At 36.1% G+C, this 69,695-nt stretch overlaps 2 protein-coding genes across 2 annotated transcripts; one reads left to right on the plus strand and one right to left on the minus strand.

Annotated features, from left to right (window-relative positions):
- Positions 1-13,269: 13,269 nt before the first annotated feature.
- On the minus strand, positions 13,270-21,849 carry fbxl3l (F-box and leucine-rich repeat protein 3, like). The gene is given in 6 exon segments (XM_059516639.1): positions 13,270-14,097; positions 15,601-15,665; positions 15,667-15,761; positions 19,230-19,352; positions 20,234-20,582; positions 21,743-21,849. Coding segments are annotated over 6 exon segments (1,311 nt in total). The 5' UTR covers positions 21,778-21,849; the 3' UTR covers positions 13,270-13,453.
- A 2,365-nt stretch (positions 21,850-24,214) lies between these two features.
- LOC132109383 (copper-transporting ATPase 1-like) lies at positions 24,215-56,240 on the plus strand. The gene is made up of 23 exons (XM_059515403.1): positions 24,215-24,590; positions 25,524-25,650; positions 29,573-30,038; positions 31,769-32,440; positions 33,102-33,305; positions 34,382-34,545; positions 34,619-34,780; positions 35,714-35,790; positions 36,020-36,242; positions 37,474-37,707; positions 37,931-38,022; positions 38,107-38,234; positions 39,344-39,498; positions 40,496-40,630; positions 41,759-41,953; positions 42,032-42,214; positions 42,949-43,159; positions 44,689-44,835; positions 52,297-52,439; positions 52,528-52,731; positions 53,464-53,581; positions 54,440-54,542; positions 55,634-56,240. The coding sequence occupies exons 2-23, from the start codon at positions 25,531-25,533 to the stop codon at positions 55,905-55,907; spliced, it is 4,410 nt and encodes a 1,469-aa protein (XP_059371386.1). The 5' UTR covers positions 24,215-24,590; positions 25,524-25,530; the 3' UTR covers positions 55,908-56,240.
- Positions 56,241-69,695: the final 13,455 nt, after the last annotated feature.

Raw genomic sequence — 69,695 nt, forward strand, 5'->3', positions numbered from 1 at the left:
ACTCCAAAATAAACGCACTCATGCATTAAATTCACTGCAGTTTCTATGGAGCCAGAATGGTGCCTTTAAAATTTGGCATCACAAATTAAAATTGTCATTGAAAACAAAACCGGTTTGGTTAACTTTTATCGGCCGTTATGCTGTTTCTTTTTTCGACGTCGACTGGAACATGTAAGTTACTAACATTAGCTGTGTTGGCTAACTTAACCTGTGGTTAATGCAGGGTCAAAAATAAACACCGGTCAAACACCATATGCACCGAACAAGGCTAAAAGTCCGGTTTGGCAACAAAATAAATTAACGTTAGGTGTCTGTCGGTATATAGTTGTTGCCGCTAAGTATAGAGGGTTTTCACGAAGCGTTATCAATCCGGAAGTCGGCCATATTGGAGGCACTGAACATAAACAATGCCACTGAACGGAATCGCAAATTTGGCAGATTATTGCTGCTGAAGAATGGTCGAGTTTTGGTCTGTACTAATCGGCGACTCCTGTGGTCGTGTCACTTAAAAAAGTGATGCAAAATGTACCCAGAACAACATATTTCAGGTTTGAGAAATGTAGGCAGAGTCATGTATTTTCAGTGAGCCTGGGTTGCAAGATTGACTGGATATTTTTGTCTTGTTTTCCATTACAGATATCTAAACATTCTTAACTCAAGGTGCATTTTCTTATTTAAGGGATAGGTCAACCAAAAATAAAAAATCTGTCATCATTTACATAATTTATATGTCGTTCCAAACCTGTATGCACTTTATTCTTCTGTTTTGAAGAATGTCTGTAACAGTTGACGGTGGTCATTGACTTCCATAATATTTGTTTCCATACTATGGAAGTCAATAGCTACTGCTAACTCTTACCAACATTCTTCAAAAGAGTTTTCATTTTTGGGTGATCTATCCCTTTAAATGGGTCATATGACGGTGCTAAAAAGAAAATTTTTTGGTGTATTTGGTGTAATGCAATGTGTTTATGCGGTTTAAGGTAAAAAAAAAAAAAACACATTATTTTCAATATAATGTACATTATTGTATCTCCTCTGAAACGTGCCGTTTTTACAAAGCTCATCGTTCTGAAAAAGCGAGGTGTGCTCTGATTGGCCAGCTATCCAGTGCGTTGTGATTGGCCGAATGCCTCAAGCGTGTGATGGAAATGTTATGCTTCTTAAGGATGAGAGGTGTTTTAGCGGATTGTGGTTGACTCTTTACTTTGATAAAGATCATATCTGTTTGGATTTGAGACTTTAGTCTTTGCAACTTTACATTTCTTCTTTATGCACCAAGAGCTTGCAACACTCCAAAGAGAAAGCAAAAACTGAAATCACATCATGCAACCCCTCGAAATCTTGTTTCCTGAAAGATTTTCTTAGTTTTTGCTTAAAACAAGAAAAAATATCTGCCAATGGGTTAAGAAAAATAATCTCGCTTTCTTGTTTAATTCAGTTTATTTTTCTAACCCCCATAGCAAGTATTTAATCTTGTTTTATGCACAAGCAAAATAAAATTTATACATTATTTTTTTATGCAACAAGACTTAATATCTTGATTTTAGAATGTTTAAACAAAAAACCGAAGTAAGAAATCATTATTGTTATTTTTTTTGCAGTGTAATAGTAGATAAAAGAGAGGTTCATTTAGCATTTTCCCACTCTCTCAGATGCCCAACCAATAAAATAATCAACTATTATAAATGACAGCATATTAAATCACTTGAATGTGTAATTTCTGACGTCTCGCCCCTGACCCGTTCTCCTGCAGATGGCCGAGCAGTTTGGTGTCAGTATGATGCTGGCTCGGATCCGCTCGGTTTGGATCTGTTGACATATGAAGCCGCCGGGGAGCATTAAACATGGGCTAGTGCTGCTGTACAGATCGTCTCGCGCCCCATTGCTGTCATACGATGTCGTGCAATTTTCCACCTATGGAAACAAAGCGCACGGTCTTGTTGTGCATGATGTAATCGCAGCCGTACTTCCTCCAACAGGAAACGGAGGTGGTTCCAGACAGGAAGCTGATACTGGAGGTGGCTTTGGCCATCTGCAACACAGTGCTGTTTCCTCCACAACGGCCAAAAGCCAGCATTGAGGACATGCTTCTTCATACCAAAACAATAACAATAATAGGCCGCCATGTACATACATTATGCCACGAGATATTTTACTACTGTCCCTGCATGACTAATTCTTCTCCAGCTTGTGCTTGGCAGCCTGGTGGTGGTGTGTTTTATAATTACTACACTTTAATTCTCCAGCAAGCACTTACTTGGTGCATGCAATTAGATTTTTCATCCATCGTCCCCTAAGTCTGCGTCCCATGCGTCTGTAATGAGTCAAGTCTGAGAGAGAAGTTCAGTGAAGCTGAGGACCCTTCATCTGCTGGTCAGCGCTAATTTCCCAAATCGCACACGAGGACCCCAAACTAAGCACTTCGTCCAGGGTAGAAATTATATTTGGCTTCAAACCTGTAGCACTGAGACGTTCAAAGACATCGGGTCAACATTAATTAAGATGATTACCAGTGGAGCATGATTGTATCACCCTGGGTTCGTCACAACTTAATGTATGCGGATCCAGAGCACCTGAAAAACTCCTTTATTCATGTATTTTAGAGTGTTATGCAGGAGCAAAAACAGCAAAATCTTCAGTGTTGGGTACCTTCAGAGTAAAGTGTTAAAGTTGTGGTGTTGAATTAACACTAGCTAGTGTAAACAGCCCCCTCTGACGGTGTAAATACGCATAAAGTAGCTAACATTATTAGCAGTTTTCACCCATTTAAGAAAAAAAAAGTTTTTTATTTAGGTGTTTTTTGTTGTTGTTGTTGTTTTTTAAAAAATTTAACAAAAAATGGAGATGTTAAAGAATGTGTTCATTTTATTCAAATGCTTTTAATTTTATTAATGCTTCACCGAGAAGGTAGAGGTTTTTTGGAAATGGTTTATTCAGTGGTCCCTTCATCTTCCTCCTACACTCTTAAAAAATAAATAAGGGGGATGTCCACAGAAGAATAAATTTGGGAACCTTTCAGGGAATAGTTCATACAAGAACCATTTTTTGTTCTTAGTATTAGATCCCTGTTAATAAAGAAGCACAGTTCTTTTTTTTCTTTTTTTTTATCTCACATTACATTTTTCTCTGAATTCTGAGTTTATATCTTGGAATTCTCCTATTTTTTATTTTCTTTCTGCCACTGAACAATTCTTTTCCTCACAATTCAGATTTTTTTTCTCAGTTTTTTCTCACATTTCGGAGTTTTATTTTGCAATTCTGTTTGAATGTTTCTGTCATGGTATAAAAAAAAAATGTATAATAGGACTTTGTACTCACAGACATGAGTTTATATCTCTCATTTGTAACTTTTACCGTAGAATTCAGAATTTACATCTTGCAATTTTGACTTTTCTCGCTGAAAAATTCTGCAACTTTATTTCACAATACTGACTTTTTCCTTAAAATCAGTTTACATTTTGCAATTATTTTATTTTATTTTTTATGTTTCCACAGTCCAAAAAAAATCAACTTTTTATTTCACAAGTCGGATTTACATCTTGCAATTTTGACTTTTTTCCCCTGAATTCTGAGTTTACATAATTCTGTTTTATTCCATGGTTTAAAAAGTAAAAAAGTTACCAGTGACCTTTTATTTAGTCTGACTTTTCTTTCTCGTAATTTGCAAGTTTATACCTGTCACTTCTGACTTTCCCCCTAGAACTCAGAATTGACATCTTGCTGTTTTCTCAAGAATTTTTCCAGAAAGTTAATATCTCACAATTCTGACTTTGGTCTCAGAGTTGTGTTTTAAAAAGTCAGAATTGGGAATAAAAAGGCACAGTTATCTTTTTATCCCATGGCAGAAATGAGATGACATAAGTATCTTTTGTACAATGGAAATGTTCAATTAATGTCACTAGTTCTTTAAATGAATCATAAGTGCCAGTAAACACTCCTCATTTTTAAGTGTGTAATCATCCAGATAACATTCACAGTCAGTTTTGTGACATGAAATGTAATCTGACCTTCTGGAGGTTCCCACAGCCTTTTAGTGCCACATAAATTAATAAAATAAATAAAGATTACAAGATTCGATTCAGAATTTGAAAATTATGAGAATAAAGTCGTAGAAAAATGAAATTAATTGTATTGAGAATTAAAAAAAAACAAGCTAGAAGCTATTTCAATCTTTTATTATGGTTTTAAATGTTAAATACATTAGAAAAATTACAGGTTGGATGTTATCGATGTTGTGTGTGTGTGTGTGTGTGTGTGTGTAGTAGATGGAATTTTCATTTTAATTAACTTTATTCGCACAATATTATGACTTTAATCTCAGAATGCTATGACTTTATTCTCAAAATATTACGATTTTAATTTCATAATACTAATTTATTTTTGAAATATCACTTTAATCTCATATTACTAGAATTGTATTCTCAAAATATTAGTATTTTGATATCATAATGCTAATTATTTGTTTTCAAAATATAAAAAATGTAATTTCATAATACTGCTTATTTATTTTTTAAATATTACTATTTTAATCTCATAATGCTGCTTATTTATTCTCAAAATATTATGATCTTATTTTTATAATGCAATTTATTTATTCTAAAAATATTATGATCTTAATCTCATAATGCTGCTTATTTATTCATAATATATTATGATTTTAATCTCATAATAATACTTATTTGTTTTCAAAATATTGCAAATTTAATCTCTTAATACTAAGATTTTATTCTCAAATTATTGGGATTTAAATTTTTTAATGCTACTTATTTTTTTCTGAAAATATGACGACTCTAATCTCATATCGCTACAAGTTTATTCTCCTAATTTTAGCTTTATTTTCAAAATACGGTGACTTTAATCTTCTAATCGTAGATTTATTAGTTATTTAATGCCAGCAGGATCAGCCGGGTCAGATATCTTGATGTGTTGCACATGTTGTGTGGGATTTAAAACACTGAACCGCACAGAAGAAAAAGGGTTAATTAGTTCATCTGGGACAACAGAGGCTTCAGTGTTACACAGTTTCATCCCCTCAAGAATGAAGTTCTGCATAAATACATAAACAACACGCTTGCAACAATTTGTCAGATATGCTGTTTTTCATTTCATGTCTGCGTATTTTTGTCTGTTTGTGTTTAAGAGCGCTGAGAAAAAGTGCATTCACCGGTCTGAAGGGCTCATATTGCTGCTCTGTAATCCCATTTTCACACTTCTGAGGAGGGCAGGAAACTGTTCTAGTTTCATTTCAACATTAAATCTCTTCCCCAAGACCTCCTCATATATTGTTTTACACACGTTTTATGAAATGCCTCATCTTGTGCATCTAAAACCTCCGGTTTTGGTTGTCCTAGATTTTGACAAGGCATAAAATCATGTATCATCATCTTAGTTTAGTCCCTAAATAGAAATCTGTGTGGAAATGAGAGAATCATAAGCCATTTATGTAACATAGTGAAATGGGCAACAACTGGAATTTCATTTAGCCATAACCCAGATATATTCTCAAACCAGTCCTGTTAGAATGACAATGTCTCATGAATATTAATTAGATCGTGATGTCATTGTGCATGAGGGGAAATGACATCACAGGTTAGGTGGAAGCTCATTGGCTTAGAACATGTGATGTTTTTGTCTTGTCTACAATGTTAGTCTGTTATCTCTAATATTCAGTTAAACTAAAAACGGATGGAGAAAGAATAAATTAAATGGTAGGTATGTGACTGTTCAAAGGTTTGCAGTCAATGCAATTTTTTTTTTAATGTGACAAGGTCACATTAAATTGATAAAAAGTTACAGTAAATGCATAATGTTATAAAATATTTCTATTTCTAATAAATGCTGATCTTTTTCAACTTTCTATTCATCTGTGAATCCTGAAAAAATAAAATCTATCACAGTTTCCACAAAAATATTAGGGCACTAAACTGTTTTCAACCCTGATTATAATCAGGAATGAACAGAAAGCATCACATTATTCTGATTTCTGAAGATCATGTGACACTGAAGACTGGAGTAATGATGCTCAAAATACAGCTGTGCATCGCAGAAATAAATTATATTTCCATAGATATTCACATAAATTACAGCTATTTTATTTTATATTAATATTTTACCAATTTTCAGTTTTTAATGTAGGTTTGATATAACTAATGCATGATGGTGAGACTTTTTACACATTTTACAGACCCCATTTTTGAATGGTAGCAGGGTTTATAGTTAAACTATAACTTACTTATACACTAATAAATATGAAATAAAAACATAAATATCAGATAAAAAATTAAACACAGTTGTAGCCATGGCAACTTATTCAAATAAGTGTACATTGAAGCAATAAAATAACTTAAAATAAATAGAAATTAAATAAATATAAATATAAAGGTAAGTAAAAAATAACTAAGGAAAATTAAACTAAAAATCTAAATAATATAAAATGGGCAGCTAATAAAAAATGGTATTAAAAACTGAGTATATTAATAATATAATACTAAAATAACAATGTACAGTAACAATACATCCTCTCATTAAATCTCCTAGTGTTTAACAATAATCAAATCTAACATACTCCAAGAATTTGCAGTTTTTTTTAAATCGTATTATGTTTTTGAGACTTTAGAGGTTTTTTAAAGATTACAGCATGTCTGAATTATTCTTTTTTCTATTTTCTATCTTCTATTTTCCCTTTTTGTTTGACGTGCAGACGCACTGGGCTTTATACAGCATTATGATTGGATCGAAAATATCAATTCCTTAGATATGAATTCTGGCAGTTTTATTGCTAAATTAGAAAAAATAAATGCTGTTTTGATGCTCTTTAATGTGGAGTGACAGATAAACTATAAACCAATCATCTCTTCCGCGTTACTACCAGTTACTGCACAAAATAAAGATGAATCAACATCAGAAGGTATGTTGAAAGAAAGAAAACAACTTACCGAAGTGTATAAAGTCTCATATATAATCGCTCATGGAAAATCGTCAATGAAGCTAAACATATAACATCACTGCATTTACCTCAGAAAAGCTATTCATGTGACCGTAAATTTATAGTTAGCTTGAAAAGTGCACTATAAAAGGAGCATTTTGCTAAATATGCGCACTATAATACATACAGTATTCATTATATTTATACTTCACCTGTTCTTCGATATTTAATGTATGTTTGAACAACTCTGTCATTATAGCAAATTATATTCAGTTTAAATGTTAATATTTAAACAAACCGGAGTAGAAACATGATTAAATAGCATTAGAATAAATTTTACCAACCACAAACTTTTGAATGGTAGCGGGGTTATACAGTCAACTCATACCTGAGCTTTAAAATAAATACAAATAAAAAAATACAAAAAAAATACAAATAAAAATTCTAATCTGAAATAAAATGGACGTATTGTAGCAATATAGTACATTGAAAAATTATCAATTTCTTTTATGCCAAAAATTATTAGGATATTAAGTAAAGATCATGTTACATGAAGATATATATATATATATTTTTTTAATTTCCTACCATAAATATATCAAAACTTAATTTTTGATTAGTCATATGCATTGCTAAAAACTTAATCTGAACAACTTTAAAGACGATGTTCTCAATATTTAGATTTTCTTTTTTTTTTTTCTTGCACCCTCAGATTCCAGATTTTCAAGTTGTTGTATCTCGGCCGAATATTGCCCTCCTAACAAACCAAACATCAATGGAACGGCAATGTATTCAGCTTTCAGATGATGTATAAATCTCAATTTCGGAAAAGTTGACCTTTATGACTGGTTTTGTAGTCCAGGGTCACGTATAGGCCTATATGACAATTTTGATTGGGGGGGGCAATGGGGGGTCCTGGTCATTTCAAGGGGGGTCTCATGAAAACCAACAAAAAATACAGCGGACACGGCTAATAACTGCATATTACTGCATTGAAAATACATTTTGGTCCAAAAATAGCAAAACCTATGACTTTATTCAGCATTGTCTTCTCTTCAGTTCAAAGTGAGATTTCAAAACACTGAAGTGTAGTGATATCTGGTTCACGAACAAATCATTCGATGTAACCGGATCTTCTTGAACCAGTTCACCAAATCGAACTGAATTGTTTGAAATGGTTCGCGTCTCTAATACGCATTAATCCACAAATGACTTAAGCGGTTAACTTTTTTAACGTGGCTGACACTCCCTCTGAACAGGGCCGTGCAGAGACCTTTGGAGGGGCAGGTGCTCAAAGTATAAAAGGGGCACATGGAACAAGGCTTTAAATGGCGCTGGTCTAAATATCAATACAGCAATATATTGTGATGCATTCCTTGCTGATTCGCGTATCGATATGGATGATTATGTATTGATACAGCAGCAAATGCTTTGATGCAGTTTTGAAAAAGAAACAATAGAGAAGACAATTTTAAATTTAAAATAATAATAGCTCCGGGATTAGAAAATGAAATGTCTTATATTGTCCCAACCTGATGGCTTTTTCTTCTCTGTTCTACAGAATAATTAAGAACAGCTGTTATAGTCAAAACTATAGAAAACACTTGTTCCTCTTTCTCACCAGCCTCTGTCTCCTGGCTTGCTGTTACCTGCTCTTTCTGTCACTTGTGCCTCTACATGTCCCTCTTTTTCTTCCTCTATCTCCATCTCCTCGTCTGATCTATTACTTTCCACTCTCTGTCCATCTAGGAACAAGGCTCAATTTACTATTTCAGCATTAATCTATTATTTTAACCATCACTACTACTCTTGCACCTAATCAATAAGTCCACCTTAAATATTGATACAAAACATAAAAAACTGATAAACTGGAATATAGTGATTAATATTATTATTACTGTTGTAGTTGTCTAAAATTGAACACCTTTGCAATGTAAACAAATGACAGGCTACATTTGTTATTCATATCCTTCACACTGCACTTTGATGTCAGGTATATTATGCATCTTTTATTGACATTGATATTTTGACATTTATTTCCAGAGAGATATTATTGAGTTTACAGGCTAAAGTGGTCTTGCTGTTGTAAATATATTTGCGTCACATTTAAAATATAATTATATTTTAATTCATTTCTGAATGGTTTTTATTTTTATAATGATAATTCAGAGAATGAGAAAATCTGAATAAGCCTTACCAGTGTTGTGTTAGGGCTACTCCGATCACGATCTGGCCGCGGTGTTGAAAATATCCTCTAACAATTAAAAAATGCTCGTGCAGCGTGAGGAATCGTCCCCGTCGGATGAGGAGGTCGTCGTCGTCAGGTGAGGTCATCATGTTGGTCGTTTTATTTATGGATAAATTATTATTAATGGGCAGGCATTCAAAAAAGGGTATGTTATTAAAAAAAAAATTCGAGGAAATTTTGCTTTGACAAAAGGGCACTTAAGGGGCAATGTAGCAGGTGCTCAAGTAAACCTGTTCTTTCGGACAATTCAATCAAATAAACCAGTTGAAAAAAAAAACGGTTCACCGGTTCTTTTGCGCTCTATGTAATGTCTTTGGCGATGATTGCCCTTCATTCTAGCCTTCGGTTTACCCGCGCTCATAACACTAGCACAGAATCAGTTCAGAATCAATCACCAAAAGAATCAGTTCGGTTCAGACGCTCTGTGTGTCGGTCTGCTTCACGCTGAATCACACATGCGCAGTATCATCATAGACAGTAAAAGAAATGGACACAGCGACCCCATTGGAACTCAATTGAGACAAGTGAAGCCCATTTTTAGTAATTTTTAGCACTTCCGTTTCTGACGCGCAGACTCAAACTAAGCTTGATGACGTCAGCAACTCGTCTGACAGATGTAAATCTTCTAGTAGCTGTGCGTGCAAACTGCCATCGTTCATCTTGCAGAGACGGCGAGCTTGAGCGAGGAGTTCTTTGGCGTGAGTAAGTATTCTGATTAATTATTTTGTATAGTATTTTAAAATGTAACTCCAGGGCTTGTATCTATGGGCTTCTCTCTTGATGTCTCCCCGATTGCCTGCGAGCTTCTCCTCCTGTCTTTACGGTAATTTCTCTACTGTGCGACAGAGAGTCGAGTGGTTATGACGCAATCCTTAGCCTATTTTTACAAAAACTGTTTCTACGGGGCCATAATGTAACATAGAAGGTAATGGAGCCCTTTATACGTTGTCGTGTATCTTTAGAAATAAATAATGGACAAATGGAGTCTTTAAACGCCTCAGATGTAAAGTTATTTGCTGTCAAAGTGACGCCAAAATGAATGGGAGTCAATGGGATGCTAACGCAAGTGAAGTTCTGCTACAAGATGGCGGGCACGTGGCCGACTTCAACTTCCGGTTGTAATATATATATATTTTATATATATATTTTAATCAGGTAGAGGATGGGGGGTCAAAGCATTTTTTTGCAGGGTCTTGAGACCCCCCAAGACCCCCCCTGGCGCCGCCGGTGCCTATATGATGTGCAATTGCATAAATTTATGTGCAATTTACTTTAATACCTTAAAACCTTTTTTTCTCTCTCTCTATCTCTCAATTTACCAGGTACACCTTGCATGTCCTGAGGTCCTTGCATTTTTCCACACACACACACACACACACACACACACACACACACACACACACACACACGAGCGTAGTCCATGCTCGATCAATACATGCGTGTAATGTGAATGTCAATGTGGCAGGTTGCATGTGGACCACATTTGTATGCACTTGTGCTTTGAGCTACTCATGCAGTAACTGAGGTTTGCAGATGTTACATAATATCTCGGTTCATATAGAGCTTGTTGTGCGTGCTGACAGAAACACAAGCGCCACAGTGAGATTAAGGAGGATGGATCTATTTCTGTTTATTCATTCCTATCGTGATGCGTGTTGATGTCTGTTTGTGTAATACGTTCAGGTGGATCACAGTCCTGTGCCGTTATTTGAATATTTAATTGTCCTGCTGATGTCTGGTTGACGTTCTTCAGTCATGACGCGGTCAGTGATGACCTCACGCACAGACGGATCATAGCATGTGTGCAACACACACCACAGTCGAGCCTCAGAATGAATATAAAGTGTCTTGTGTTGATTCTGTTTGCAGAACCCAATGCACTTTTATGTAACATGTCAGGAGGGTTTCTGATGGGATGCTTCTGCGATCTAGTGGTGCTCTGATGAACTGCAAACACAGCCATCCATTAAAGAAGAAAAAGAAGACACAAGATGGTTGGAGTTTGGAGTGGGGTGCTTTATTAAGTGTTTTCAGACAGTCACTTGGTGTAAGACGTCTTTAAAGACAGAGACTGCAGGTTTGAAATGAAGTTAAGCTGTTAGTTTATTTACTAGTGCATTTAAAAAATGTTTAATATATGCATTGCAAATTAGGGATTATTTTATTATTTAATACGTAGAATTGTATATTAAGTGGTATAGCCGCCCAAATAATAATGTCACTATTGAGTCAAAAGCATTTTTTTTTTTTTTCTACTTTGCAATATGATTGATGTTTACAGTAAGAACACACTTTTGATTTACAAAAAAATACATTTGCATGATGATAATTAATCCTGTAATAGGTGAATGTGATATAAAATATATGTAGGCTATAAAAATATTTTCAATTAAAATTTTAATTTCAATTTCTGTGGGCTATCTTATAAAACAACGAGACCATCGCAAATAGATTCAAGAGAAATTCAATTTGCATTTAAAATAACAGACTTACAATAAAAAAACGAAAAGAAAAAAAAATGCCACAGTTTGACTCCTAATATTGACCTCTCTTTGAAATGTAAATATTGTAAATGGAGTATCTTCACAGGCTGCTACTAAACACAGAGTATGTTTTAAGATAAAGCTGAGCTTTGTGAAATACAGTAAAAGACACATTAATTGCAGTGGTTTGGTGTTTATAAGACAGTATGATCATACTAATAAGAGGACAGTGTAAATGCATATTATGCTTCAAATGTTTATAAATCTACAAATAAACAACAGCACAGTGGACCAGTTTATATGACATCATTTTTTTTTCTTGCCAGAGAATTACTGGGTTTTAATGTAGTAAAACATACTTCATAAACTATGAAGTTATATATAAATTGTTTTCCCCTAAACAGTAATTAGGGGAATTCTAATTTCCCATTTTATTTATTTATTTATTTATCATAAAAAATTATGTTCAAAGAAATGAAGTAATAACAGTTCAATCATGCAATCAATAAAAATGCAAAACAAAACATGCTGTCAAGCAAGATGCTGCACAACAGAACTAAATAAATCAATAAAAAATACCTTGGCTATGATATTCCTTAAAATTATTATTATTATTTTGAGAATAACATTTTGGTATACAGTAGTATTATATTTCCGTCATATTTTTTTTAAGTTAAATCTGACTTTTATTTTGACGGGGTGCCAGAACATAGACTTATTAATAGCTCTATAGTCTTTGCTTATAGAGACATGCAGACTGCTGCTGCCGCATTTATTTCTGTTCAGCCATCAAAAGAAGGATAATCCATTAAATACGAGCTCTTTAACAAGTCCCTGAGGGGTTGTGTGCCAATGAGTGACCCATAAAGAACCGTGGTTTCACGTGTGGCCACTTGTGTTGATCTGTAAACACTTTGCACTCAAATCCCTTCTCTGTGATCCGATCACAAATCATGTTTCTACAGCAGCTCCTCCACACTTATGATCCAGATGTTCAGTTTCCCATGCTACATTTTTATTAACGTTCTCCCATTATGTCTAACGGCTGCCAAACTCACACTGCATTTACCGATTAGCGATTGGCTCTTTCATTCAGGAGGCGGGACTTCCTGCGATTCAGCGGCCATATTGAGCGTTTTTTCCCATTCCAAACTATATGAGTGACATGTATTGGGTATTCTGTAGTCTTTGGTATTACCAACTATTGGAGAAAGTCTAGCGGTCAACTTGGATCATATGTGCCTTAATAACCAATCACATTACAGCCTTGAGTCAATCGATGTTTACGGATACCACAGAAATGAATGAAGTGTGCCATAATTTGAATCCCACGTCAGAAAAAGTTTTTTTTTCGGTGTCAACTCACAACATAGTCCGATCCAAAAGTATTGTTTAGTGTAAAATGTGTTGAAGATAAGCCAATAGGCTGTCAATTCATTAAATTATAAGGTGTTTCTGCTAAAAAGCTGTTTATTTAGTGTAGTAAAGCCTCTCCTCCATTGAAATCCATTTAAAAAAATGGCCTCTGGTCTCCTTTCCCATGTACTGCAAAACCAGAAGCGTTAGCATTAGCTGTTTTTCCTTTTTGGCTGAAGGTTGCAGGCTTGCCTTCCAATGGCTTTGCAGACTAGAGTCAAGGTTGCCAGGTTTTCGAAAAAACAAACACCCAATTGCTACCCAAAACTAGTCCACTATAAATTCAGAAGGGGTCCCCTGTAGCCCAGTTCCACGGAAAAACCACAGACTTGGCAACACTGTCTAAAGTGGAATTGTTTTGACGTATCGGCTGCGTTTCTACCAAATGGGCATCATATCAGGAAACCAAATCCTGCCCAAATGTTTGGAGACCTCGCTGTGGATCTGCTCGATGTTGTAGGTGTTGTCGGGGATGAGCACCTCCTCCATGATGGACAGCTGGCTCAAGCGGCCGCCGCACATCTTCACGAACTCCATGAAGCCGCTGCAGGTGACCTCACACTCGCCCAAGCCGATGGCCGTCAGGCTCTTGCAGCGTTCAGCGATGCGGATCAGCTCTTCGTCCAGCGGTTCCAGCCCATTAGCGCACACCACCAGCTCCACGAGACGTGGACAGTTCAGCCCGATGCGCCCCAGCATGTCTTTACTGACAGCCTGGCCGAAGTACAGGTGAGTGACGGGTGTCTCCTCACAGAAGAAGGGCTCGAACTCCTCCTCGTAGAGGAAGAAGTACATGACGATGTTGACCTGGGGCGAGTGGCGGATGAGGGCGTCCCAGCTGCTCTTCTTGATGGAGTGGAACTGCGTTTGGCCAGGGTTCTCGCTCACCACGTCAATGCGCAGGTGCTCCAGGTGGACGTGTTTCTCGGAGGACAGCGCCAGCAGAAGCTCGTCGCTCAGTAGGTGGTAGTTCAGAGCCAGTTCGCGCAGGCCATGACACTGATCGGCCACACGTAGGATGCCTGGATGAGCGAGAAGAAACAGGTGAACTTGGGTTCATAAACAAGGGTAGGTGATTACAGTACACTTAAAGGCATCATCGGATGCAACATTCACTTTTACATGTTTGAAGTAAAATGTGTGTTGGCAGTGTTTGTATACAAACAACCTATAATGATTTCTGATTAATATTAAATTCCCAATTGGATGTAAAAAATTCACTAATTTAACAAAACTTATCTGCATTGGCTTGTGCTTCATCTTTGCTTATTTCCACAATTATCCTTATATCAGTGTTGTACATTACATTTATGCATTTAGCTATTCATTTTTTACGAGTATGTGTGTAGCCTGAGAATCGAACCCACAACCTTATGCTCTACCACTAAGCCACAGGAACCCAACACATGTTTATGTACCCAACATGTGTGGGGTGGAAATGTCCAAATAGGGCCTGTTAGAATAGAGTCCTGTTAGAGTAGCCTGGGCGTGTTTGTTTTGGTGCTTTCAAATATCAACATCGTTTGGCAAAATTCACATAGTGCACCTTTAATGATTTGATTTCTAATGTTTAATAAGAAAAAGATATAAAAAAAAGTTTCACAAACCCACGTCAAAGTCATGAAATTTAACCGATTCAGAGTTCCGTTACATTTCACCCAACAATATTGCTTTGAAAATGAATGCTAGTATTTGTTTGCTAGTGAATCGCTTCAACTGAATGATTGAATTCATGAGTTTGGATCAATCGGAGCGGTTCCAGTGTAAATGACTCACTCGATTGAATCAATTTGTCTGTTACTCCGCTTTTCGTGTCTTCACCATCATTCATGTTTATATAAAATACTATTTTCTTAAAATTGTAGAGTTTATATAATGCAATTCTGTCTTTATAACTCATAAATGCAAGTTTATATCACATAATTCTGAGACAAAAAGTCAAAATATGGAGTTAAAAAGACGCAATTACCTTTATTATTTTTATTCAGTGGTGGAAACAAGGTTTCATAGAAAAGTTTTGGTTGGTTAGTTACTTTTTTCAGTTGACATTAAAGTTACAATCGACAGAAATTACATTAATTTTCACTAAATAAACATTCGTGAGGAAGAAAAGAAAGTCAAAGCATTAAAACTAGTTCTATACTTATCAACTTTTCAAAAAGAGAAAAATCGAAAATACTTTTACTGCACATTGCTATAGCTCGCAAAGTTACTTATTTTCATTTAAACAACAATGTTAAGTCTAACAATGATATGGTATACACTATGTGGTTAAAAAAATAGGTTTATTTGGAATTGTGCAGCCTGTGTGGAATAATTTATAAAAACATTTGAATAATAAAAAAGATATTCAAGTGTGAGTTTCAAGTATGTATCTCAGTGATAAGCATGGCTTATATTAGCTTATATTCAATTGCATATACATGAACTACATGAATAAACTCATGCACAATAAGTCCAGGAGTGTATATTAAAAATTATTATTCATATTAGATCTGGCGTGACTCAGACGGTGATGCACTGACCTGCAGGAGACACATGAGGACAGCTGCTCATCTTCAGCAGCTTGAGCGTGTCACTGTTGTTGGTTCAGGGAAGGGTCATCAACCAGTGTGTCATCAATTTTTATAGAAGATAGGGACTTGGAATTCACAAACACCACCGTCAGAGCTGAGACAAAGTGCGACTGAGAACAGAGCAGATGAGACAGAGTCAGAGCCGCGGGCTTCTCCTAAACTTTACAGCAAGCATAATTTCATTATTTCACAGAGGTCACCCTGCTATGTAATGTGGACATGCTGGTTCATTTTCAAACATATCCAGAACTATCAACATAAACCCACAAATGCATCATTGCATTAATAATTAAACATGCTATTTATGAAATTGATCGGCGTTTTAACATTGCTTTAAAAAACTACACTGAAAAACATGATTTGTATATTGTTTATTGTGTACCTTAAATTTAACTCAGCTCTGTAGGGACTAAAACAGATTTATTTAAAGATAATTTTGTTTAGTTTAAATGGTAAGTCCATCCATTAAAGGGTTAGTTCACCCAAACATCAAAATTATGTCATTAATAACTCACCCTCATGTCGTTCCAAACCCGTGACACCTCCGTTTATCTACGGAACACAGTTTAAGATATTTTAGATTTAGTCCGAGAGCTCTCAGTCCCTCCATTGAAGCTGTGTGTACGGTCTACTGTCCATGTCCAGAAAGGTAAGAAAAACATCATCGAAGTAGTCCATGTGACATCAGAGGGTCAGTTAGAATTTGTTTAGGCATTGAAAATACATTTTGCTCCAAAATTAACAAAAACTATGACTTTATTCAGCATTGTCTTCTCTTCCGTGTCTGTTGTGAGAGAGTTCAAAACAAAGCAGTTTGTGATATCCGGTTCGCGAACGAATCTTTCGATGTAACCGGATCTTTTTGAACCAGTTCACCAAATCGAACTGAATCATTTTAAACGGTTCGCGTCTCTAATACGCATTAATCCACAAATGACTTAAGCTGTTAACTGTTTTAATGTGGCTGACACTCCCTCTGAGTTAAAACAAACCAATATCCCGTAGTAATTAATTTACTCAAACAGTACACTGATTGAACTGCTGTGAAGAGAGAACTGAAGATGAACACCGAGCCGAGCCAGATAATGACTCATTTACGAGTCAAGAACCGTTTCTGTCGGACGTGTCCGATTCGAGAACCGAGGAGCTGATGATACTGCGCATGTGTGTTTCAGCGTGAAGCAGACCGACACACAGAGCGTCTGAACCGAACTGATTCTTTTGGTGATTGATTCTGAACTGATTCTGTGCTAGTGTTATGAGCGCAGGTAAACCGAAGGCTTGAATCAAGGGCAATCATCGCCAATAACGTCATTACGTCGAGCGCAAAAGAGCCGGTGATCCGTTTTCTTCAACCGGTTTATTGAATCGAACTGTCCGAAAGAACCAGTTCACGGAAAAAGAACCGAACATCCCATCAGTACTGTTGATCCGAAAACCGATGCAACCAGTTCTTGACTCGTGAACGAGTCATTATCTGTCTCGGCTCGGTGTTCATCTTCAGTTATCTCTTGTTTGAGTAAATGAATTACTACGGGATATTGGTTTGTTTTAACTCAGAGGGAGTGTCAGCCACATTAAAAAAGTTAACAGCTTAAGTCATTTGTGGATTAATGCGTATTGGAGACGTGAACCATTAAAAATGATTCAGTTCGATTTGGTGAACTGGTTCAAAAAGATCCGGTTACATCGAATGATTCGTTCGTGAACCGGATATCACAAACTGCTTTGTTTTGAACTCTCTCACAACAGACACGGAAGAGAAGACAATGCTGAATAAAGTCATAGTTTTTGTTATTTTTGGAGCAAAATGTATTTTCAATGCCTAAACAAATTCTAACTGACCCTCTGATGTCACATGGACTACTTTGATTATGTTTTTCTTACCTTTCTGGACATGGACAGTAGACCGTACACACAGCTTCAATGGAGGGACTGAGAGCTCTCGGACTAAATCTAAAATATCTTAAACTGTGTTCCGTAGATAAACGGAGGTGTCACAGGTTTGGAACGACATGAGGGTGAGTTATTAATGACATCATTTTCCTTTTTGGGTGAACTAACCCTTTAACACTAGTTTTGAGCCATTCAGATCAATAGATGCTGGTCCTTAAGCAACTTTATCCTCTGCTGTATCTGTTGGACAGTGTTAGTCATATGTGACCCTGGAGCACAAAACCATAAGGGTAAATCTTTCAAATTTGAGATGTATGCATCTTCTGAAAACTCATTAAATAATCTTTCCATTGATGTATGGTTTGTTAGGAGGACAATATTTGGCTGAGATACAACTATTTGAAAATCTGGAATCTGAATATTGAGAAAATCACCTTTAAAGTTGTCCAGATGAATTCCTAGCAATGCATATCACTAATCAAAAATTAAGTTTTGATATATTTACAGTAAGAAATTGACTAAATAACTTCCTGGAACATGATCTTTACTTAATATCCTAATGATTTTTGGCATAAAAGAAAAATCAATCATTTTAACCCATACAATGTATTGTTGCTTATTGCTACAAATATACCCCAGAAAAACACACAAGAGACAAGACTGTGTACTTAAAGGTGCTGTATGTAATTTTTTGACTGTACTTAAGCACAGAAATACTATAATAATCTTGCAGATATTTAGAAAACATGCTACATTCTTGTTTCTTTGAAAAACAGTGCTACAGCCAGATATTCTACTTTGAAATGTTTGTTCGGTGTCAGGATGTTTTGTTTGGTCTATGTGACTCCGCCCACTGCCAGTTTAACCAATAGGATTTCAACACTCTGGGTTGCCAGTTAGTTGAAAACACAAACTGAACTGTGGTGCTTATGTGAGTGGGCGTTCCCTGGGGTCTGATTGGTGGAATTTTCTGTAGAGCATCATGGGTAATGTAGTTTTTCACTATAAATTCAGCTGATCAACAGTTATTTTAAATAATTGTAAACAGATGGCTTTACCAAAAGCATACGCCATTGATTAACAACCTCAAAGCTCACAGCAGGTCAGTCTTTGAAGCTTTATAAGCTGTGGTTAAAAATAATTATCCCTATGCGGAAAATTTAGTTTTTACTTCCAGAACCAAACTGTTATGTTCTATTCTTCTGAATGTTTTGAATGTTTTGAGAAGGCACCTCAGAGGAAACGGCTCTGACCTGAATGGAGTACACTAGACAAAGTGAAATGACGACTGAAGGATAATTGAGCCTCTAGATGAGGGCACTGACTCATCCAGATCTTCCTGGATTATGTATAGTGTGACGACAGAAATTGGAAAGGAGGACACAAACAGCAGAGCCAGCTGGAAGTCAGTCACATTATTGGGTGATTAATTCACCCATCAAGTCTGTAGTTAAATAAAGAAGTCAGGCATTCTTTGTTTCAAATCTTTTTTGACTAAGTAAGCACAACAAGCCTCAACTTGTCACTTTCAGAACTGGTTATACTGCCATGTTTCAAACTACTATTACACACTACAGTAAACCCACTGTGACATTCTAGTATTTCCCATCTAAATCAGATGTTCGATGTCATATTCAGCTGGTGAGTGTTGTATGTTAAGGGTGAACATGTTTCTGTAGTACCTGGGGTACGTCCATGAAGCTCGGCCGTGCTGTGGAAATCAGACCCAGTGTTTTAATGGTGCAGTTCACCAGCTGTGAGAGGATGTTACAGGCTGCTTCTGCAGATTTTGTGCAGCTGTCAACCTGAATGGTGCATGCAAAAAATAAAATAAAAAATAATAATATATATTTAATGGAAAAAAATATATAGTGTGTATATATATTTTTCCATTAAATATATAATAATATAATAATATAATTATTATTATTATTTTTTTTTTAACATAATTAAAGGGATAGTTTACCCAAAAAATGACAATTCTGTCTTTTACTCACTTTCAAGTTGTGAAAAAGTTTCTTTCTTTTGTTGAGCACAAAAGATGCACACGAGTAACCAAACAGTTTGCGGTAGCTATTGACTTCCATAGTATGGAAAAAATAATATGGAAGTCAATGGCTACCAGCAAATATTTCGGTACCAATATTCTTCAAAATATTTTATTTTGTTTTCAGATTTAGAACAAATGGAGAGTGAGTAAATTATTTTAAAAGAAATACATTGAAAAATAGGGGGAAACAATGAAAAGAATTTACATTTTGGGATGAACTATCCCTTTAAAATTACAGTATTTGGTTATTTTCTTAATGTAGTGTACATGCATAACTTTTTAGTTTTATGTGCACATTCAAACAGATCAGATTGATCTTATAAACTATTTATTTAGAACATTTTGCCCATTAACCATACAGACAAATATCGTGAATGAACAATGTGATCCTCAGTGCAAGTGCATTACCCCCCTTTTTTTTTTAAAAGGAGTTATTACTTTCACTCACCAGGAAAATGTTAAATTGCTCAAAGGTGACAGTAAAGACGTATTGTATATTTTTGTTTTTAATAAATACATTTGAACTTTCTATCTTTGCATCCACATAGAACCATTCAGTCAAAACAGATGTTAAAGGATCTTCTATGGCATTGTGAAGCACTTTTATTGTTAAGAGTGTTTCTAAGCCGAAGGTACCTTGAAGCTGACGTACTGCAGGTGCTGAGCGTGTTGTTTGATGATCTGCTGGATGAGATCCGGGTGTGTGGACCTCAGGTATGATGTGGCCGGCTGATTCAGCTCAAACTCGAATCTCCTCCAGAGGTCTGGGATGTGAAAGAGCTCGTTCCAGCGGCGACACACAGAAGAGGCTCGAGCCCGGTCCACCAGAGACAGGTACTGGAATATGTGCAGGACCACGTGGTGTGGCAGGCTGCCCCACGTCTCCTCTGGGGCTCTCTGTGACCCCGTCTGGACACATGCTGGCGGGACACTCCTGTGCCTCTTGTTTCTGAAGCTCTGACACTTTGATCGTCCCCTTTTCATCCTGTTCAGTGGAAAACCACAGGTACCTGAGACAAAACTACAGTGGCCCCAAAAATAGTTTGAACCACACTCTGTAAAAATCTGTAAAATAGGGCACAATATACTGTGGAATTTGAAACATTTTCCCGTATTTATTTTTTATAGCTGTTTTGAATATCACACAGTATTTTGACTTCCACACTTCATTGCATTGTGTTTTAGAGTTAACAGAAATGTCTGTAAAAATTAATTGACAATGTCATGTGTAATGAGCTGCATGTGCTTTTTATGGATTATATTTTTTACAGTGCAAATCAGCATATTAGAATGATTTCTAATGAGACTGGAGGAATGATGCTGAAAATACAGCTATGCATCACAAAAAATAAATTACACTTTAACAGAGACTCACACAGAAAACAGCTATTTTAAATTGTTATAATGTTTATACGATATGCTTATTTTTACTGTATTTTTTATCAAAGAAATGCAGCCTTGGTGAGCAGAAGAAACTTCCTTTTGAATGGCATATTCATGCACACAGTACAGGACATAGTGAAAATATAGATAAATAAATTATAATATAAGTTGTTAAAATGTTGCAGATTTCTAGATTCCAAAAAAATTAAAGGAAGAAAAGTTAAAATTGTGCTATTTCTGGGTTACTAATAACATTTCTGACATTTACTGTACAGCCTACCCTTTTTAAGTTTTAAAAGATTATTTTTCTTCCACTGAAGAACAAGATGCTTTTTGTACGATTCTCGAATCGGAGAACATTATCTTGTAGTTCATGCAGCTCAAACTGCAGTCATTAAAAACTAAATTGCCTTCAAATAAATTCCCAAACCAAGCTGTAATAGTGCATGCAATACGTTTTGCGCGCGTGTGTGAGTCCGTCTGTGTGTGTGTGTGTGTGTGTGTGTGTGTGTGTGTGTGTATGTGTGTGTGTGGAGGCGTATTATATTCCGTAAATAGCCTACTTGAGGAATAGGCTACTGTAACCAAAAAAAAACAACATAGAAAAACAACAACAACAACAGCAAAATACAGTATGGCATATTAGTTACAAATCAGTGCATGAATTTCTCTCTATACAGCCCTTATATACAGAACCCGAACCTCACAACAAACTTATCAATATTCTGCACGGCCCATATCTCTGTAGAATATCATACTCACTTGTTCCAAGCTTCTTCGTCAACATAGAAAGACATACCATCCCAAAACACTCTGATCTGCTTTGATTCAAAGTTTGATCAGATGCGAATGCTCCGTCGTCTGTGACTGCGTCTCTGGCTCAGCAGCTTCCCGTAATAGTGCGCGGGCACGTGAGCGCGAGAGAACGTGGAGCTCAAGAGGGCGCGCTTCAGATGTGTGCCATGTCAATGCATACATATAAATGAATCAGTCAATGCGTTATAGCTGTCTGTTTTATGTGCATGCACATTTATTTATATATATATAATTAATATATATATATATATATTGCAAGTTTTCCAGGGTTATCTGCACGAGTTAATCTACAGTATATCATCTTCAGTGGAGCTTTTGTACACGAGTCTCTCGGCGAAAGTAGGTCAGTGTGTCAAAGAGAAACGTCACACTGCGTTAAGCCTCTCAAAATTTTTTTATTACCTGTAACTTTCAGTTATTCAAACGGCAAATAAATCAATAGAGTAAGCGAGCAAAGAACATTTACATTGTCAAAACACATTACGATTAATTTTAGTCTAGCATGACTTTAAGGAATCTCAAAAAACTTCAATAAAACGGTCTGTAAACTATTTGATGAATGAATCTCTTACTTAGATGATACTTACATCTGCACTTTGTTCTTTATGATGGGAGAATTTGCATAAGGGCAGAATTCAGTCAGTCAGTCTAAACAAAACAGTGATCAGTTTCAGCGTTGACTCATCTGAACGCCTCTGATTGGCCATTGCATTAATAACCTTAACAGACTAATGCGTGATTGGTTATAATGCACAACACTGTAAAAACATGTAAAAAAAATAGTGGTGCAACACTGAGCAGATCCAAATTTAATGCTGCAGTAAACACTTTTCATTTTCATTTTATTCACAACTGATTTAGTTTAACTGTACAGCAGCATTTTTTATGTCTACAATCGAAAAATTAGGATAATGCAGGTATTACATCATTTATGCGACAATGACCAGGAAAGAGTCAATTTCTATAAATCCTCAGGAACTTTTGGGATAACATAAGTAAAACTGAAATTATGATTTTCAGACCTAGCAGTTTTACTAGCACCTCCAAATTGGACTTGGGACCCCTGACGCCCTATGTAAAGTCTATGGTAACGACCCTGGGGTAAAGATGGATAGTGATCTTCACCTAGAGAAACAGATAAACTCTGTAGTAAAAGCTAGTTTTTTTCAACTTAGACTACTTACCAAATTGAAGCCATTTTTATCTTTCAAAGATTTGGAGAGGGTTATACATGCTTTTATCACCACTCGCCTGGATTATTGTAATGCTTTATATATAGGAGTTAACCAGGCCTCTCTCTCTAGATTGCAAATAGTTCAGAATGCTGCCGCTCGACTCCTTACAGGTACCCGTAAACGAGAACACATTATGCCTGTTCTTGCCTCTCTTCATTGGCGACCTGTTTGTTTTAGAATACAGTTTAAGATTTTATTGTTTGTTTTTAAATCTCTTCATGGTCAAGCCCCAGCTTACATAGATGATCTACTGAAGATGCATGCTCCTCTAAGGTCATTGAGGTCTGCTGACCAACTACTCTTATCCGTTCCTAGAACAAGACTTAAAAATAGGGGAGATCGAGCTTTTTCAGTCGTGGCCCCTAGGCTGTGGAATGATCTGCCTATGCGTGTCAGAGTGGCTCCCAGCCTTGACAGTTTTAAATCACGACTTAAAACTCACTTTTATTCATTGGCCTTTAAACCAGCCTGAGAGTTCATCTTTGCATTTTATTATTTTATTTTGTCACTTGTTTAAACTGTGTATTGTGCTCATGTTATGTGTTTTTAAAATCTGTTGCAATTATGTCAGTGTCCAGCACTTTGGCTAACCTCGGTTGTTTTAAATGTGCTTAACAAATAAAATTGTATTGTATAATTGTATTGTATAAGTACACAACTGCATGATGTTTTTATGTTACTCAGATCCTGGGTCAGACATAACACAGAGGTTATTTATCGTGGGGATTTTGCATTCTCTTCTAGAGAGAGCTCTTCTAAGTGCCATCGAGTTGATGCATTTCTTCAGTACAATACAGGTTTGTGTACATTTTATTTTATACCTAAAATCGTTATATATCATTACATATCGTTTAAAAATTCAGTCCTGAATGGTATCATGCTTGCTACTTTTGATAATACTACTCTCTTATGGAATTATTACTAGGAAAAATGCAGTTACTATGAGTAACGCTTAAAACATTAAAAGCTTAGGCAGCTTGCCATACTCACTATTAAGATTCAAGATTTTTATTAGTCACACAATTATATTAGCGCTAACAAAACAGTGTCTGATATTGATATATGATATATTATTTATTTATTTATTGGTTTAAAAAAAACGAAAAGAACAGTGGTGTGGATTTTGAGCTAAAAAAATATACAGTGGTTTATCCAGTCACAATCTTCCCATACGTGGCTCCAAGGCGACGCAGTGACGTCTGCGCAGTCTGCAGCGGCTGTTGACGTTCTTGAACACGCTACGAAAGATGTGCGTTATAGTCTGTGTGATACAAACCCGACAATCCGCATGGATTTAACAATCTCCAGGGTGACTTCCGTAAGGATACATCCTGCTCTGGGCACACACCACACACGTTTGTGTCTTGCTCGATGTGGACCGGTTTTATACAAGTGAGGTCCTAAAGGCTGCTCGAGACGAGGGGAAGTACATGTTAGCCAGCTAGCTGCTGCTGTCACTGTGAAAGTGACAGTAAAACTTCTCTAACAAGTGACTTAAACGTCCTGCGAGGCTCAAACTCGCTGTTCCTGTGACTCTTGATCATCACTTCGCATAAAAGGTAAAGAAATTGTTCTTTTGTTGTGCGCTTAGCATCTGTTGTTTATGTTAGCTTGATGGCAGAGAGTTCAAACGAGGCACACATCTCCCTAAATCTGCCTGAAATACTGATTTAATTATTAAAAATATATATATATTTTTTAAAATAACGTTTAATGACATGTCAAAGCTTTGTTTAATTAACTATGAACAGTATTTCGGATGTAAATTGTAGCTCCTTTGTAACGGTCAAGTGTTGATTATCGAGCACTAATCTGTATTAGTGTTTACAATGTCGCTCGGATTATAATTATATTCATTAATTAATTTTTTTCTTCAGGTTTGCTGTCATTGTGTAGTCTTGTATTAACATAAGTAAACAGGCTTGTGATGTAAAAAAAAAAAAGTGTAAATATTGATTGATTGTCGCGTACGTTGCCTTAGTCACGTTTACGGTTTATTTCTTCTGGAAGGGACGCTTTGGGGTTAAATTCAAATTAATTCAAATGTATCAGTAACAAACACAAGCTGTTTAGCGGCTTAATTATGCTTTCTTGTTAGGAAAGTCAAGTTTATTTTCTGAGACTTTTATTAAAAATGTTAAAAATAAAATATTCAAATAATAGTATTTAATACTAGCAACTTAAAAGTACTAACTTTTGGTTTTGATACCAAGGTTGTTGTTTTTAGGGTAGGGTAGTAGCCCTACCTTAAAATACCATTCATTGCATGCAGTTGTCTTTCAGAGTTTTCTTGTGTTTCAAATATGCTGCAAAACTGCCCTTTTATTTGTCACATTTGTTTCACTTTTGAAACAAATGTGTTTTTTTGTCTGAAGTGACTGAAGGTTTGCTCTGGTTGTCAGAAAGCTGCTCGTGTGTCCAGTGATTGACACTTGTGTGTCAGTTTTACATGCATGTTTGTTTATGTGGTCTTGTTTGCTCTCATCTTCCAGAGGAGGAATGGAGTTGAATCCTAACCTGTGTCGTGTGACTCTGGGGGTCGAGGGCATGACCTGCGGCTCCTGTGTTCAGTCAATTGAGGGCCGGATTGGGAGTTTACCAGGTGTCGTTCATATACAAGTGAGAGCAATGTTAATGCAAATCATACCAAATAAACAAAGTCAATATAAATGCTGTTGCTACCTTTTAAATGTATCTTTTTATGAATGCAATTACTGAAATTGTAGCCATGCATGCTTGTCCAGTTAACGGAAGTGGGTTTCAAAGTATTCATGCAATCCATAAACATTTCCTTTTAGTGTATTTTCAGTAAACGTTGTGCAAAATATGTGTTGTATGTATACACGATATATGCGTTTAAAATTGTAATATCTTCATGCCTTATTGTTGCATATGTATGTTAAACAGGTGTGTATTTAGTTTAATTTGGTTTCACAACAAAGCATTTAATATACAATTTTAACAGACCATAATGTATCCAAGGTTATAGTTGGACTCTATATCTCTCTGAGTTTATTACTGGTCTGTGCAAATGTTTAATTTCACTATTATTAACATTTCTTATGTGCTATTTAAGCTTATGGAGCTTCCCCCAATGATAATAAGTGTAAATTTCATTTTTTATCCCTAAACAAACACATATAAACCTAACTAAGCCACAGATTAAATTTCCAGGTGTCCTTTTTCCATGAATCATTGTATGTGATTAGACTCTTGGCTCTCTGGGTGGCTGACAAAGCAATCTGACAGAAATATATGGTGGTAATAATATTTGCCAGAGCCTTCCCTCCAGCAACAGTCGCATAATTGAAGAAAGCCACTCGTATGTTCAACTTCGAGACAAAACCTAATTGTTGGTAATTCGTCCTGCCCTTTCCCTTAAAACAGTTTCCCTCCAGACACGGGTCAAATGAGCGGATAATCTAATGGTGTGTTTGTATAAGATGCTGTTTTAACCTTTAAAAGGCCGTCTGGTGGTATTACTATTGACCAGTCGAATGCCAAATACTTTAAATGTCTTTGTTAAACACAGAAACAAACCGTATGCTTCTGTCAAAGAGAGTAGTCAATGCACTGGACACAAAGAAGCAGCTCGGTCTAGAATTGCGCTTATTGTGCGGAAACAAACTTCCTGTTGTCTCCTCGTGAGGATTTGAGGGTTTAAGGGTCATATGATGACATGAGTGAATCACCAGCGTGAGCTGCTTGAGGAATCACATGCACTTGTGATAGTTTAAAGCTCAAATGCAAATGTAATGATTAGCAAATTACCTATGAACTGGTGTGACTGTAAAATAAAATCAATAATTCAACTACAATGCAGTAAAAAGTGGACAGAAACGAAGGGGTTATACTCTAAAACATCAAGAGTGTAAAACAAATACAACATAATAACCATGTAATGAAATAAGAGGTTAAAATCAGACCCAGAAAGATTAAGCTCTGAAAAAGCATTCCTGTTCATTTGTTGTAAAATGTTTATAGAATTTAATGGTTTGTATAACAAAATGCTTTCGGTGTTCAGGTCTGAATTTATCAGTAATTATGCAAAAACCTACACTTCAAATCAACATTAGGGCTGTGCGATATTGAAGAAAAATGTGATATGCGATATCTTGTTAAAAATGCGATATTCGATATGCGATACGATATTGCTTAAAGTGTGTAAAATTAATTTCTATTATATTTTAAAACATTTAAAAATACAAATATTTTTCAAAAAAATGAATGACACTAATTTTGTATCATTGCCACTTTGCTTTCCATAAACTTTAAGTACTACTTTATATTTTACAGCAAAAACTATAGTCTTAGAAAGTTCAAACAAGATTAAAGACAAGTTAATAATCAGTAAAAAAAAAAAGAAGAAATAAAAGAAATACACAATTTACAAGCATAGATAAAAGAAACAGTAGTATTCAGGTACAGAAATTTAATAATGAACTGTAAAACAACACTGCAAAGTGTCCACTCTATGAATTAAATTTAGATTAATCTTTGTTATAGCTGTTTCGTTGTTTGATTAATATTAGTGACACGTATTTATAGGCTGCTGTCCCTTTAAATCCGACCGCACAGATCCAGTATAATACACATCCGATTTCTTTCTCAGCTGTTTACATTCATTTAAAACATAACCGACTGCGTTTGCAAGAATGATCGTTGAGATGGGTACTACTGACATAATTCAGTGCATGTATTCGTTCCAATATAATGAGATGCAAATTTTTGCACACGCTTCAGGTGTGAGTCAGACAGAAGACGAGACGGTAAAGAGTTGTTTTCTGAAACTTATTGCAATTAACTCTTTCTAACGTCAAGCAATTCTCTGCTATATGTGTAAAACTATACTTTTTAAAGCTTTTGCAACGTTTTGATTTATGTAGCTTATAAAAATTGAGATATCGCACGCCCTTGCGATTATTTACATTTGCAATATTTCAATATATTGTGCAGCCCTAATCACCATTTAAACCCAGAAAAAATATAAACCTTGACAAAAAGAAGTCTTTGAGGATGCCTTATTACACATTTAAATCCACAACCTAATAAAAGTAAACAAATATGTATTTAAAAAAAGGTGCTATTCTGCCTTCAAAAATTGTATTTTAAAGGCCTAATCTGAAATACTGCATTACATGGTTACTTCACCAGAATAGTGCATCTGCCATCAGTGGTTCAACCGCAACGTTATGAAGCGATGAGAATACTTTTTGTACGCAAAGAAAACTAAAATAATGACTGTATTCAACAATTCCAATCCTCTTGGCTTTCATCCGAAATATCTTAAATTGTGTTCCGAAGACGAACGAAGCTTATACGGGTTTGGAACGACATGGGGGTAAGTGATTAATGACAAAATTTCATTTTGGGGTGGAGTATCCCTATAATTGAAAAAATATTAATCATAATTTATGCACAAATATTAATTAGTACTGTAAAATTCCCACAAAATACAAGGCTTTTTAGTATTTTTTATTTTTTTGTATTTTTTTTTATTATATACAAGAAGTCTTTTATTTATGCTCAATGCAGAATTTATTTATGCATTCACATTTATTTCTGTGTTCACAGTTGTATTTTCAGCATCATTGCTCCAGTCTTCAGTGTCACATGATCTTCAGAAATCATTCTGTTATGCAGATTATCCACAGTTTTTCGCTGCCTAACATTTTTTGGAACTTGTGATACTTTTCTCAGGAATAAAAAGTTGCAAAGAACAGAATTTTATACAAAATAAATATTTTGTGGCAAGTTTTTACTAGCCTATACTATGACTTTTGAATAAATGTAACATATCCTTGCTGAATAAAAGCACTGATTACAATAAAATAAAATAATATATGCTGACCCCAAACACCTTTTAAATGCTAATGTATATTGTCACAAAAGATTTATGTTTTGAATAAATGCTGTTTCTTTTTTTTTTGTTACTTTTTATTCATCAAAGAATCCTAAACAATTTTTCACAGGTTCAAAATTTTTTTTAAGTGCATTGAAAGGTGTGTGTCTTTGGACCGATGCATTTAAATTGTGACTATATACATTTCTTACTGATCCCAAAAGAATATATTTTGTTCCCCCAATTATGAGTTAATTGTTTTGAATGTTGCATTAAATTAACAGCGTGTTTTATCGGTTTACATCATGCTATAAACAACAGAGTAAATCATAAAATTTGTATCCTAAATGTAAAGCCTAAAAAAAACCTCTTAGTCCAATGAAAAACTGGCTGCATCAAAAAAGTCAAATTATGTATTTTGGTATGCATCTTCAGTACTCATTAATCTTGCTGGAAATGTCCTTAAGAAGGCTAAATGATGTTCAGCGATCCATCTAAACTAATATCATGCATTAGAGCACATGCTGCATTATGCAGTCAGCTGCTGTGTAATGAGGTGTTGTGCAATCACAAGAATGTGCAGCATTTATAGTAACTGGAACAATGCTGCTCTACGAGTAACCGTGTGACTTTTATCAGACAGTTTACTGTTTTAAGAAGACAGATTAGCATATTTATGAGCTTTTTCTTGTTCCGCAGGTGTCTCTGGAGCAGAATAATGCAACTGTGACGTGTGACCAAACCCGCCATAGTCCAGAATCCCTAGCAGAGGCCATTGAAGACATGGGCTTTGAGTGCAGCCTGACAAACATCACGTCAACACCAGTCCAAACAGAAACCAAAGCCTTCAGCACAGCAGGCTGTAGCACAGACTCTATCCAGCAGGCACTGAGCGCGCTGGGACAAACTAAAGGGGTGTTGGAGACGCAGGCGAGCGCTGATAACCAAAGCCTGGCTGTTACGTTTGTCCCGTCTCTGATCAGTGCGGAGCGGCTCGGGGACGTGATGAGCTGCCTGGCTCCTGATGCACAGGAAGGGCAGAGTCCTCGCTCCTCCGGCGGAGTGGAAGCGGTGAAAATGCGTATCGAAGGAATGGTTTGTCTATCCTGCACTACAACCATAGAGGGCAAGATCGGGAAGTTAAAAGGCATTGAGAAGATTAAAGGTAAGAAGCCTGAGACATTGTCGACACATTGAACTTTAACATTTACTGGTGAGGCCGTAACCAGAGCTGGGTCGATTACTTGCATATTGTAGTCTATTACAGATTAAATGATGAAAATTAGAGTTGGTAATGTAATCTAGGTTACTCATTTGAGGCATTTTAATTTTTGGTAACATTTTAGTATAAGGTTCCATTAGTTAACTACTTTAGTTAACATGAACTAAGCAAGAACAATCCTTCTACAGCAATTGTTAATCTTAGTAGGGCCCTATGAAATCAGTTTAAATTTTTTCCAAATTCTGTTTTTTTCGTTAATTTTTCTGGATTCCATTTTTTTTTCCTTTTTTTTTTTCAACTCTTTTTTTTTTTTTTTTTAATGTTTTAATTAAATTGTTTTATTCAAAAAGCATGTCTAATTAATTAAAATCATAAAACTTTTTTAATTGTCAACATTTTCACATCAATTTATTAAAAGTTTAACAAAAATTACGTTTGGGGCCCTGTGAAATGTTTTATTTTTTCTTCACGATATGTTTTATTGTTACCTAATTCAGTGTTTTAGCATGTCTAATTATTTAAATGCATAAAAACAAATTAATTTATTCAGTCTTTTCTTACAGAAGTGTTTTTTTTTCCTCAAATATTGTTGTGTTTTTAAAATTTTTCTAGTTATCAAATGAAGTCATAAAACATTAATTTAGTTGAATTACTGAAAATGGGGGGGGGGGGGGGGGCTCCTCTTTTCCTCGCTTCCTCCCTTTTAAATAGCTTATAAATGCGTGCGCATTTTACTTTCACTTTTGAATTAGCAGCAATTGGCAATTCAGCGTCAATTGCTTGAATGGACGAAAAAAAAAAGCTCACTGATATTCGATACAGACATTTTATTAACATAACGAATAAAATGCAAACTGTCCGCAATCCGCAAACTGTAGAACCAAACAAATTAGAACCATAGAACGTTTACTGCTTAGCCAATATTAGAACGTTTTTAAAATGAATAAGAAAATAAAATTGGACAACATAAATTACACAGTTTAAATAAGATAAAACCTTATAAATAAGAAGCGAATATAAAATAAAAAACTTCCAAAATGACCCAAAAAAAACTATAAATTGGCATTTATTAGCATGTAGCTGCGTTCAGTTTTTAATTATAGTGTATGCTCTCTTTTAAACTTAATTATTATTTTTACTTAATTCAAATAAATATTTTAAGAAAAAACGAATACTTAAAAACTTTTTATTCGTTCATTCAAAATTTAAAAAAATTCCGAGACATTCCGCGTTAAACTGTGAATTCCATTTTTATGACTGGATTCCGCTTTCTGCATCGTGGAAATCATAGGGCCCTATCTTAGTTAATGTTAATTTCAACATTTACTAATGCATTATTCAAATCAAAAGTTGTGCTTGTTAACATTATATAATGCACTGTGAATTTGCATGAACTAACAATTAATAACTGTATTTTCATTACCTTACATTAACAAAGATTAATAAATACAGTAATGTATTGTTCATGTTAATTAATACAATAACTAATGTAACCTTATTCTAAAGTGTTACCCTTTTTATATATATATATACTTTGTAACTAGTTACACCCAACACTGTTCCAAACAGAGTTCAGCCAATATGACCACCATTGCATGAGCAAAAGATGAGTGTGCATATTCTCATTAACGCTCACTAACCAAATTAATTTGGTTTTGTCTGTGCTTTTTCAGTCTCTCTTGAATCCCAGGAGGCCGCTGTGCTCTACCTGCCTTGCGTCATCACGCTGGATGAGATTGTGAACCAAATCGAGGTGGCTGGTTTCAAAGCCATTGTTAAATCCAAACCTCGTCAGTTAAAGCTTTCAGCAAGTGAAGTCGAGCGCCTGCTCAGCGCTAACAAACAGACAGAGGAGAAGGTTTCAGAGCCGTCCACAGACTCCAGCATCACTACAGTGTTTCAGGTCACGGGAATGCACTGCAAGTCTTGCGTGGTCAATATTCAGGACAATATATCCAAGCTGCCTGGAGTGAGTTCGATCGTGGTGTCCTTGGAGAACACACAAGCTACGATTGAACACAACCCAAAACAAACCTTAGCGGTGGAGCTACAGAAGGCCATCGAAGCCCTTCCTCCTGGGGACTTTAAAGCTATCCTCCCAGCTTCCCCAGAGCCAGGCTTCCTCCAGCCGCTGGGATCAGTCGCAGAGATCCACATCGAGGGCATGACCTGTGGCTCCTGTGTCCAGTCCATCGAGGGCCTGATCTCCCAGAAGAAAGGAGTGAGATCCGCCCAAGTGTCACTGGCCAATCATCAGGGAACCTTTGAGTTTGACCCTTTAGTGACGACTTCTGAGGAGCTGAGGGCCGCTATAGAAGACATGGGCTTCGACGCTTTTCTCCCTGGTAACGGCTTCCAGTTACAGTTATATAGACTGGATAACAGCTCTCCATTGTCCCAATTATGGTGCTTTTTGGTCATAAATACATCTGATGCAATGAATAAAGCAATAAACCCCAAAAAGCCATGGTTTACGGTGAATTTATGACACTTCAGCATCCGTACATTTATCGCTGTTCACCATACTTGCGAAATAAGTTGAAAAATGTTTATAAATTTTTTTTTTTTTTTATATGCGAGTAAAATATGAACCTGATATTTTCTTGACATGTTTTATGAGGTTCACTGCACAGTTGTCTCGTTCTGTTAATGTTTGATAAAATCTTACTTTAGGATAGTGTAGTTCATTTGAATTTAACTAAAAGAAAGGAACAGATTAATGAAAGTAAAAATTATAGTTAATAGGGGTGCAAAGGGGTGGAAACTTTCCAAAAACCCCTGGAATAAAAAAAAAATAATAATAATTCTGGAATGTCTACAAAATTTACTGGAAATTTTCCACCTATTTTCCCAACCCTTGCAGTATCTTGTTTTTTTGTCTTGTCATGTCATTGCTTTGGGGTGCAGATTATTTAATTTCAGAAAACGCAGCAACAATGTCCTGTACGGTCATTTCCACTGAAACCAATATCAGACACTTTTAACTTTGTCCTGTCATGTTTACAGAGACGAATTCATTGGTGCCTTCGGTGGTCAAAAGCCCGTCTGTCCGGAGCTCGTCGTTATCTCCGTTATCTCTGAAAGAGAATGAAGCAGAGTGTGACGCTGAGCCTTCAACAAACACCATCTCCAAATGTTTTATCCAGATTGGTGGAATGACCTGTGCCTCCTGCGTGGCCAACATCGAGAGGAACCTGAAGAACGAGCACGGTATCCCCACAGCTGTTTCTGATCACACATCACTGTAGTTAGTAATGTCATCTAAGAAACTCATTTCAGATAATGTATTCTGAATATTTTTAGATCATTTTTGAATCAAGCTTGTTTTAAAATTACCGTTAAATGCACCACATTGATATAAAAAGCTAATTATTCTTTATTTTTTAGCAACATCATAAAATGCATTAAACATTACATTACACCAGGGTTTCCCAAACTGCGCTTAATGTAAGAAATGCAGTGGATTTCCAATAATTAATAATTAATTAGTGAGTTAAGCTAATAATTAAATCATGGGTTTCTAATAATTAATTATAATGATTATTTATGTAATAATAATTATTTATTTTTTCAATAATTATTCTTTATGTAATAATCATTATTTAATTATTTATTTTTGTATAATTATTCATTTATGTATAATTATTATATTATTATTATTAACAATTATTAATAAAAAATGTTTAATATCGACATCATAAAATGCATTAAACATTACATTACACAAGGGTTTCCCAAACTGCGCTTAATGTAAGAAATGCAGTGGATTTCTAATAATGAATAATTAATTACTGGGTTAAGCTAATAATTAAATCATAAAATTTAAAATAAAAAATAATGTAAACCCTAAAATCGTTTTAGTAATATTTTATAAATATAATCAAATATTGAAGGTTTATTTGTTGACCATCAATATGATTTTTTTTAGAAAGGGAAATTAAATTAGGGAGTATAAATAAACTACTTGTATTGTGTGAATGATATGTTATCATACAATACAATTAAAAAGCAATGGTAATCTGATTATTATGAGCATTTAAAAATGTAATGTACTAAATTTTTGGAATCAGATCACATAATTCAGATGACGTAATCAGTTTCTATCCAGCGTTGTTTGATGGACAAAACAGAATCATGCTTGAATATAATTGCATTGTATTAAATCATAATGAAAGGGATCAGAATAAATGTCATAGTAATAGGTCGACTGCTTATTAACATACACAAATAGATTAAGATCTAAGGATGGCTGTGTTTAATGATGCACCATGTGTTTTATTTCTCAGGTGTACACTCCGTTTTGGTTGCACTGATGGCCAGTAAAGCCGAGGTTCGCTACAGCCCCTCGATCATCGATCCTCAGAGAATAGCAGAGTTTATCCGAGAGCTCGGCTTCACGGCTTCAGTGATGGAGGATTACGACGGCTCCGATGGGACCCTGGAGCTTGTGGTTAGCTGTTGTTGATTTGTGACCCATTTTCTTATCAGCACAAGATTGAGGATGACGTGTCTGTGTTTAACAGGTCAGAGGGATGACATGTGCCTCCTGCGTTCACAAAATTGAGTCTAACCTGATGAAGCAGAAGGGCATCCTCTATGCTTCAGTTGCATTGGCAACTAATAAAGCCCACATCAGATATGACCCAGAAGTGACCGGCCCGAGAGACGTGATCCGATGGATAGAGGTCAATTCACTTTCATGTTCACTCACACTCCCACATTATATTGATTGTGTATATATATATATATATATATATATATATTTACACTGCTTTTCAAAAGTTTGGGATCAGTAAGATGTCTCTTCTGCTCATCATTTATTTGAACAAAAATACAAAAAAATACAGTAATTTAGCAAAATGTTATTAGCATGTACAATAATGGTTTCTACTAAATATCTTCTAAAATATAATTTATTTCTGTGATGCAACGCTGAATTTCCATCAGCCATTACTCCAGTCTTCAGTGTCACATGATCGTTCAGAAATCATTCGAATATGCTGAATTATTATTAGAATTATCAATGTATCAACAGTTGCTTTTTTTCAGGATTCTTTGAGGAATAAAAAGTTTAAAAGAACAATTTATTTAATGTATAAATCTTTGCTGTCACTTCTGAACAATTTAACACAACCTTGCTGATTTAAAGTTTTTATTTCATTCAAAAAAGATAGAATAAATATTTACTGACCCCAAACTTTTGAACGGTATTGTATATTGTTATATTAAATTAATGTTCTTTTTTTTTACTTTTTATTCTGTAAAGAATCCTGAAAAAAAGTATCATAGGTTCCAAAAAATATATTAATGTTATGATATTATGATAATAAATCAACATATTAGAATGATTTCTGTAGATCATGTGACACTGTCTCTCTGTGTGTGTGTGTGGTGTGTGTGTGTACGTGCAATTTTAAATAGTTAAGCATAAAGTATGATTATCCATGATTGTTTTTACACCGAGAGCACTGTTTTTACTTGGCAGTCTGAATCAGGGACTCAAGTTATGTGTCCGTTCAATATGTTGTGGAACAAAGCTATAAATAATATTATGGGGAACTGTGATCATCATTTACTAGCATGTGTCCTGACATGAACTTCCCTTTTTTGATGGACAGAACTTGGGATTTACAGCCTCTCTGGTGAAGAGAGATCGTTCTGGGAGTCACTTGGATCACAGCCGTGAGATCCAACAGTAAGTACACGACCACTTCATAGGAAGCTTCAGAATTAAGACCAATCCTCCTGAGCTTTACATTGTGCAGCGCATTATAACGATCCTTGAGTACAGGCTTACAGCAGTGATTCACATCTGTCTAGTGCATTTACACTGAAAAACAATGGAATGGAAAACACTTTCAATGAGAACGGTGTCTTGAAGTGCAGTAGATCACAGCTAATGTTTGCATCCTGTTTCCTGGCAGATGGAAGAGATCATTCCTCATCAGCTTGTTCTTCTGCGTGCCTGTCATGGGCATGATGATCTACATGATAATCGTGGATCACCAGATCGATATGTCGCACCATCACAACGCCTCGGCTGAGGATCGAGAGAAGGTCCACTCCGCCATGTTCCTGGAGAAACAGCTGCTGCCGGGTCTCTCCATCATGAACCTGATCTCGTTTCTCTTCTGTGTCCCTGTGCAGGTCCGTTACCTGCCAGTTTGGGGCTTATTAAGGCAATTTCTGTGTTTCTGCTGTTTGTGCATATGTAAGATATAAGTTAAGACTCATCCACGCCCTCCTAAAATGCATTGTTCAAACACGCTCGACTTGTCTACATCACCGTATGGAAAGATTTGCACGCCCAAATTCAGTTCAGTATGATTTCTTCTAGTGGTTTTAATGATGCAATATCCAGTTGATGTCCATATGGCAGAAATGTACGGTAAAAATCAAACCATTAGTTAATGTCATGTAATCAAACAGACGGTGAACACTTTTAACATCAATGTTTATGTGTTGCGTTTAAACTTACAGCATGATTTGGTAGTTTTGCAATGTGAAAACTTGTTTAAACTAAAAGAAAGAAGGCATAACTTATATTCACACTGTAGTACTGTTGTTGTGGAGAAGCTGTGTGTTTCCAAATATGGTAAGGGGCGTAACATTTCAGTCACACGCTTGAGGTATTCAGCCAATCACAAAGCACCACACAGCTGGCCAATCAGAGCACACCTTGCTTTTTTTCAGAATGATGAGATTTGTAAAAATTGACGTGTTTCAGAAAGACTGGTCAGAGAGGAGAAACAATAATGTACAATATGTGGAAAATAAGTTTTTTTTTATTTTTATCTTATAAAATAAAAAATTGCATTGCATTACACCAAATACACAAAGTAATGCTCTTTTTTTAGCAGCATCATATGACCCCTTGAAGTTCCTTGCTTACTGAAGATATGCCAAGACATTGGTGTAAGTGACCCTGGAGCACAAAACTAGTCAATTTTTCTAAATTGAGATTTATACATCATCTGAATGAATAAGCTTTCCATTGATGTATAGTTTGTTAGGAGGACAATATTTGTCTGAGATGCAACTATTTAAAAAATCTGGAATCTGAGGGTGCAAAAAAATCTTTATATTGAGAAAATAGCCTATAATGTTGTCCAAATGAAGTTTTTACCAATGCATATTAATAACCAAAAATTAAGTTTTAATATATTTACTGTAGGAAACTTACTAAATATATTCAATGGCTCATGATCTTAATATCCTTATGTTTTTTGGCATAAAAGAACAATCTTTGATTTTGATTCGCACAGTGTATTTTTGGCTATTGCTACATTAAACTGGTTTAGTGCTCCATTGTCACATAATAATTTATGAAAGATCTCTTTGTATTTATTCACCATACGGGTTTGTCTGTCTTTAATAGTTTATCGGTGGACGGTATTTCTACTGTCAAGCCTATAAAGCTGTCAAGCACAGGACGGCCAATATGGATGTGCTGATTGTTCTGGCCACAACGATTGCATTCACATACTCCGTGGTGATTCTCCTGGTTGCCATGATAGAAGGAGCGAAAGTGAACCCCATCACCTTTTTCGATACTCCACCCATGCTGTTTGTCTTCATCTCACTGGGCAGGTGGCTGGAGCAGATAGCAAAGGTGAGCAAGAGTTTCCAGTTACACAAGCTATTCATCTGCATGCTCGTAATTATTTAGGCATTAGCAAACACTTGTATCCAAAGGGCCTTACAAATGAGGACAATAGATGCAATCGAAACCAACAAAATAGCAACGATATGCAACTGCTGTGATAAGTCTCAGAAAATAAATGGATAAAAGGAAAACAAGTTCTAGTCCTTTATGGCTTTGTGTTGAATCGCAGAGTAAGACCTCGGAGGCTCTGTCCAAGCTGATGTCTTTACAGGCCACAGAGGCCACTGTTGTCACACTGAAGGATGACATGTCTGTGATCAGGTTTGTGCTTTTAATCTGTATTTCCTATTAAACAGAAAGCACAGCTGACTGTGTTCCACATGTATGATCTCGTGTGTCTCTCAGCGAGGAGCAGGTGGATGTGGAGCTGGTTCAGAGAGGAGATGTTGTGAAGGTTGTGCCCGGAGGGAAGTTTCCAGTCGATGGCCGAGTGATCGAAGGACACTCGATGGCAGACGAGTCTCTCATTACAGGTTCGAGAGGGCGCTTTCTCTTTATTAATATGAGTGCAATCAAACGAGGATGTGTGTTCCACATAATAGGGTTGCACGTGATTTCTGCTTCTGACAATTTATTGAGAATAAACATCTGTGATATTTGCCAGCCAGTTATTTACCATAAAATGTTTTATGTGCCACTTGCATTTTCTAGCAAACATCCATCCACAAGTGTTCATGGTTTACGGTTGCCAGATGTCAAAAGTTTAAATCCCCCAATAAATGTTTTTGTTTTTGTTGAATTGATCCATTAGGTATACGTACTGGGGGCTTATAGTTGAAAAAGTTGAGACTATAGAGGAAACCAAGTTAGGAATATGTGATGTTTATCGTCTATAATAAGGTAGTGATTTTTGCTTTAATAAGATGTTCGCTGAAATTATTACATATGTTACTCACTTTGCGAAAAAAAAAAAGACAACTTGATAGTCCGAAAGCATTCACTGTTAGATGAATCCTATTAGAATGCAAGTTGAAAGACCCTATAATTCAAGTTATGAAAGCAAAAAATAGCTTTTTTTTTTTTTTTTTAGATTTATATATTTAAAGGGGTTATATGATGATGCTAAATAGAACATATGCATTTGGTGTAATGCAGTGTGTTTATGTGGTTTAAGGTTAAAAAACATACATACTGTAAATTATTGTTGCTCCTCTCTGCCCCGTCTTTCTGAAACACCTCAATTTTTGCAAAACTAATCGATCTGAAAAGTGAGGTGTGCTGTGATTGGCCAGCTATTCAATGCATTGTGATTGGCCGAATACCTCAAGCATTTGACAGAAATGTAATGCCCCTTTCCACATTCTGTTTTAGAACAAATCATTTAAATTAATGATTCAATGATCCATTCATACAGACAGTTGCGTGCTTTGTCTCTAAATGAATCAGCCGTTTTGAACAAATCATTTGAATGAACGTTTCAGTGAATCACTCGTTCAGTCAGGGTCTTGCTGCCAACTTCTGGTGATTTTAGTGTCATTTATTTAACCATCACAGGCCAGCCAAGATATCAGCACAAGAACACACTCAGCAAAGTGTGCAGTGACTGAAATATAGAGTAATAATGATGTGTCTCGTGGTGTAGGTGAAGCCATGCCCGTCACTAAGAAGCCGGGGAGCACCGTGATCGCGGGCTCCATCAATCAGAACGGCTCTCTGCTGATCAAAGCCACTCATGTGGGCACAGACACCACGCTCTCGCAGATCGTCAAACTGGTGGAGGAGGCGCAGACCTCGAAGGTGCGTCTGTCAGCTCAGCATCTGCTCTCACAGCATCTCTTTCTAAAATAACAGCTTCTGAATCTGCAGATTAATGTGCATTTATTTATTTGCAAGACTGAGATGGTAGTTCTGCAGGTTGTAATTGCAATTTGAATAAGTTTTAATTTAATGTTATTTTCAAATATATAAGATTTATGACAAAGTCTGAATGATAAAAATTTATAGTGTAAACCATAGTTGATAAATGATATTTTCTGGTAGCATTGACAGTTGAAATGCTCATACCTTTCTAAACTTGAAAAAAAAAAAGCTATCAAAACTATGAAATAAAACAAATAGATTTAGGAATGTTTTGTTGTAATTAAAAGGTCTTTGGAAATGTAAAAGTGTAATTTTTTTTTCAAAGTCTTTAGAAATTAAAAACAAAAAAATAAAAAAAAATTAAAACACTTCAATATCTGGTTAAAAACTAAAAAAAAAAAAAAAAAAAAAAAAAAAAAAAAAAAAAATTGTATTTTTTTTTTTTTTTTTTTTTACTCAAAGGTCAGTTGTCCACAACAGTTTCTAAAAGTCTCAATTACTTTTTCAGTATTTTTGATTATTATTTAAAAAAATATGTTTTACTACAATTTCTATTTTAGAGGATGCATAAACAGAGAACTGTGTATTCATTAAAACATTTTCAGGTAGTTGTTATCAAATTACATTACTTTACCAGGTCTAGAAATATCACTTCTTCTTTTTTTTATCCTAGCTTTGTCTTATTTAAAATAATTTCAGTAAATATATGTAGGTTTCTGGTTGTTTTACCATTTCCTGTTTTTGTAATTATATTAGCTTTGTGTTATTTTAAATAATTTAATGGGGTCCCTGTTTGGGAAGCAGTGCTTTAAATCACAAAGTTTTAAATTTTTAATAAAAAACAAACTTTTGTCCAAACATTTATTTGTCCAGTATACTGGATCTGCATATCTAACCGTTGGTCTTCACAAAACCTTTTAAACTTTAATCTCAGGCTCCCATCCAGCAGTTTGCGGATAAGATCAGTGGCTACTTCGTCCCGTTCATCGTTGGGGTTTCCTTCCTGACTCTCATAGCCTGGATTCTGATCGGATTTGTGAACTTTCCGCTTGTGGAGAAGTATTTCCCTGTGAGTGAAGCTTTCTCTGAAGATCCCTGTTCGTCTACGGTTGAGCTAGGATGCAATTCAGGAAGTATTTTAGTTTTTTGTTTAGTCTTCAATTAGTTTAGGTTTCAAGGTTTTTAAACCTAATAGCACATTGAACTCTTTATTTCAGAAGAGCGAGAAAAATCCAGTTTTACGTGTTTTTATATCCCTTTAAAATGATTTATACTTGAGGATTTTAAAAGGATAGTTTATAGTTGATTCATAAAATGCAAATTAATGAAAAAAGCATATATTGATATATTGAGGTCTTATGAAGTGAAACGATTGGTATGTGCAAGAAACTGAACATTATTTACAACATTATTATCCTTTGTATTGAATAAGCATGTGTCTTACTCCTGAAACACTGGTGTCTCATATTTTAGAGCAGTCAAGGAGATTTAAGAAAGAAATCAATTAAATCTGTATGTGTGTGTGAAAAAAAAGAGAGATTTAATCCTGTTTGTTAAAATTTTCATATGTAACTAATTTAACTACACAATTTTTCTCAGTAATTGATTACAGTTGCTTTTATTTTGTAATTAAATTACATAATTTAGCTAGTTAGTTCCCAACACTGCATACGTGAACAGACATGATGGATGAAGGGTAGATATAAATTTTTATGCTTTCTCAATATATAAAAAGATGAGCCAATGAAGGCTATTTTGTAAAACATCCATGTTTTACATTATTGGGTGCTTTGATAATATAATTGTGTATGATATTATCATTGTGTCATTATGTAAACAAACCAGGAGAAGAATCAGTTTCCCAGTTTGTCTGATTCTCTGGATTACAGGTAATAATGTTGTGAATAATCTCAGTTTAGTTTCTTGCACATACCGATCGTTTCGCTTCATAAGACCTCAATATATCATCACGAGCCATATTCCTTAATATGCTTTTCTTTAACTCTATTTTGAAATTGTATCACCAAGGCCCACGGTGTTTCAGCTAAAAATCTGAAAGGAACTAACGTCTTGCATGGTCAGAGGATGAATGAAGTACCAGCAAATGTTTATTTTTGGCTGAACGGTTCCTTTAATGCTAGACCAGGTTGTGTTCTTTCTTTGAACACTTTGAAATGGTGAGCGTCTCTCTTTGCAGGGTTATAATAAGAGCATCTCTGAGGCCGAGGCGGTCATCCGCTTCGCCTTCCAGGCCTCCATCACGGTCCTCTGCATCGCCTGCCCGTGCTCTCTGGGTCTGGCCACCCCGACCGCGGTGATGGTGGGAACCGGTGTAGGAGCCCAGAACGGGATCCTCATCAAGGGAGGAGAGCCGTTAGAGATGGCACACAAGGTCAGAGACGACCGCCGATTCTAATGCTGCCGCCGTTTTATATTATAGACTGTTTTATAAACCTGTTTATGCTTACAGATTCAGACTGTGGTGTTTGATAAAACCGGCACCATCACGTACGGCGCTCCCAAAGTGGTCCAGGTGAAGATGCTGGCCGAGGGAAACCGGATGCCACGCTCCAAGCTGCTGGCGATTGTCGGCACTGCTGAAAATAACAGTGAGCATCCGCTGGGGGCTGCCATCACCAAATACTGCAAACAGGTCAGTTTGACTTCATGGTGTACTTACAAACTGTGATGGGGTTAACAAGTTAAACTAAGTTAAAGGGATAGTTCACCCAGCAGTTGAACACAAAAGAGGAAGTGAAGAATAATGAAATGAAGAATAAAGTGGACTAGGGTCATTAGATTTATCAAAGAACATTGATAATAATCAGAAATATATCTTGAGATTTCTGAAGGATCGTGTGAAGATGAAAACTGAAGTAATGATGCTTTGAAAAAACAGGAGAAAGTACATATAATATAATTAAATGGAAAACCGTTTTAACCCCATAACTGTCACTCACACTTTTTGAAAACGTTGTCTTAAAAAAGTGCACGATCCAAACTTACATTTTTATAATTCATGAATGAAAACATTTTGTAACATGATATTGATGTAATGCAATGTCTGATTTTAAAAAGGATGAATTTTGAGATTTTAAGATTTTAACGGGTGACATTTAAGAGGTTAAATTGTAAAAATATTTAGCTAAATTGCAATTTTTTACTGTAGTATTGCATAGCATAAGAAACTTGTTTCAACTTTAAAACATCAGCATATGTAAATAAAGAAATTTTAAATTTGTTGTGTCTAAACAAGTGCAGAATGTTTCAGTACGGCTTGTTTTTTTGTTTTGTGACTGTTTTAAACGTCAGTTCCTGTATCGGTGCTTGATTTTCAAAAGAGTGTGTATTCCTCATGTAGATTCCCAATGCCTCTTCTGTGTTCAGGAGCTGGGGTCAGAGTCTCTCGGCACCTGTACAGATTTCCAGGCCGTGCCGGGTTGTGGGATCAGGTGTCTGGTCAGTAACACAGAAAACCTGCTGAAGAGAGACGACAGCGACAGCGAGGAGAACCAGCGCAATGCCGTCTTGATCCAGATCAGTGATACCAGAGCGCACAGCAGTGACCACCCACTCATCATGGACCCGCAGCCGCTCGGTGAGTGTCACATGACCACTTCTGCAGGATCCCATTGGCTGCATACTGGAAATAAATACAAATCAGAACGTAATGGTGTGTTCAGTAGATTACATACCATGTAGGGGTGTAACGGTATTCTGTATTTATACCGAAAATTGTCTTTCGCTTCGGTATGGATGTGTATTAAACAAATTATTTTTTTATTTTTTTTTCAAGAAATTCAGACAATAAATGCCATTTTGGTGCTCGATAAACACCTTATTTCTGACAGGAACGCAATCATCACTTCCTCATTACTAATAAACATGAATAAACATCTCATACCTCACGTGATCACTTAATCAGTGTTTAATTCATGGAAAGATGTGATTAAAACGGCTTGTGTGTCACATAGCATTTCATTTACCTCAGGCAAGTGAGTCATCAGTGTCCACAGCTCGTCAAGTCTAGAGAAGAGCATTTCGCGAAATATAAAACTATATACTCATTATATTTCACCAGTTAGACATGTCTTCATTATTTAATTAAGGCTATATTTAAATAATTTTTTTCTTAAACAAATTACGACAGCCACTGTCTTAGCATATCTTAGCATATTTGTTGTTATTAGTATAATAAATAAATAATTGCATGAGCCTATATGCTCATCCTGTAGGTTCCTTATTTAAAATGAGAATGTGAATGCAAAAAAACACGGACAATGTTAAAGTGCCCCATCATGGATAATAAAAGCTTCAAATCTTGGATTTTAGACTCCCAAACAACATGTTGACATGCATGCAAGGTAAAAAAACACTTTTATTGTCTAATAATATGCATTTATTTTTACGTTACTTGCTCAACGGCTCCTTAACGATTTGCTCAACGATTCATTTTTACGAACCCCTCCATTGCATGACGCTAATTTGCGGTGATTGGTTCGATTTGTCTTATTTTTATTGCATCATGCCTTATAAAGCAGCGTTTGTGAGCGCAGTGCTGCTTTGTTTACAGCCGTTATCGAGGAAAACGCTATTTATGAAACCGATAGTTACGGTCCTTGATTCTGATTGGCTGAGCCACTCTACAAACATACACCTTTGTTTACATTTGTGTGTGGCTCGGCAACCACTTTGTTAGAACTGTTTCTGAGTAGCTACATTGTTTGGTGGAAGAATACTGTTTTTATTAATATCATTACACTTTATTTGCTGTTTTATTTTGTGAAACCTTACTAGATATATAGAATGAACATTTTATAAAGTAGTCTGTTTTGCACTGTGCCTAAAAACGCTGTATAAATTAACTGTAAACCATGGCTTCTTGGGGCTTTTAAAGGCTTGGGATTCGTTTTAAAAAAGACTCGTTTTAATGATTCAGAGTCGACTCTTTCTTTTGAGAGTCAATAACTGTAGACACGGTGGACTTTCAGATTTAAAACTTCACATTATGTTTTCATTTACTTAGAGCTGTGTTATATTATAATATATAATAGGGGGGGACTTCAAAATCGCTAACGCAGTCTGTAGTGCGAACACACCATGATGCTTGTGTTTGCGGTGTTTCAGATGTCGTCCAGACGTCCTCGTTCACCGTGCTGATAGGGAACAGAGAGTGGATGAGGAGAAACGCGCTGCAGTTGCGAGCAGATGTGGATGAAGCCATGACGGAGCACGAGAAGAGAGGATGCACTGCAGTGCTGGTGGCTGTGGACAGTGAGTGAAACAACACACAACAGTTTGATTGTAAAACTATTGTGACAATCTTTTATGACATCGGTAGGTTTTTCTTTCGGTGACTAATGATGCATTTAGTTCTAGGGCTGCCTCTGAGTAAATATGTGACCCGTTCTGGCAAAATGAGTTGATGTGGGTAAACGGAGTAATTCATTAAAATACCTTTAAAATGATATATGACTTGTTGGAATCGAATGGAAAATGACTGAGCTATAGTCGTTTGAAGGCAATAGGATGGAGTTTTCTGAAGATTTCTTCGCAGATGTCACTCAGTGCGATCATTTTGTTTTCTTTAGCATGGGTTTGAAAATCATATTTCATTGGTTTGGACTCATGTCATCGAGAATTCGATATGTATTCACAACAATAGACCTACAACTTGTAATGAGAAGCAGCTTCAGACGTCCAGAAGTGAGCAAAAAAAAAAAAGCCACTCCTCTCAGAAAACGTACAAAAAAAGATAATTTTAGATGTTAAATTACTATTTGGAGCAGAGGAATCTCATCTTTGTGGAAACCTCAAATTCGACCAAAACTGACATTTTTCTCTTATTTTGTCTGTATCTCAAAATTAGGCCGTCACGTATGTTTCTAGTCAACTAATAGTCATTTAGGCCTATATTAAACCATAATAAGCTTTAAGACTCGAGCACAACACATCACATTTAGAGAAATGCACCTTTCATATGGATTACTTTGAAATTTTTATTATTATTTGTTTCTGATTTGAATTGGTTTGTTTAAAAGTAGATATTTTATTAATCACAGGTATTGTCACTTCACTTTTTTTTATTGCATTTCCACTTAAGCACAAATCACAGATGGACAGAAAATGTATCAAATAAAGAAAAAAAAGCTCTTTAAGATTTAAACTCTTAACATTTGGCAACCGCTACCAAGAAATCTTGTGGAGGCTTGTTACCAATGCAAAATAATGAAATATTTTCAGGATAAATAACCAGTGGGCAAAATATCTCAGAAGATTGTGGTTTACAAATCAGAAAAAAAAGGCAAAAATCGTGATCATGATTTAAAATACAGTTTATCGTGCAGTCCTAGTCAGGGCTCCAAACTGCGACTAAAACGGTCGCATTTGCGACCATAAATATTAAAATGCGAGTGAAGTTTTTGCTGAGGTCACCACTGGCGACTAGGCCTATGTGTTGACATGCTATCTCTTAAAAAATTGCATTTTATGCCTTTTTTCCTGATTGTTTTGCATTCACATCTTCTGTTATGTTCGCGCATTGAGAGAATGCGCATCGAAGTTTTAGTGGGAAAAAGAGTTTTAAACAGTCCTCATCTGCCGCGCAGCAGCGCTGACACACGCCTGATAAACGCGCGCGAGAGAGAAATGATGGAGACTTGAAGAGAAAGTGCAGAAAAACAGCCTCTATTTCGTTCATAACTTGAACAAACTACAACAGGTAAAGCTGTCATCTGTGTGGATATTGGCAATCAGGGTTCTAAATTAACTTTTTTGATCACCAGCCAATGTGAATCAGAATTTCCACTAGCCATTTTTTTCTGTAAAAATAACAAATTATGAGTGCCACTGAATGCATTTGATCATTTTATTAACATTGTTGGCATGAAAAACACATATAAAGTACAATGCATACAACAAAATATACACTGACTCAAATTTAAAATTATTAGTTCCCACCACGAAATTGCTTGTTTTGTTTTTTCTTTCGCGTAACTTACATGCGGCATTCCTGACAAAGCATTACGACATTCTTGTGATCAAACACAAGCCATTCATGACCCGTCAGCCATTTGGCATTAAATTTTCTTTTCTTTGTTTCTCTGTCCGTAATACGGAGCCCCGCACGTCACCTTTAGGAGAAAAAAATCAATCCGTGGCGACGGTTTTGCAATCCGTCCCCTCAGTTTATAAACCGCACACTTTCGCAATCCGTTCCCACATATTTGTAAACTGGCACGCATTTGTGGCTCCGCCCCCACCGGCAGATTCATTTCTGTTTATTAAACATTATTTTTCATAGTATCCAACGAGACCATGATCAGCATTCACAAAATAGTCTTCTTTTTAGCGTTTATTTTACATTAATCACCAATAGGATAAGATACAGCCGCCTGTGTTTTATGGCCAAAAAAATAAACGCTAAAAAGAAGAAAATAAGGGTAAAAAAGCAATACAAAACAAATAATATGCCGGTTATGTTTTCATTCCTTTTCTCTCTAACTGAATGCAATGTTATTTTTGGCCTAATTATTTAACAATAACAATAACAGTGACGCATGCATCTAACTCCGGCAGGTGGGGTGGGGTGGGTGGAGCTTAGTATAATAAAATCACAAAAATAAGTCTTCATGTTAAGAAAGAATTGTACACAAACATTTCCAAAACTGTCAAAGGTTATTTAGAAATAAAGCAATTCATGAATTATTTTATGACAAACATTTTTACTGTCTTGTAATAATTTATTTAGCCTACAAATAAAAATTATAAAAATAACTTTCTTTTTATTTTTATCATTATTATATATTATTATACAGGTTATGCATAAGAATCTTTTATCTAAAACAACTTACAAAAGAGGAAAAATAATTATTCCAGAGTCAGTCACAATGGCAGGTTTATTGTACAATAATAATCAAGTGCTATTATAAGATTATCACAAATTTAACAAGATTTTGATGCACATCTTATTAAATCTTTGTATTCCACCTCGTACTACACTTGATAGAGAATCACTTAAGACACTTTGCTGTAGAACCATTCCACATAATAATATTCATTAAAACTGTATGTTAACACGTAGGAGCTTGCTGCATGAATCCGTGAGTACGGTTTACAAATCGATGGGAACGGATTGCGAAAGTGTGCGCGCAGATTATGAATTCGTGGGTACAGATTCAAAAACCGAGGGTACGGTTTTCAAAATCTGAGCGCACGGATTGGAAATTCGTGGGCACTGTTTGTTAAACCGAAGGAACAGTTTATGAATTCGTGAGTACGGTTTATAAACTGAGGGGACGGATTGCAAAACCGTCGCCACGGATTGATTGTTTTTTCTCCTACAGGTGACGTGCGGGGCTCCGTAATATCCTCATCCCCTGCCTCTTCCTCTTTTCGCCCCAGAAATCTGTCCCAACCACCGCCGCATTTAGTTTAATCTTAATTTTTTATTTAATAGCTAACTCCCTCCTCTTTCAGTCTATTGTCCCTGCTCTGGCTCCATTCGTTCTTCTTCCTTGTGTTTTCTGATGGACACTCTATTTGTTTCCATGTTTTTTCGCGCTGGTTTAACTGCAAACTGCGTGCAGCCAATGGGCATATGAAACGTCATCACGTAGCATTACAGCACAGTGTTCATGGGAAATGTAGGAAGTGCTGCCAGGGGGATAAATGACCGAGAACAGAGCCTCATGCCATGGATCACCAGCCAAACTGGCTAGTAAGTTTTAATTAACACCCGCCAACATTAATTTTAACCCGCATTTGGCGGGTTGGCGGGTGTTAATTTAGAACCCTGTTGGCAATATCATTAACAGTTCTCGTTTATAATCATAAGGCTTCTTCTTAACAAGATCTCAGTCCATGCTGTGTTCTGTTAATGCATGAACTTCATTATTTGAAGTGCACTTGCCGTCCAGTAATCGCAAAAAGCTTTGTGCTTTGTTACTTTTTAATTTACAAAGTATCAGCTTTAAAATTATTCCAAATTCATAACAAAATTCAAACAATAAATACAGTTGGTGCTCTTTAAGGGGCCGTTCACATATTGCGCCTAAAAACGCGTGGAAAACGTTAGGCGCGCCGCTTTCTGATTTTTTTCCAAAAGCCTTCGGGCTCTTGCGCTCCTGAGGCGTCTGCCGTTGCTAAGCAACCATGACCTGCTCTCTCCACAAATTTCAGCAAAGGATAAATGGATTTGCAGCACTAAAAGTAGCATCGCTTGCAGTAGCTCTGTTACTAAATTTATTTAAAAATGGCTATCCATATACAGCTATGATCAGCTGTTCCTTCATCTTGGCTGAGCTTTCAACGTTGGTACTGGAAAGGATTAAGCTGATTGGTTGATTCTTGTCAAATGACCTGCGGTGCGCTTGCGAGTTTCTGAAAAGTTGAGATGTTTTTAACTTGATGCGGTGCGGGCGCGCCTGGAAAAAAACTAGCGCGTCGCTACCATTATGAGCACGCACGCAAACCGCGCGCCTACATTTGAAATGACGAACTTGAGCGCGCAAAAGACGCGACATGTGAACGGCCCCTAATGCGGCAGGCGCGATCGCGAGTAGTGCCTCAGTTCAAGCAGCACGTGAACCTATCATACCTCGCTCTTTACTACTAGAGTACATAATGAACATGAATTAACATCAAAAGGTAGGCTATTTTATAAGAGATTCTACAGTACAACACTTTCAAACTGCGGGAAACGTGTAAAGCTTGTAAACATTGCAACGTAATATTAACCTCAGTAACCTTTCGGTGTCCATAAGCTCATCAGTCAGCTAGAAAAATAACTGTAAAGAGGAGCATTTTGCTATATTTATGAGCTATTGAATTTTTATATTTTTACTTAACCTGTTGTCTACATGATTCAACTCCTATAAAATTTAAAATAATATGAGACGTACTTTGATGACGTAGGGAAAGAGCCTAGGCTCATGGGAGTAGTTGTTCATTGGAACACGCGCTCTGTCGCTCCCCACATTCCTCACTCATTTTAACTGAGGCCGGCGACACACTGGATGCGTGGCGCAAGCGTCTCAGCTGCGTGGCGTGTCAGTTTTTAATTCGGCTCCCATGTTAATAGGTTAGAGCTTGCAGACTGCCTGCGTGAGACGCGTCGCGCGGAAAACGTGTGCATGCTAGAAATAGAACCGACGCCTATTTTTCACGCGACACACACGCATGTTGGAAGCATTTCCAGGCAAAATATAATAGGAAAATATGTTTATATGTAATTTTGTACACAAATACATATTAATTCATGACATTTTGATGTTTGAAAGTCTATAGGTTGACATAAATTCAGATACAAATGTAATTTAAAAAATAAATAAATAATTATCGATTTTCAAATATTGCACCTGTCAAACATAAGTCTATTTTACCGTCAATGCTGTTGACGGTGTCCTTTATCAGTAGGCTTTATATTTATGTTCAACATGAAGTATAGATATTGTTGTCATGAAGACAAGAGCCTGGTCTGTCAGCGGTCTCCCTCTATGTCACCTACAGTAGCAGCAGCGCGCCACACTTCTGGCACGCAGCAGAGACGCCACGCAGCCAGTGTGTCACCGGCCTTAGTATTTTGACAATCAATTATTTTCGAACGGAGAGATATATTAATTATGAGACCCCTATCAAATCAATATTCCATCTAGCTAGTAGTAATATATGTTTAAAAAAAACGGTTGCCTTTCGTTAATAATTATAATTAGGCTACGTTTATACTATGATATCGAAAAGATAGTGAACTGCATTTGAAGCTACTTTATCCAGCTAGATATAGATTTACGTTATACTCTACATGAGAGCTAGTCCGTCTGGGTTTTACACAAGACATCATCGTTTCACAAAATATACGGATAGATATAACGTTAGTTAGCTGAATGGATGCATACCTGTTTATTAGAATGCAAGCATCTCTCTGTAGTTTCAGCTTGTCACGAAGCTCTCTCTATCTTGGAAATGCAACTCCAATGTTTACCCGTGTCTCGTTTCTTCTTCGTCCCAAAACCTTCTCAGGTCATTTATTTCACCCGTACGTTTGCGCTTCACAGAACGTGCAGGCAAAGCATAATCATGATCCATAACTAAGTTATTTATTGAGGTATAAATACGAATATAAACAATATAAATATAAAATATAATAGTCTCGACCAAGGCTAGCTACTACTTTTTCTTCTTCGTCTCGTCTTTGCTTCTGTTCACCTTTGTATTTGGCGGTTCCGCAGGAAGTTAGATAAACTAGAGGGGTCAAAGTTTATATGACGCCATAGACGGGCGACAAAATGGAAATAAAGAAACGTGCCGTGTCTTCTAATTAAACTATAATTTTCTCCGGATTTGAAAGTTCGTGGAAACTGTCGGGATAATGTAAGTACACAACAAAAAAAAATATATAACATAGATATAGTGATATCTGCTATTTTTAAAGCAGAAAAATTACATATTGTGCCTTTGAAAGGTTCTTCACAGAACAATTTTGGTTCCACAAAGAACTATTCAGTCAAAGGCTCTTTAAAGAACAATCTCTTTCTGACCTTTTCATAATCTGTTATTGTCTTCAAATGTTAAAGGTTCTTTATGAAACTATTTAGACAGGAAAAAAGGTTCTTCTATGGTATCATGAAGCACCTTTATTTTTAAGAGAGTATGAGAACATTTACAGGATGCATTGAGGAGGACCCCAAACTATACTCAGGGGCCAAGTGATGCTTATGGTCCATGATATTGGTACAGATTTTGTGTAATAAACAACGCATGACTGTATGTTTCAAGTTGGAAAAGACATTTAGCTCCCACTTTAAGTGAACCTTCATTCCCAGGTCATCTACAAGATGGATTAAAATGCTGATAAAGTCAAGAAAAGATGAGACATAAACACTTCAGTATGATTAAAAAGTTAAAATGTAAAATAAATAATTTAAATAAAATGCATAAAACGTTTATTCTGTGGCACCTAAAAAAATCATTTGGCACCTAAGTTTTTTTCTTATAGGAGCCAATGGCTCCTTACACGATTTTTTTGTTTGGAGCCCTGCTAGTGGTGGTGTTCATGTGCATTAAACCTTTTGTGTACGTTTCTGCCATATGTACATTTACTGACATAGTCACCACTGATAAGCTACTGCTAAATATATTATAGAAACATAGATTGTACAGCTACTTTGCAATGATTTTTATCGTGAAACCATTATACAAATAAACTTGAATTGAATTAAACTGAAGTACATGATTTTAAGGATTGTTCCATAATTCCTCTGTTCAGTGACACTTTGAGATGCAGCTTTTAAGAGCAATAATACAGCAACACGGGAAAATGTTGTTGTTTTTTCCATTGATAAATGGTTTGTTAGGATCTGACAATATTTGGCTAAAATACAACTATTTAAAAAAAATCCAAAATCTGAAGTTGCAATTAAAAAAAAATCTAAACATTGAGAAAACCACCTTTAAAATTGTCCAAATGAAGTCCTTAGCAATGCATATCACTAATCAAAAATTAAGTTTTTATATATTTACAGTAGGACATTTCTAAAATATATTCATGGAACATTATCTGTACTTAATATCCTAATGATTTTTTGGTTTAAATGAAAAATCTATCATTTTGACCCATGCAATGTGTTGTTGGCTAAATATATCCCCCAGAGACTTGAGACTGCTTTTGTGCTTCAGGGTCACAAATGGAAGTTAAATAATTGCAACTGAAGCAATAGTGTGCGGTTTCCTTCTCAGATGAGCTTTGTGCAATGGTGGCCATCGCAGACACGGTGAAGCCTGAGGCCGAGCTGGCCGTCCAAACTCTCACAGCAATGGGGCTGGAGGTCGTGCTGATGACAGGAGACAACAGCAGAACCGCCCGAGCCATCGCCGCCCAGGTACAGCACCCTTTAACATCCCCTTCAGTGATAACTGTTGTCTTGGAGCGGTGATTGTGTAGCAGCTGATGTTGTGGGGTTTTTCCAGGTGGGCATCAGGAAGGTGTTTGCGGAAGTCTTGCCATCTCACAAGGTGGCGAAAGTGGAGCAGCTCCAGCTGGCAGGGAAACGCGTGGCGATGGTGGGCGACGGAGTGAACGACTCGCCGGCGCTGGCGATGGCTGATGTGGGCATCGCTATAGGCACGGGAACCGATGTAGCCATCGAGGCAGCCGACGTGGTGCTCATCAGGGTATGAAAATAAATCAATTTGATTACGTTCGTTTGGCTAACTGCTTGATTTTTACCGTACATTTCTGGCGTATAGACATTAACTTTGATAAGCAATTAGTAAATATAATGTAGAAACTTTTGTTTTTTTGCAAAGCTGCTTTGCATTGATTTGCATCGTGAAAACGGCTATACAAAAATAAACTTTTATTGAATTTAATGAATCAGTCAACTCACGATCTGATAATTTTAAAAAGCTGAGATTATACAGTCAATTAAAAGGTGTCCTTCAATTTGGCTGTTGCCGCACGTTTCTTTGTGCAATTGAAATATAACAAAACTAAGCTGACCTTTTAAAACAAACCTCAAATCTAATACGCAAGTTGCACAAATGAAAAAAAGAAAGATCTTCGTATAAACAAACTAAGGCTTTGTCTGTGCTCTTTCCATTTCAAATGAGAGGCAACCACTGCATTTTAATCACGATCCAAACAAACATGCAACATGAGCAGTCTTTAATCTAAATTAGATTCTATAATTACATTCGAATTTATAAGTATAAAATTTTGACTGTTTGAGATTTTTAAAAATGTATTTATTTCTTTATTTGCACAAAAGTAGCATTTTTAACCATTTGTAGGACTAGGAATTTTAACCCTAACTCAAAACTGTATGGTTTAGATTAACACAAATTTCGTGAGATGGCACTTTTTGATTTCATCAATTTGTATTTATTTATTTCTGTTCTAAACAGAATGATCTTCTCGATGTTGTTGGGAGTATCGACCTTTCTAAGAAGACCGTGGAAAGAATCAGAATCAACTTTGTATTTGCACTGATCTACAATCTTGTGGGGATTCCCATCGCTGCAGGTAAGAACAAATAAACCAAATATTTTATGTTTTTTATTATATCAGTATTATTGGCACTTTCCACAAACAGGTTCCAGAATAGAGCCTGAAATGCTTAAGATATGAAGCCAACTACTGGTGAGAGGGAAAAAAAGCATTTTGTAAAAACCTCCAGAAAGTATTTTCATTTTGAACAAATTATATTATAATAACTATATTTTCTTTTCATCCAATTGTTCGAAAGTTTGGGGTGTGTACTGTTTTTAATTATGTCTCTTCTGCTCATAAAGGCTGCATTAATTTGATTAAAAAAAAACAGTAAAACAGTTAAATAATATTACAATTTAAAATAGCTGTTTTCAGTGTGGATATATTTTTATAAAACATAATTTATTGTTGTATTTTCAGCAACATTACCCCAGTCTTCAGTGTCACATGATCTTCAGAAATCATTCTAATATGCCAATCTGCTGCTCAAGAAACATTTGATTATTATTAATGCTAAAACTGTTTATTTTTTGCTGAATAGAAAGTTCTAAGGAACAGCATTTATTTAAAATAGAATTTTGTTACATTATAAATATATCTATTTAATGTATCCATGCTTAAAAAAAAAAAAAGACTGAATTAATTTCCTCCCCAATGCTTAACAGTTCCTTTCCCAATAGAATAAAATAGTTGCAATAATGTTGCACAAGTGTTAGCTTGTAGCTTCTTTTCTTTGAAGGTCAGTATTATGTTGGATAATAATATATCAGTTAGGTCTCACAGCAAAAAGCATGGCATTTTTTGCATCTAATGCTTTAAAAAGTATTCGGACACTAATCTGAACATTTGTATTATTGCTGGAGTGTCATTATGGGATGCTGTTGTGTTCAGGTGTGTTTATGCCGGTGGGTTTGGTTCTTCAGCCCTGGATGGGCTCTGCTGCGATGGCTGCCTCCTCTGTGTCTGTAGTGCTGTCCTCTCTCTTACTCAAATGGTAAACCTCTCTGATCTTCACACAGTGCGATTTAATAAACATTTTTGCATGCTTTAGTAACAGGCTTTATTATTTTGGACTTTCTTTAGATATGTTTCTTGTATGCATATCTAATGCAGTTTCGCTTTGTAGTGTATTTTTAAGGTTCAATATCTTGAAGAGTAAATTAAACTAGAAAGTAATTGGTAATCTGATTACTTTTTTAATGCAGTAATCAGTAGGGCTGCCCCCTAGTAGTCGACTACTCATTAGCCGACAAGAAGAAGCTTGGCTTAGTTGCAGGAAAAAAAACAAATCCACTGGCGAAGACACGCAGTCTGTGACTAACAGATCGTTAACAGCTAGTCTTTAGTAATGCGGTACATTGGGCAGGACATCCAAACAATCGCCCATCATTCATCAACCTCAGTTATTGCTTATAATCTGTAAAGACTGTTTTTTTGTGTGCACTTACAATACTGTGCTTTTGTAAAATAATGCAAGCAGGATACGATTTCTGCCGTCTCGGTCTCTGTGAACTTGAGCCGGGGAAACTCCGTTTATATATCTTTGCCTTACAGAAATTAAAAAAAAATATACCTATAGAGAGTGAAATGTCTACTTTTTAAATGAACCAATTCAAATGGGAAACAAATATTTTCAGATTATGTAATCTACTGCGAAGATGACGAGTCAGTGTAAGTGTCTCAGACTACATCTCTGAACCTGAAAACAAAGAAAGCACCAGTTTATCAGTGAATTATCTTAATGTTAATGCAGTCTCCTTACTGTTAGACATAATCATTACTTCTGGTGTGCTGTGGCAAGCGTTACATCTGCGCTTAAGCACTTATTTGGCTATGTAGACAATTAAATGCTCATTTTAATGATTTAAGGGGTTTATTAATAAACGTGCGATTAGTCGACTAATGCTTCAAATAAATGACTACTATTCAACCAAAAAAAATCCTTAGTGGAGGGCAGCCATAGTATTTTACATTAAGTCATTTGTAGTGGATTATGTTTTTAAATCACTTACCAAACACTGGTCGTGATCATTTTAACCTATATTTCCCAACCCTAAATTTGACCCTCGTTTCCTGTTTCTGCAGCTACACTAAACCCAGTGCTGAGACACTGGAGAGACGCTTGGGCGAGGTGAAAAGACACAGCAGCCTGTCGGATGTTAGTGTTCACATCGGCATGGGAGAGCTACGCCGGCCCTCGCCCAAACTCAGTCTGCTCGACCGCTTTGTCAACTACAGCAGGGCCTCCATCAACTCACTGCGCTCCGACAAGCACTCGATGAACAGCATGGCCCTCAGTGAACCTGACAAACACTCTCTGCTGGTGGGAGATGCTCATTGCGAGGAGGAGATGGTCTAGGCTTTACCTCGGTGCCTGTAGACGAGGGGCGTCCCAATTCAGTCGCCTCAGGAGAGATTTGTCACTGTGATGCTGCATGGATCCGCTTACACAGCTTTGGCTGTCCGGCCGTTCAACAGGCTCTCCGTTTACATTACGAGTATTCTTGCTGGCCAATTTAAAGGGATAGTACACCCAAAAATTACAATTATGTAATTTAGTCACATTCAAGCACAGGTATTTTGCATGTGTTTGTAAGCAAACTGTTGCTAAATGCCAAGAAAAAAAAAATACTGTGGAAATAAATGGAAATCAGAAGCGTTTGGGTTACTAACATTTTCCTCTGTTTAGAAGCAACACTTATGGGTTTGAAACAACTTGAGGGTGAAAAAATTACAGGGTTTTCATTTTTGGATGCACTGTCCCTTTAAAAATGACAATCCTGGTAAGGAATATAAACTACAAAAAAAATACATATATATTTGTGAAAATAGCAATTTAAAAGTGATTTATTGTGTTTTATGATCATGATTAAGTGAATATTTATTACATCTTTTATTTATAGTATATTATATACTTCGTTGTGGGACATGAAGGAATGCGAAGGTTTCTTTTAAAGGTGAACAAATGAACTCTACTTTCATATTTTCCTCAAGTGCTAAGATGCAGTACATTCCAATGAAAGCAGCGATTGTGATGAGGTCACAAGTCAATGACCAAGAAAACGCTAAACCATTTTAAGTGTCTTTTAAGATTCAGCATACAGTATTCGTTTTATTGTTCAGCAACACTTGAGCTGCCTTTTCCACTTATAAATGTGCATTAGCTCAACTTTAGGAGATTTTAAATTTCGTTTTTTTTTTTATTATTATTATTATTTTTTTTATCTTCATCTGATTTCAAAACACAGTGGTTTGTGTGAACTCTGTGTGATTGAGCGCAGCACATTTGTATTCAGCCGTTTGTGCATTAATGCCCTTAACAGATACACAGATATTTAACATGTCACAGCACGACCGGAATCAGGTTACTGAAATGCATTGCTAATACATTCTAAGCTTTTGAAAATTATCCAAAATATATACATAAAAAAATTATCCGGCGAAAGTTTTGTTACTGTGTTATTTAAGGTCAATTAAGCGATGCAGTCTTCAAACAAGAACACTCATTAGTAAGTAATGATTAGTTGTTGCTTGTTTTTGCCAAATGTGTTCAAAGTGGAATGACAATGTAAACATCCTGGAATTGTGATTTATGCACTTGATTGTTTTACTAAATGTGGTCTGGGATGATTCTTATTGTAGTTTTGCATCTTATTCTTTCAATAAACAGACAGTTTTTAATAAGCCAGCGGGCATTCATTAACTTGTTTTTCGGTGTAAGAGAGGATTGATGATTTACATATAAATGTGCACTTGCTTGCATTGTTAAAAAAAAATAAAAAATCTGAATAGCGTTTTGCAAACTTTGTAATTTCTAAATTTCTGTAAAATTCAGAGGTGTGAACCATAGCTCACATAAAATTAAATAAGTTTTCTATTTGTCAACATTAAAAAAGAAAGTGAAATTTTGTTAAAAAAATTACTTCTGTGTGAACATTTTAAATATGAAGTTGGAAATCAATAATAATAAAAAAGTAAACGTTCACCTCTGATTTCTGATCAGGCAGAAATGATCAAATATTTTAATTTTTTTGTTATCAACATTAACTGCATTGAACATTTCACTACACCAGGGTTTCCCAAACTGCTTCCTGAAAGAGGGCTTTTTTTTAGGAAGGAAAATTTAAGAGAGGAAAAAATAATAAGGGTGAGTCTTTACATTATGAATAATTTGCTGCACTTTTGCAAATAGTATGTAGTCATGTAATCTATAAAAAGAAACTAATCTGATTATGACCACTTTAAAATGTGATGCAATCTAATTAAAAATCCTTAAAAAGACAATTTAGAAAACCTGGGATTTAATAATGGCGTCTACTATTGAAAAACTTTTTAAAACCATTTTGATTTGAGTTGTAGACACACCTTAAAACATATATTCATTACTCCAAGAAATATAAAAAATGCCTTCAGTGTGGCAAAGTACCTTGAGCACTTCTGACTTTATGCTCATTTTGTTTCTTGTACAGACAAAGGTCTTAAACAAAATTTTGGCCCAAGCCTGGCCCGTGTCTGACAGCTTATCAGAATTACTGACCCAAGGCTGCCCCTTCTCCCAAAACAGCTTATATACTACTGTTTCAGCTATTAAAAATAGTTACGTTTTGTATGTAATGGCAAAGTGATTTTATTTTGTTTCATTTTTTAAGTTAATTTCGAAAAACGTTTGGATCATTTTTTTTTTGTTCGTTAAATATGAGTTTTTGTTTTTTAAAGTAATGACCAAGCGGCCAGCGGCATACAGTACGCTGATCGTATGTTTGATCAATTTAGCCTTCTCAAATCATCACTAAAATAAAATCTATAGATATACTGAAACAATTCAAGCATATAACAATGTTTAAACATTAAACCTAGTAAATGTGCGCTATATCCAATAGTTTGTGTGGGACGCTTCAGGACATGGAGATGCCAGCATGATCACTTGCATGTTTTCAGTGGATACGGCGTCATTTTTGCTCATAAGGTAAGAGTAACTGTAAAGGGTCTACTTTTATTTTTGTTCACTCACAATATCAACAAAACGTTGTGCTTTTATAAAATAAAGAAAACAAACATGATGCGCTTTTTGCCGTCTGGTCTTGACTAGGATTGCTTTACAAAAATAAACCAAAACTCAACGAATACATGCCTCACAGACATGATAAATATATATATATAGAAAAATTGGTACATAATGAAATAAAACATATCGAAAACAAAAACTATTTTATTATAATCATAATCTGTATAGATGCATTTTTTTTAAAGGTGCGTCTAATGAGAATTTCTATGCTATTTTTATGCTTCAGCTCAGTGAAAAATCACAGCACCTATAAGTGTTAAGAACTTGAGTCATTTATCCATGTATATGGAATTTTTTTGTGACAACTTAAAATCAAACACACACATTAAACAGTATACTTGTTTAAAAGAGTTTGATTAGACGGAAGCTGATGAAGCTTGCCATGTTGGGGAAGTTGTAGTGAAATGTAAGGTTTTTCTTCAATCTTCAAATCAAAAATAGATTCAGATAATTAAAATCAATTAGGCTAATATCATTGCAACTTAATTGGTTTACAATAGAATATATGCACATGCATACTAAATTAAGAATTGCTGCAGAAATTTAGAAACATATTCGCTACATAAGGGACATCAGACATAAAGGGTCTGAATTAAATGAGTGCAAATTGTCACATGACCAGAACAGTTTATTTTCTGTGTGCACCATGAGAAGATGATGGCTGCAGCAAAGCTCCAAAATGCCAAAAGGCTAAAGTATGATGATAAAGCATTTCAAACCAGTTAAGTCCACACATCACAATTATACACATAATGACACAGAGATGATATATAAAACAGAGATCATAAAACAATATCAGAGATGCTCTTATCCTTAAAGCTTTGACAATATAATCTGAATCACTTTTATTTCCAACTGATGAATGACAACAAGGACAATCATGTCTTTAAGCTTTTATTGGGTCAGACTAAACAAACCTGAAGAAGTTTAACAGTTTAATAAAGGTAACCATTTGACAGCAATTTGAAAGGAGTGATTGGAAGCCATTCATTTTCAATAAAAGTTGGCAATTTGAAGAGATGCTGCTGCAAAATTCATTAAATTCGCACAATCTGTGTAGTGTCTATTAACTCACTGTCATGCATTGTTCAACACATTTCTTCTCCCTCTTCATATTTTGTTCATTTTCTCCACTGCTCTTAAGCCTCTAAAAAGTCCTCGTACAAACCGATCCTTTCTGAATTAGTTTTTATTTACTATGATCTTTTCTTTCATTTTAAGAGGAAACACATTTCTAAGAATTTTCTTATTTTTGGCTTTGGTTTTGGATTAGTTTTTATCTTAATGTTCTCAACAGTTCTCATACATTAGATTTAGTGCTGTCAAACAAGTAATCGCATCCATAATAAAAGTTTTTGCTCAAAAAATATATTAGTTATTATACACTCTAAAAAACCCAACAGCCGAGTTAGTCCATATTTGACCCAAAGTTGGGTTGAAATGCCCCAGAATTTATGCTCTAATTATGCACACACCCATAGATTTTTAAGAAACAATGTTATATTTATATATGAAATAGCCTTTATTTTTATATAATATAAATGAGATGATTATAAATATATACACAATGAATATATACTCACTACACACATATATGATGTGAACAAAAACTTTTATTTTGGATGTGATTAATCGTTTGATAGCACTAAATATTATGTTTATGTATTTGCATAACTTTGGACAGTTGTTTGTAGATCCCACCTTCTCACAGGCCACGATTGGTTGATAATTTACAATACTTGCACGATATTGGCCAAAATAGCCTACATTTCAGTCATAACTATAAACAATTATTACAACAATGGGAAAACAAAGCTAACATTTATTAAGCAACTTCCAACCCCCTGCCGGGAGAAAGAGTACTTACACTCTTAGAAAAAAGGGTTCATTGGGGTTCTATATAGAACCATAGGGTTCTTTACTCAACTCCAAAGAAACTTTTATGCTAAAAAAGGTTCTATAATGACAAGAAAGAACCCTTTTGGCACAAAGGTTCTTTAGGCTATTATTCATTCATATATTACATTATTCTGCAACATTTTGTATTTGTAATTTAATTATTGTTTGTAGTAACTTAATATCACATTTTAATCATGCTGATTTTTGGAGAAAACTGAAATGGCACTCTTCGTGTGATATAGATTAATTACATAAAATTATTTAAATATATACATTTTCTAACCCCCATATCTTGAATTTTGTGATCATTCACATGCATTCATAAATGCATTTGAATACACCGAATAATGCAGTGAAAGAACGCACTCTAAATGCACACACGCACTAGTATGACTTCATCATGTAACTTTACATTAGCCTAGATGCTTGCACTTTTTAGGCACGATTTGTTTAGTATTTGAATATATTTGATACTGTTAAAAGGCACATCATTAAAACAAAAAATACGAGTTCACATATGACACCTAAACGCGTGGAAAACGTAATTAGAACTAGCTACTAAATTAGTTAAAATGCCTATCCATATACAGCTATGATTCGCGAACCCTAAACTGATTCAAATGATTCGCAATCCAACTCCGAACTCCCGAACTGACTCAAATGATTCGCGAACCCGCTCCGAACTCCCGAACTGACTCAAACGATTTCCGAAACCGCTCCGAACTCTCGAACTGATTCAAATGATCCGCAAAGGCGCTCCGAACTCCCAAACTGACTCAGATGATTCGCAAACCCCAAACTGACTCAAATGATTTGCGAACCTGCTCCAAACTTCCAAACTGACTCAAATGATTTGCGTACCCGCTTTGAACTCCCGAACTTACTCAAATGATTCGCGAACCCGCTCCGAACCCACGAACTGATTAAAATGATTCACGCTGCGACCTCCCAAGCTGACTCAAATGATTCGTGAACCCACTCCGAACTCCCGAACTGACTCAAATGTTTCACGATCCCGCTCCGAACTCCCAAACTGACACAAATGATTTGCGAAACCCAAACTGACTCAAATGATTCGCGAACCCGCTCCGAACATCCGAACTGACTCAAATGATTCGCGATCCCGCTCCGAACTCCCAAACTGACTCAAATGATTCGCGATCCCCAAACTGACTCAAATGATTCGCGAACCCGCTCCGAACTCCCAAACTGACTCAAATGATTCGCGATCCCCAAACTGACTAAAATGATTCGCGAACCCGCTCCGAACTCCCGAACTGATTAAAATGATTCAAGCTCCGAACTTCCGAACTGACTCAAATGATTCACGCTCCGAACTGCCAAACTCCCAACAAAAATGAGACGTCTATACATACAGTCGGCATCTAGTCATAGCTGGGGGCGTGGCGAGGGCGGAGTCGGCGTGGGGGAAAACACTGCGAACATCGTGTGTATCTGAATGAAAAAAATGCACATATTGAGCACTCATTCCCAGAGACGCGTAGAACAATTTTAGTCTCTTTTAACTTTAATATTCATATACACAAGTCCATATCGATATCTGATTAATTTTACAGCCCTAATATAGATGTATTCGTTCAAAAATAGCCAAGTTCCGTGACGTTCGTCTTTATACAGCAAGTTCTATTTTTGACTGGATTCCGCGATTCAATCGTTTAGCAAACACAGACGGGGTGAATTTATGAATGAAAGTGTAAAAGTTCTGACACAAAACTAAGTTGTTACGTGTCCACACGCTTTTTTAAGTGGGTAAACGGGTTCATGTTCGACACTAGGCTAACGTTACATAGTTTTGCTTAAGGTAGAATGATAAGGCTAATTATATATACATGCCACTTTCTGAAACAACCTTACACAGTTTTGATAACGTTAATAATGAACACAATGTTAACGTAGCCTGCCTGTGATGAATGCCGACTGCACACACACACATGCTTAGACCTGGGATTTCCACAACTTCCCTTGATCATCCTCACAACTTATTGCTTGTAGCCATTTTGTCATCCTTTCTGGTTCTGTATGTTTATTAGGAAGGATGTAGAACTTCATTATCAAGTAATAGCAGCAATAGTCAATTAAAGTGTATAATAAACATACGTTTTTCGTTATATAGTACTCAATGTTTTTTCTTTTTTTATTGTATAGTGTACATATTTTAAATGCGATTGTAAATAAAAATGTAAATATGAATGTAGTCCTATATATTTATTTTATATCATAATCTGCGCGACCCCATCGTTGACTTTCTTTGATGACGTTTGCAGGGCGTTCCAAATGAGCCGTTATTGTCAGTGAAGTCCACTTCAACTGATATACCGTGCTCAGGGAGTAGGGAGCAGTGAACACTGCGTAGGGACCCTGTCGAATGGAACGCACCTTCAGAATTCGGACAGCACTACAAAATGGCTGACACCCTATATAGTGCACTATATAGTGGATAGGGAGCGGTTTCGGACACAGCAGGTGTATCAATCAGTGAGGGAGGTTTGAATATTATTGATTTCGATGTTATGAATGGCACTCTTAAATTGAGATGGCTTCAAGCTTTCCTTAGGAATAAACATTCCTTTTGGTCTAGTTTTTCTTCCAAAATCTTTGATTTTTTGGGGGGCATTGATTTTCTGTTGAGGTGTGATTTTGAGCCATCAAAACTAAAGTGTAAATTGTCATCTTTTCATAGTCAGGTATTATTGTATTGGAAAATGATTTACAAACACAATTTTCCCCACATAGTTGCTCTTTGTGGAAAAATAAGTGTATACTTATTAATAGGAAATCAGTGTTCTTTCAGGACTGGATGGATAAAGGTGTCTGGTCCATTGTACACATTATGGATGGCGAAGGACATTTCCTTAGTTATGACAATTTTTGTGCAAAATATAACATTATTTGCACTCAGAATTCATATGTAAATTTGTTAAAAGCTGTTCCTGGTGGTTTGGTTCAGATGGTCAAAGGTGCATTGTGTTATTCACCTGTGATTCCAAGATTGAAAAGTCTAATAATTTCTGGCATTAATTTTACAGAGGATGGCTGTAAGAAGAAAGTATTAAGAACATTGGTAAATATAGAGATTTTCCCTGGTAATGTTAAAAAAAGACCTCTTATGTTTGATTTCCCCAAAGACAAATTGGGTCAAATTAGAACAAGATTTCTTACTTTTCCACTTTTTCCAAAGGTAAAAGAGGTTCAGTTTAAAATTATTGATATTTATCCTTGTAATGATTTCCTCCGACACAGATTTAACATGGATTGTAATGAATGCACTTTTTTGTGAAGCAGATATAGAGTCGTTGGAACATTTATTTTATTTATGCAAATTTTCAAAGAAATTCTGGGATGACCTTTATATTTGGTTAAATTTAAAATATGTAATACCTGACTTTAACTTTAAAACTATAAAATATTTGTCATTTTCTTTGAATTACGATAATGAAGTGTTGGTGAATAATATTGTAATGTTGGCCAATTACTTCATTCACAAATGCAGATTCTTTAAGAACCCTCCCACTTTTGCACTATTCCTTAAAGATTTAATGATCTTCTTCAAGTCGTTAAGTGTAACTAAACCCCTGCTCAGAGCCTGACTCCACCCACTGACAATATTTGAAAAATGCTGAAAAGTGGGCAGATCACAGCGGAGATAGAGGGGACGAGCCTAGGGCGGGGCTGAGCGAGTGCGGCGTGATCCTGAGACCCGCAGTGACGGATTGATTGACAGCTGCTGTCAGAGACGCTAAAATGGAGAGTGACTGTAATGACGCAAGTAGCTTTGCAACAGAGCGATCATTTGAAGTAGAGGACTTTTCTCCCCCACTTTTACCTGAAGTGGAGGATGTCGAGGTGTCTGTTCATATCAATTCGAGCCGCTGGCTCAAACTGCGCTCTTAACCCCCAATTTCCACCAGATGCGTAACGGCTGCGTTACGGCACCGCTGCGTGACAGCTCCGTGTTCCGTCGTCCGTCAATACCCACCAGGTCCGTATTTGTTGCGGAACGGCTGCGGTCATGACTGACAGCTGACGTCACGATGCCCCATGTAATCTCGCGAATTCTGGTGTGATCGCGCGATATGTAGTTTCTATACAGAACTACCAAACCAGGAACAGTTTTCCATCCGAAGGAGTATAGGATAGAACTCTTTTCTTTTCTCTTTTCATTTCTTCATCCATCGTGGCAACGGGGTTAAAACTTCAACAAGCCTGTCTCCGCCCATTATGACGTTTTCAAGGTGTAGTGTAGGGAAATATGAGCGCGGTGTATTTTATTTTGAAAATTAAACGGATCTTTTATTTTGTTTCTGGCTGTTCTGTTTTGTCACTCGACTTCCTGTCCTGCGTACTCTGCCCTGTAGTGCTGCGGAGCGCTCCGGCATCCGGCAAAAATAGAAGCTCTGCGTATCTGCTCCGGAGGGCTGCGGATCGCCGGAGTCGGAACGCAGCTGTAACGCATTCAGTGGAAATACACTCATTGACTTTAATGGAAACCTATTGACTCCGCCGCCGTGCCGGAGCCGTAACGCAGCCGTTACGCATCTGGTGGAAATTGGGGGTAACTCCCGCATCGCGTCACTTTTCAGCGCGAGCTGTGTGGAGAAGCCCATTTCCACCTCCATTGCGTTGAAGAAGCAATCCCGTGTAAAACGCTGTTTGCACACTCAAGCTCTAGGCGGGAACTTGCAGTCTTCCAAGCCAAGTGCATGCAACCACTGGCGCTTAATTTTAAAGTCTGCTGGTAATGCAGTCCAGCAGTGCAGTCGCAACCTGCAACACACCTTCGTACCATCCTGACCACTGTACTAAATACAGATAAATCTACGCTAACTTGAAGATCTAAATAACTATATAATTGCTATGCTAAATAGATGCTATATTAGTCTATCCTGGTCGTTACCAATACTCGCAATTCCAGCTCCTGACTCACTACAGTGATTTTGATGGTTTTATACTGTCAAGGGCAAGGGCGTGTTAGCTCGTACCAAGGGGCGTGGTGAGCTGGAAACTGGCTACGTCATCTGCCACCGCTTACTTCACTTGCCACCGCAACATCCAATAGGAAAAATCAACTGCAGTAGCCACCGTTCAACCTGAAGAGGGCAGCACTCAGACGTTTTTACACCATATATTGTAGAATTAAAACACTTTATTCTCAAATGTCAAAATAGTTACTCGAATCAATGAACAGCACTAATAAAGCCCCATTCTTATAGATCATTAACTAAAAAAAGTTGGTTTAGGGTTTAGTTACTCTTTAAGACTTGTGAATAACAAAAAAGGCCTTAAATTATATAATCTTCTTAAGGTATTTTTTGACGAAACCCCCCTTGTGTAATTTTTATTTATTTATTTATTTATATATTTTTGTGTGTGTGTGTGTGTGTGGTTGTTCTTTTTATGCTTTTGATATATTGTGCTGCTATTTGGACTTATCTGTATTATATTAAGATGTGTATCGTAAGACTTGTGTGGTGTTTGTATATTTCTTTGAACAATAGAAAAAAAAACAAAAAAAAAACGTATTGTTACGTTAGTGACGTAAACGTGGTGGCAGAAAAAAACGTGATGGGGCAAACAATCACGAAGACGGAAGAATAATTCAGTTTATTACAAAAAACTGAAGATATAACTACCGCCATCCTTTAATTTATTTATTTCTACGTTGAGGACACTTTATAAACCTACAGAGATACCTGACTAACGAACAACCTTCACAACGGGACGGAGCTAATTAACGTTAACGTTACTTTGAAATTCAAACAGTAACGGTCATCTGACTACTGGTGTTGAGCCAAAGGTAAGCATAATGTTCTTTTATTCGTCGTTTTATCAATCTAATGTTAAATTTCACCTCAGATTAATATTTCAAATTATTTATTTGGGTTAGAAAGATTATATATTTTCAAATTCCTCTTTGTAATTGTACATATCCCTGTTGGTTTATTTTAGGTGGTTCAATTTACAGTCTGAGATAAAATTATGATGATCCTTTTTAACTTAGTTATTAAAATTGGTAATTTTTCTTGATCAAATAAAAGTAACGGTTTTGTTATTTTGTATGTATTTTTTCTACTTTTCAGGACGGGAACAGCAACAAAAAAAGTTTAACTTCTGATTCATAATCTACACACTCTACTGGTAACGTTAACACTACTGACACCTAGTGGTAAGTGTTAGTAACGTTACTGGCAAATACAAATACATTCTGTCACTACATTTAACATAATGTAAGATTTTCAAACCTTTATCTTGTGTGAAGTGTTCGTTCTTGTATTAAAACAGCCTTTGTGGTGTATCCTGGATGCTCACGTGATCCTGTGAAATTAGGCACTTTAAACTTTAAAATAATTCTTAAAATCACGTTTTGAAATGATTCACTAAAGACAAAAAAATCAGTCTGGCAGAATTTTCTGATCACATCTTCACCACAGAGGTAAAAATGAGCATTGTGAAGCTATATTTATATTTATGATGTTTCATTTATATTTAATTTGTGTTTCAGGGCAGTTGGTGAAGACATAATAATAATAGAACAGAAATAATTTAAATACTGATAAATAAAACAAATGTAAAGAAACTTAAAAACTATAAACACTGTAAATATTTTATTTTCCTTCACTTTCAAATCATCTATTCAAAACAGAACAAAAATAAAAATATTTAGGCCCATGTATAAAATAAACTAATTCTAGTGCCATTAGTTACAAGCAGTATATCTTTTGTTAAATAAAGAAACCAAAAAAATAAAAAATACACTTGCCATCTCCGTTTCTGTGAACCTCATCCTGAAATGTAGAAAACACAGAGGTACAGACAATGCTACTGAGTACAGACAGACTTGAGAGAGTGAGAACTATATTTATATAGAAACTTTTAAGTGCCCACTTTTATGTTTACGTTGTGCTTAGGCTTTTTGACATTACATGCATTATATAAGTTACTTTGGAATAATTCAGAACATCTCAGAAGATTCAAAAATATGACTTGTAGTCTGGAAAATATGGTATTAATTATTTTGTGGACCCATTTGCTTTGGTCCTGAACCCCAGATCAAAAACCCTTGCATTGTAGTATATTGTTTTTTATTTTTTTTATTTTAATGTTTTTTTATTATTATTATTATTATTGTGCATGCAGATAATATTTTGGCACACAAACACTTGACTATTGCATGAATAAAGAATACCATATTTAAGAATTTTATGCTAATTGCAGTTGAAATAAAAATGAAAAAGCTTAAAAAGTGAAGCTCCAACAGGTGAACATAATGTGTGGACCCAACTAAACTAAATTGTTTGTTGTTAATTGTTATCAACTGTATAATGAGTGAAATTTATTTTATTTTTATGTTTATGTGTAAACACACTGTTTCTTTAAGTTTATTTACAAGTACAAATATAAATGGCATGGAAATAAACATAAGATTTAATTGAATGCAGCCTAAGAGTGTTTATTTTGTCCAGAAACAGTATAAATGAGACCTTATAAGACGTTGAAAATACGTCCAGTTATAACCACATCTGAACTCAATTTTAACCTCCTAGAGTCGTCCTGTGGACGTCGATATTGGACGTCCAAAAGACGTCGAAAAAAGACGTCATAAGAACTTTCATTCTGGCTCTTCAGGGGACGTCATTTGAACGTCCGACAAAGACGTCGTTTAGACGTACTTTTGCTCAGTAGGCTGACTCAAATGATTTATGCTCCGAACTCCCAAACTGACTCAAATGATTCGCAAACCCGCTCCGAACTGCCAAACTGACTCAAATGATTCGCGAACCCGCTCCGAACTCTCGAACTGGCTCAAATGATTCGCGATCCCCAAACTGACTCAAATGATTCGCGAAGCCGCTCCGAACTCCCAAACTGACTCAAATGATTTGCGAACCCCAAACTGACTCAAATGATTTGCGAACCTGCTACGAACTCCCGAACTGACTCAAATGATTCGCGAACCTGCTACGAACTCCCGAACTGACTCAAATGATTCGCAAACCCGCTCCGAGCTCCCAAACTGACTCAAATGATTCGCGATCCCGCTACGAACTCCCGAACTGACTCAAATGATTCGCAAACCCGCTCCGAACTCTCGAACTGATTCAAATAATCCGCGAACCCGCTCCGAACTCCCGAACTGACTCAAATGATTCATGCTCCGAACTCCCAAACTGACTCAAATGATTCGCGAACCCACTTTGAACTCCCAAACTGATTCAAATGATTCACGCTCCCAACTCCCAAACTGACTCAAATGATTCGCGAACCCGCTCCGAACTCCCAAACTGACTCAAATGATTCATACTCCGAACTCCCAAACTGACTCAAATGATTCGCGAACCCACTTTGAACTCCCAAACTGATTCAAATGATTCACGCTCCCAACTCCCGAACTGACTCAAATGATTCGCGAACCCGCTCCGAACTCCCAAACTGACTCAAATGATTCATGCTCCGAACTCCCAAACTGACTCATATGGAGAGATTGTATTTTATTTGTTTTGGGTGCTGTTTTCCATGTGTGTATTTGGCACTGATTGTTTTTCCCTTTTTTTCCTCTTGATGTGGTGTTTTTATTTGATGCGCACTTTATTTTGGTGATTGTTTTATGATCTTTAGAATGTGGGATGACGCCCCTGTATTTTCCTAGGGCCTGGATCAGAACTGATTAGCATATTTACAGCTGTTGGTAATCGCTATAACAAATCACAGATTATTTAAAAAGGGCGAATGAACTGAAAGCGCGTGTCTGCTACCCCTTGAACTCTGCTAGGTGCTGCTCTGTTCCCCTTGTTCTCTACTGCTGGATGGTAGTTGCGATTGACTTATTTTGTTGACACGATCGTTGTATGGGATTATTGTTTGCTCGTGTCGAAGCCCGAAGCTGTTTTATACAGTCTATGGCCCGAAGTTGTTGATGTGCCGGTCCAGTTATCACCTCTGTGGCTGCTGTGTCTTCGCCTTCTCTGCTGTCCAGAGTCTACATCGTCCGTCCTGTCCCGGTGGAGGGTGGAGTCACTGGAGTGCTGTCCAACAGGACTCCAAACTGGGAGTCATCAGATTAGTCTGCTCCCAGTTTATTGGTGAGTGACGTCCTGTGTTAAGTTATGCTGCCTCGTTCTGTCCGAAGTTAAGATCCAGCTTCACAAAAAAAGCGTTCCAGTCTGT

This window comes from Carassius carassius, chromosome 29, assembly GCF_963082965.1.
Source record: "Carassius carassius chromosome 29, fCarCar2.1, whole genome shotgun sequence".
Taxonomy (NCBI): Eukaryota; Metazoa; Chordata; class Actinopteri; order Cypriniformes; family Cyprinidae; genus Carassius; species Carassius carassius.

What these genes read in the sequence shown, in the direction of transcription:
- LOC132109383 (XM_059515403.1), top strand. Translation starts at nt 25,531, where the DNA reads ATGGAGTTGAATCCTAACCTGTGTCGTGTGACTCTGGGGGTCGAGGGC. An exon ending in GATGACATGTCTGTGATCAG is followed by an intron (nt 38,023 to 38,106) that starts GTTTGTGCTTTT and finishes TGTGTCTCTCAG; the next exon opens with CGAGGAGCAGGTGGATGTGG. An exon ending in CGTTAGAGATGGCACACAAG is followed by an intron (nt 41,954 to 42,031) that starts GTCAGAGACGAC and finishes TTATGCTTACAG; the next exon opens with ATTCAGACTGTGGTGTTTGA.